The 65,041-nt window shown below is 42.8% G+C and overlaps 6 protein-coding genes and 1 pseudogene across 6 annotated transcripts; all 7 read right to left on the reverse strand.

Annotated features, from left to right (window-relative positions):
- Window positions 1-4,733: 4,733 nt before the first annotated feature.
- LOC120286921 (L-type lectin-domain containing receptor kinase IX.1-like) lies at window positions 4,734-7,929 on the reverse strand. The gene is made up of 3 exons (XM_039299530.1): window positions 7,479-7,929; window positions 7,248-7,263; window positions 4,734-5,657 (listed from the first exon to the last, which is right to left on the reverse strand). Exons 1-3 carry the CDS (start codon window positions 7,496-7,498, stop codon window positions 4,734-4,736), a joined length of 960 nt encoding a protein of 319 aa, XP_039155464.1. The 5' UTR covers window positions 7,499-7,929.
- Window positions 7,930-12,671: 4,742 nt separating this feature from the next.
- LOC104416067 (bark leucoagglutinin-like) lies at window positions 12,672-18,293 on the reverse strand. Its single transcript, XM_010027505.2, has 2 exons — window positions 18,220-18,293; window positions 12,672-13,152 (listed from the first exon to the last, which is right to left on the reverse strand). Exons 1-2 carry the CDS (start codon window positions 18,291-18,293, stop codon window positions 12,672-12,674), a joined length of 555 nt encoding a protein of 184 aa, XP_010025807.2.
- A 759-nt stretch (window positions 18,294-19,052) lies between these two features.
- LOC104416068 (L-type lectin-domain containing receptor kinase IX.1) lies at window positions 19,053-21,424 on the reverse strand. Its single transcript, XM_039298960.1, has 2 exons — window positions 21,329-21,424; window positions 19,053-21,114 (listed from the first exon to the last, which is right to left on the reverse strand). Exons 1-2 carry the CDS (start codon window positions 21,346-21,348, stop codon window positions 19,233-19,235), a joined length of 1,902 nt encoding a protein of 633 aa, XP_039154894.1. The 5' UTR covers window positions 21,349-21,424; the 3' UTR covers window positions 19,053-19,232.
- Window positions 21,425-25,482: 4,058 nt separating this feature from the next.
- Window positions 25,483-27,168, reverse strand: LOC120286923 (annotated as a pseudogene).
- Window positions 27,169-30,262: 3,094 nt separating this feature from the next.
- Window positions 30,263-32,651, reverse strand: LOC120286632 (L-type lectin-domain containing receptor kinase IX.1-like). The gene has a single exon (XM_039298961.1). The coding sequence runs from the start codon at window positions 32,345-32,347 to the stop codon at window positions 30,353-30,355; it is 1,995 nt and encodes a 664-aa protein (XP_039154895.1). The 5' UTR covers window positions 32,348-32,651; the 3' UTR covers window positions 30,263-30,352.
- A 19,347-nt stretch (window positions 32,652-51,998) lies between these two features.
- LOC120286924 (agglutinin-2-like) lies at window positions 51,999-52,651 on the reverse strand. The gene is made up of 2 exons (XM_039299531.1): window positions 52,175-52,651; window positions 51,999-52,067 (listed from the first exon to the last, which is right to left on the reverse strand). The coding sequence occupies exons 1-2, from the start codon at window positions 52,649-52,651 to the stop codon at window positions 51,999-52,001; spliced, it is 546 nt and encodes a 181-aa protein (XP_039155465.1).
- Window positions 52,652-61,332: 8,681 nt separating this feature from the next.
- On the reverse strand, window positions 61,333-63,326 carry LOC120286925 (L-type lectin-domain containing receptor kinase IX.1-like). The gene is made up of 2 exons (XM_039299532.1): window positions 62,194-63,326; window positions 61,333-62,149 (listed from the first exon to the last, which is right to left on the reverse strand). The coding sequence occupies exons 1-2, from the start codon at window positions 63,324-63,326 to the stop codon at window positions 61,333-61,335; spliced, it is 1,950 nt and encodes a 649-aa protein (XP_039155466.1).
- Between the last annotated feature and the right edge of the window lie 1,715 nt (window positions 63,327-65,041).

Consider the following 65,041-nt stretch of genomic DNA (forward strand, 5'->3'; position numbering starts at 1 on the left):
ATTGCTTCAAATTTATGAAATCAAATAGACATATCCGAATCAGTATAATCATCTATAAAAGTGATGAAATAAACAGCCCCATGCCTTCCTTTCACATTCATTGGACCACAGACATCGAAGGAATGGATTAAATGCGAGAGGAAATTCAGCTCTTTTTCCTTTTTCAAATGGTTTCCTTGTCGTTTTTTCCTTCTAGGCAATGCTTACATATGGACAAATCGACTTTTTCAATATTGCCCAACAAGCCCTCTTTGGCTAGTCTATTCATACTGTTGTTGGCCAATGTGACCAAGTCTAGCATGCCACACATTCACATCATTATCATATTTATTAGGAGACGTGAGAATGGAATAACAAACATTAACATTAACATAATCAATATCTAATACAATAAAATCATCGAGAAAATAACCACGACCATAGTAATTTGTATCTAAAAACAAATCCACACCTCTATTACAGAAGTTCATATTAAAACCTAGTCTAACCAACACTAAAACAGACACTAAATTCCGACTAATCTCCGGAGCATACAGCACATCATGAAGGAACAAAGTGCGTCCACCACGCATGTTTAGTTGGCAGGTGCCAATTCCTTTCACTTTAGCTCTGGAGTTGTTTCCCACATAGATCCACTTAGTTCCAGTAGGCACTCGTCGGAATTCCATGAAGGATCCTCTATCCTTCGCTACATGGTCCGTCGCTCTGAATCCCACAGTCCACAAAGGATTAGACTCGATTAAGAACACAGAACTCGACACATAAGCAAAGTTCGAAAAGTACAAGGGTGCATACCTTCTTTGGCTCACGACAGGCCGCTTGAGCATAGTGACCCTTCTTGTCACAGTTGTTAGCATTTCACCCTTGCAAGCTTCTTCATGCGAGGACGCTTTCCTCTTTCATGTTGGTTAAACTTGGGTTTCTTTCCTGAAGGACCTTCTTCCTTGCCTTTCCCCTTATCAAACCAGTTAGGGCGCTTGCACTTGGAGCTCGAAGCTCCATTTGAGCTAGAACTAGCATGATAGAGTTCAGCATCCGGCTTAGCCGCCAAGAGGCGGTCCTCTTCCAGCTCAAGATGACGCATTGCATCCTCGAAGGTTTTGATATTTTCATTATGAGAGTGCACCTTCATATGCTCCCAACTCGAGGCGGGGAACGAATCCTTTGCTTGTACTGCTTTGCTCATCGTGAGGACATGGCCAGCATCTTTCAGCTCGGTTATCATGTTTGACATCTTTCTAAGATGTTGCTTCATGAATCGACCATGAGGCTTCTTATAAAAGTCAAACCCGATAGTGAGCTACCTCGATCTAGTCATCGAAGTATGACCAAATCTACTGCCAATGCCTCCACATTTCCTTGGCATTGTCAAAACGCCGAAACTCTCGCATGACGTCATTTTCCATGCTCAGCAACGTGATGCGAGCTAGAGAGTTCTTTCTTTTCCACGAAGAAAAACTTCTTTGTCTCTTTTGTCTTGTGCAGTGGTTCCCTCTTCGGGTTCTACCATGGTCGGGTTAAGAGCCTCAAGTGCTTCTTGCTCTTCCAGCACATACTTGGATTTTCATTTGCCAAATTTCATAGTTGTCACCATTGAGCTTTTCACCTTTGTTCAGCTCGGCAACTATGCTCTTTGTGGTTGAAGTCATTGATCGAACAAATCAGACAAATATGCACGAATTATTAATGCCTATCATTTATGCATCCCTATTTGCATAGACCCATCATATTAATGAATAATTTTAAGTAAGGCTTCCAGAATCAAAAGGTCACTATGTTTCAATCATCCTCCAAAAAATCCTAACTTAAAACTATCATTAATATGATTGTCTTATGCAAAATCAATTCTATGAAGTTACAAAAAAACTTCTAAAACTACCCACAGCTAATTACCCACAGCAACCAGCAATAACAGAAAGCAACATATAATAGACATCCAATAAAACAATAATGCTTTCAATTAACACAATTAGGTAGTAAACAATACATAATATGTCCACAAAGCACACTTAACATATATCAGCCAATACAACTAACACCAAGTCAGCACACGAACTAGGAAAGATCATCTTTTGTTCAATTTCTTGATCTTTTCCCTTGAAACAATACAGTAATATTCATTTACAAAATCCATCACAATTTTCTTATAGGAAGCGACTCGTTGACATCCCATATGTGATTCAATACATCTTGCCATTCGGGTGGAATAGTGTTTATGAAAAATCGCACCATCTCGGCTGTGGCATAGGACGACCATTCCATATGACATGTTGAATCTTCCCGTTGACTTCAAGGACGTGATCAATTAAGTCACCACTCTCCCATCGATGATCCGTCAGCTCAGCTATCAACTTAGACAGCCTATCCTTTTGTTCATCGGTAATTGCGCGAATAGGTGTGCAATCTCGGAAGGAGGCATTGTTCCTGCAACAAATGCAGAACAAATAAGGGATCACATGATAATCCACATAGACTTAATTGAAAAAAAACACATTCTTTTCCTTTTTTTTTTTTTTGGTCAACGGTCAACGGTCGTCGGTCAACGGTCAACGGTCAACGGCCGTCGGTCGTCGGACCGGTCGGGCCGATTCGGGCGAACCGACGGCACATGCCGCACGCGTGCGCGGGCTGGCGTCACGCAGGCGTCATCCGGCACGTCTGCGCGCGTGCGCGTCGCGGTTCGGAGTCGGGTCGGGTCGCCGGCCGGTATTACCCGGCCCAACGTCGTCGTGCGCGTCATCGATGGCGTCACCCTAGCGGTTATTGACCATTGGGTGACGTCATGCGCGTCGGCACGGCGTCGGCTCGGCGGACCCAGCGTGCCGGTTCGCCGGCCGGCGGCGAGCACGTGCCGGTTCGCCCAGCCGGCGCGTGTCTGCACGCGCCGGGCGAGCCAGCGTGGCGCCCACGCGCAGCGGCTTCCGGCGCGCGTGTGGGCGCGTGCGGTGTCTCCCGGCGCTCGGCGTATCGCGGACTCGTCTCGGCGTCACCTTTCTTCCTATGCCATTAGAATGCGATTTCGACTTACGAAAACTTCGGAAAAATGGCCGAACGGCGCTCGGGTGTCAGGATTTCTCGCCCGATCCGTACGACCGAATTGCTTTTGTGAAAAATCAATCAAAAAACGTCAAACAAGTCGGGAAAACGTGAACTAGGGCTCGATACCAATGTTGGGAATAACGGATCCCTGAAAACCGGATTCGACACTAAATCGAACCCCTAAATCAATGCGGAAGATGAAGCAGGATAAACACGTATCACCGTCGTAAAGCACACCACGGATTCGAGCGTACCTTGTTAGCCACAGATTAGACACCGACGCCGATAAGAGGAAGAGATTTGGCCCTGTTCGATCCGATGACGCCTTGAAGGGAAGAAGAACGATGCCTTATGCTTACTTGTTTCTTCCTTTTCTTTGGAGAGAGAGCGAGGGAGAGAACGTACGTACGTTTTTTTAACAGTGCCATCTCTCTCTCTCTCCTCCCTTTTATACCTTCCCCCATCCACGGGCCCTATTCCCGTGGGCCGGGCTTTTTGGGCCCAACTTGGGCGGACGGGCCTTGAGCCCATTACATATAAACCATCATATCGGTAATTTGAAGAGAGATACAAGTAATTTAACTGAAAATTTTCTTTTCGTAGTGTTCTGTTTATGCCGATGTAAGCAATGTATGTTAAGCGATACCAAGTCCCCCATGATGTTCTCAATTCCAAACAACAAATTTGGGCAAGGCAAACGAGATGGTAACCACCGACCAAAAAAAAAAAAAAAAACGAGATGGTAACCGAACTACAGTTGATGCAGCAGAATGTGCAGATTTTAGTCGGCAAGTGTTGCCGTATGACTTTAGGAGACGAGGTTTGTCTAGCTTCCTAAACACGAGATTCTTGAATAGGAGGAGCAGATGGAGATTCCGGTATCCCTAATTGCGAAGCCGATGGCCGGTGTGAAATGGACCGTTGAATGCGTCGTGCGGCAGCTCGGGGACCGAGTCCTCCAGTGGAGGAACGATCACTTGCCCCGCCTTTGGTCTTCTCGCGGGGTCGGGGTGCACGCACCACGGCCCCACCCTCATCGGGCACTCCATTTCCTCCCTCCGGAACCACCGAGCCCAAGGCCTCGTCGGCGGCGCGAGGATGTTGCTGGCGAGGTAGAGTTCCCTGCACCCACTTGTGCAACGCGACCCGGACCTCTCCGTCCTTATAGCCCCTCCGGCCGCACGCAATCTCCAGGGCCACCACGCGAAGCTGAACATGTCGGACTCCTTCGTGGCCTTCCCACTAATGAAGTACTGGGCGCCGGTACCCGCAAGTCCCAACCACGTCGTTGTCCGAGCCTGGGCGGGGGTCGATGAGCTTGGCCACTCAAGTCGCCGAGCTTGGTTGTGAAGTTGGTGTCGAGCAGCACGTTGGCTGCCTTTATGTCCGGTGGAGAACCCATTGCTCGAGCTCCTCGTGGAGGTAGTTAAGGGCGGATGCCGGGCCGAGCGCCACGCCGTATCGCACAGCCCACGGAGCTTCTCCGGGCCCCAAAGAGGTGGTGGTCGAGGCTGCCATTGGGCATGTACTCGTAGACGAGCAAGAACTCACCTTCCTCTTGACACCACCCAACAAACGGCACAGGTTTCGTGTATTGTTCGGCTTATGATCTTCACCTCGTTGACAAAGACCTTCTCGGAGTGTCGGGACTCGGCAAAGATCCTTTTGACGGCGACCGAGGCGGTTCGAATGGCTCAGAACCCTTTATAGACTTGGGCAGACCCGCCTCGGCCCAGCCTTCTATCGTCTGCGAAGCCATTGGTCGCCGCGAGCAACTCTTGATAAGTGAACTTCGTAGGCAATGCGCCAATCTCTTTATCTATGTCGGTAAGGGCGACATAACCATGCTTTTCCCTCCTCTTGACGGCCAAAAAGCAAGACCTTGCGTAGATCACCAGTAAAAAACATGCCGTGGGAACAACGACCAGTATCCATAACCGGCGAGGTTCATCTACGTCGTCCAAATCCGAAGTGAACTCCCATGAATTGACGCTGTGTCTCTCTGGATCGCGGCCGAAAGAAGCTGAGAACCCGATCGCTGCAAATTCAGGAAGGACTCTTGCCAGATCAACAAGGTAAGAAAGCGAGTGATGGGCCTTGCCGTCGAACGACCAGAACACGCTGAGGTTCTTGCTCACAGAATTGTAGGTCACGTTAACATTGACCGCTTTCCCGCTGTGCGATCCGGGATCCCAGCGGGCATAAATGAGCGACGAGAGACTGTTCTGATTGATTCCTATGTGATGCACTGGAGGATCAAACTCCCAGTTCACATAGGTGTCGAACTCGACCATAACGATCTGGTTCCGAGGCCCCTCATTAGCCGTGGTACCGTTGAACAATCCCAGGAATTGTCCAGGTGAGTTGGGTGGGATCGGGATCCCGACAGGAGCGAGGAAGAAGGCGATGCCATCACTGTACCGAGCAGAGCCGTCAGTCTCGATGGTGAACGAGAAACAGGTTGAGAAGTTCGCTTGGCGCCTCGTGACAGGATCCCATATGCGGACAGGCTTGGCGTACTTAATCCGCCCAATTTGGTAGCCATGCGCAGGATGGAGGCGGGTGAGATCGACATGTCCATACGTGACCTCCGAAACTCCCTCGTACAATATGTCCCCCTATCCAGGGCGAGAAATGCAGTCTGAAGTCAAGTGCCACAACTGGCGCACGTTGGGACACTTAAGTGCCATAACTTCCAACCGGTACACTTAAGTGCCATTTTTTTTTCAAGTGGGACACTTAAGTGCCACCTCCGCGACCCTTGCCGGAAATCCTACGTGGCATTTTTTATTATTATTTTTCGCCTACGTGGCTCGCATGGGAGCTCCAAATCGGCATAAAAAATAATAAAAAATTTAAAAATTTAAAAATTTTAATTTTAAAAAATTTAAAAATTAAAAAAAAAATTAAAATTTTAATTTTAAAAAAATTTTAAAAAAAAAAATTAAAAATTTTAAAAATTTTAAAAAAAATTAAAAATTTTAAAAATTTTAAAAAATTTAAAAATTTTAATTTTAAAAATTTAAAAAATTTTAATTTTAAAAATTTAAAAATTTTTAATTTTAAGAAATTTAAAAAATTTAAAAAAAAATAAGAAAATTTTAAAAATTTTAATTTTAAAAAAAAAATAAGAAAATTAAAAAAAAAAAAAAAAGGGGGGTCGAAGGGCGGGCGAGGGCTGAGCCCTCGCCTCCGCCCGCCCGCCGTCGCCGGGAAGGGCGGCGACGGACGGAGGGAGGGTCGGCGGGGTCGCCGCCCCCGACGGCCGACGGCGAGGGCTCGCGGCCCTCGGCGGATCGTGGCGAGGCGCGACCCTCGCCCGGATGCAGGCGAGGGCTTGCGAGCCTCGCCGCCGGTCGCCCCGGCCTCGCCGGCCCCGGCCAGGGCCCGCGACCCCGGCCGACCCTCCCACTCCGTCGCCAGGCCCTTCCGGCGGCGGGGAGGCGGCGGGCCTTGCAAGCCTCGTCGGATGCAGGCGAGGGGTCGCGGCCCGCGCCTACCGCGACCCTCGCCCCGAGATCCGGCGAGGGCTCGCGGGCCCGCCGCCTCCCGCCGCCGCCGGGAAGGGCCGGCGACGGAGTGGGAGGGTCGGCCGGGGTCGCCGGGCCTGGCCGGGGGGGCCGGCGAGGGCCGCGAGCCCTCGCGGATGCGGGGCGGGTCGCGGCCCTCGCGATCCGGCGGGTGCGAGCCCTCGCCGTCGGTCGGCGGGGCCGGCGACCCGGCCGACCCTCCCCCTCCGTCGCCGGCCCTTCCGGCGATGGCGGGCGGGCGGCTGGCGGCGGGGCGGCGGCGGCAGCGGCGGCGAGGCTCGGCCCTCGGCCGCCCTTAGACCCCTTTTTTTTTTTTTTTAAACTTTTAAATTTTTCTTAATTTTTAAATTTTCTTAATTTTTTAAATTTTTAATTCTTTTTTTAATTTTTGAATACTTTATAATTTAATTAATTTTTATATTAATAATTACACGTAGACACACGAACGGCGTCGTTTTTGCGTTTTCTCGCCACGTCGGCGTGTAAAACGACGCCGTTTTTGGACTAAGGTCGCCGGAAAATTGCCACGTCAGCCATTTGGCCGGATTTTCGCCGGAGTGGCACTTAAGTGTCCCATTTTGCTCCGATGATGGCACTTAGTATGTACCATTTTAAAGTTATGGCACTTAAGTGTCCCGTCGTGCCCAAGTTATGGCACTCCAGGTGTCCCGACCTCCCCCTATCCGTGTCGAAGCTGCTTATGTTGAAGTAGAGAGGGGCAACACAGGGGATCAAAGGACAGCAGACAAGGCAGAACAAGAACAAGCGAGCTTGCAAAGAAAGAGAACGGGGAGTCGCGCGCGGCATACTTAAGACGGGCTTTGGTGGGAATTGGATCACCGAAACTGCGAGATCTATAGGTTACATTAGGGAGCTTTAAAATGAACCCGAGCGTACCTAATGGCTTACCGGACACGGCGAGCAATCATAGATCAAGCAGCTTCTATGATAGTTCCTTGTTTTCTGCTACAGTCAGATGGAATAGGTTATTAGACGTCTGGTGGGTACCATTGCTATCTTCCGAACACGAAATGTCAACACGGTTTTCCCTATCGCTCCAGCTATTGCGCAATAGGTGGAAAAAATTGCGAGTGTTTGAAAGAGCCTTGGACAAAGACCGTGGAGATGGAAACTGACCGATCGATAGTGACTGGCTGCCGGTGATATGAAGCTAGAGAACGAGCTAGCTGGCTGCAGATCAAAGATTTGAATTTTCTGGGGGAGCTTGTGTGTTTCACCATTTTTGCAGACATTATCCGACCACTCAATGTCTCTGTCCACAATTGTGGAGGAAAGGAGAGCAAGCTTTGGTTAAATGAAGAGACTTAAATGAGGTTGAGAGTCCATTTGATGCAGCTCGCATTGAGGACCAGCTCTCTCAACCAAGAAGATCGGCCCATATTAAAGCTCGATGAAACCGAGGAGAAGCCGTATCGACCATCCTTGGAGAGTTGCAGTCATCGATCTAGAAAAATCGGTGCCCCCTCAACTTCCTTGGAGGCCTAGGTGAGCAACTAACGGAGTTTCTATCTTTTCCTTTTCTGTTCGTTATTTCCAACCCAATTTCGACCATCCTACAGTGCTTATTTCAGAAAACGCAAAACATATAAAGTGTAGATCCAGAAGTCTTTGTTCATTTGGCTTTGGAATCAGGTTGATCCGATCTATATCAACAAAGATACGACTGTTCTATTGAGCCTGCTCAGTGTTGAAATTTCTGTTCGCCCTGTTTTCCCGTGTGCAAGTCACTCTCCCGATCCTATTGTTTGAAAGCCTACCCTTGGCTTGCATCATTGCTCAAAAAGCCATTGATTATGATGATGAAAAAACTTGAACACTACCTATCGAATTATCTTATTTGTCAACCATGTGTGCCAAATCTTTCATACAAGTTGTATTTGAGAACTACTTTCATGTTATCGAAGCACAAGAGCCATGGTCAAGTTCAATCAAACTCTTGTAGACCCTCATTTCACAGCTTGTCCAGCCCATCGAGAACATTACAGGTCTATTTGGTTCTTGAGATAGTTTCATTCGATGAAACTGTGTCGTAGGTTGTATTTTGAAAGTTCACATGGATGTAGAATCTTGTGTGATAGGGCAAGATAAAATCATTTTGCAAAATCTTGGTCTTAAGAATCCAAGATAAAAAATGTTATGCAATTGACATAGCATGTCCTTAGTGACTAACACTAAACTCCTGATGACCCAAGTATTAGTGGGGGCAATTGCTGCATACCCAAATGCATTAGACCCCATGCATGCAATATGTCGGATAATTTGAGTCTCACTAGGAATTCGTAAGATCCAAGAAATCTTGTTTACTGGATCTATATTTTCTGGCTGCGGCCAATAATTTTCTGTACCAGTGGCCCCCGTATGCCCTTTTGAGTTTGCTCCCGCACTATCATGGTTGAGATTTCGTGGTTTAAGCTTCACAATGAACCTCAAAAGTTACTGTCCTTCCTTGTTCAAAGGTGCGTGATGAATCGAATTTATCGCGCTTGTGATGGGAAACGGTCAGACACTTGAAGAGTCCCAAACAATCCATTCCTCACGAAACAAAATTGTAATGAAAAAGATCTTTGGGTGAAAACAATTGAAAACGTCCCATTTATTATTTTCACTCTTTCCACGAGGACCCGGCCGAAATCAGAACATGGTTTTGACAAAAATGAAACTATAGTTCTCGGTTAGAAAACATGTTTTTTTTTTCTTTTCTAATCAAACACAATAATTACGAATATACACAAGTAAAAACTAAAATTATTCTCATTTTCATAGGCATATTTTGAGAAATCACGTGCGGTCTATATAGAAAATTAAAGCAGTGACTGAGGTTGAATCTGCCTTGATCTTAGCTATTAGGCCTTAATGGAACTTATTACAAAAAACCCATTGTCCGCTTGAACCAAAGGTTATAGATGCTATAACAAAACTTCGTAAGAAAATAACTAGAGAAATCTATGAAGATCGAATTAGGTCTCAAGATAAAAATCGGTCTACCAACCACAAGAAAAGTGGAAATGAAAGCAATGTAGTTTCGAGTGAATGGATACTCCAAGATAGAACAAGAAAAGTTGAATCCGATTAATTCAACTTCTATGACTTTGGAATAATTAGAAAATTACAAAAAACGAAATTATTCATTTTGAGCAACAAAGTTCGATTTAATCAAATTTGACAACAGGTTTTCTAACAAGTCTTGCAAGGAGCTTTTGGAACTCTTAATAGTTGGTTGAATAACGAGTTACATTACTTGCCCTGCCCTCGACTGTCTGGCGGGATCTGGGTGCACGCACCATAGCCCCACCATCATCAAGCACTTCATCTCCTCCTATGGGAACTCCGAGTGCAACACCTCGTCAACCGCGCGCCAAGGACGTTGCTAGCAAGGTAGAGTTGCTAGACCCACTCGTGTAGTGAGACCTGGATCTCTGTTCTCATAGCTCCTCCGGCCATGACACCAAAGCTAAACATGTCGGACTCCGGGGTGGCCTTCCCTCCAATAAAGTATTTTGGCGCTAGATACCCACAAGTCCCAACCACGTCTGCCGTCTGAGTCCTGAACCGGGGGTCGACAAGCTTGGCCACTCCAAAGTCAGCAAGCTTGGTGCTGAAGTTGGAGTCGAGTAGTACATGGGCTGCCTTTATGTCCTGGTGGAGCACATATTGCTCGAGATCATCCTCATAGCTCCTCTGGCCATCATGCCGAAGCTGAACATGTTGGACTCTGTGGTGGCCTTTGTGGGATGCAAAACGTGCAATCCCAAGATCTTCATAACCAAAACAAGAGCACAAATGATTGAGTAAAAAGATTAACGCACCTATTTTGAAATCTATCGTTCTTGATGAGGAAGTAGAAAAATGATGATCCACGCGCTAGTCATTCTCCTCTATTGTCCTTTGTATTACTGACTTAATGAGCTGGTCCCCTCACCCTTTAGCGCTAGGTAAACGCTCCTTATGTGAGGATCTTTGTAAGAATTAGGGTTAGATGAGAGATTTGAGCACTATTTATAGAATTTTCAACTAGGTCCTCTCATTATAAGCTAGGCTCAACTCGGCCCACATTAGCCAGTCCCATATTAGACTAATAAAGAAACATTTTATTTCACTTTAGACCAACCAACCCCGTAAAATGGTAAATTACAATATCAATTTATGTAGCCTACATCTTGAAAACTCTTACATTCTCTCACTTGGGCTATATTAATTGAAATTGTACTGTATGTGCGCATATTAGTTTAGAAATAATTATTAATAATCAATTCCATCCCATAAAGTTTTTTTTTTTTTTTTTTGGTGACCCAGGGAACCCCTGCACAGCCGACAGCTGTGAAGTAAACATTGGGAAGGCACGTAGGAAACCACCACCAACGCACCCCGGGTAAGTCGCCAAATGATCCGTCAGCCTCCTTGCAACTTGCGTTGCAGGGGCTTCGAACTCTAGACCTCCTACGTGGAAGTCTAGAGCCTACCCAACGGAGCCACCGCGATGGGTGGTTCCATCCCATAAAGTTTCAAACACCAAATCATGACAGTAATTGCATGTATACACATAGAGCCTTCCATGATCATGAGTGCTTTTAACTTTATTGATATGGATTCAATATGGTAGTATAGCAAATGGATAATACCTCTCACAGAGAAATCCCATTTGTCAATCAATGTTCTCTTACATTAAGTGTCACAAAAAACTTGTGCCACTAGATAATGTCTTTATGGTTCCAATGAACTCACACATGCCTTATTTTTATGGTTAACATTTCTTTATATATAACAAGACATATGCATAAGGCTAATAACCGGATGCCCCTAGCTTTCACTACTTTTATTAATATGTATTCAACATAATAACAACACATTAAAAAATATTACTAAATGTAACAAACACAAATGTAAACTTTATTGCAGTAAAACCGAAAGAGCTCCCACTAAACAACAATATCTCATGATGCTTTTAAGCTCATGTTAATGACATGTTGCTCAAACACACAATGGCATAGGCATTTAGTTAGTGGATCTGCAACCATATTATCCGTGGAAATAAGTTATATTATAACGTCACATTTTTTACGTTTCTTTATAGTAAAAAATTTGACTACCATATATTTAGACTCTTTGAGATGTCTATCGTTAATAAAAATACTATAAATTTATTGTCTCAATACAACTGTATGAGTGAATCCATAAAATTAAAAATGATCAACTCCTTAATGAGGTTTTGGAGCTTAATAGCCTAAGTAGCAGCCTAAAAGAATATTACAAACTCTGCTTATATAGTAGGAGATGACATAGTGCTTTATTTACTGCATTTCCCGCTAACATAAATATGTATTATGTTATTGGTCTTGTATCATCCTAACAGCTAGCAAAGTTTTTTACATCTAAATATCCTGCTAGCTACAAGACTTGAACATCTATGTAAATCATCATACATTATACTTTTAAGTACACTGACACATGGTATACCCTTTAACTAGATTTTCTCAATATCTTAATAAAGACAATGTAATAGATTCAGTTCATTGCCCTTAATGATAAGAGCAATTTCTAGCTTACAATGATGTATATTGAATATTTCCAAAATACGATCAACAAATGTCATCTAAGATAAATCCAATATATATGGCGAGGACAATCTTTACGGACCTTAGTGCAAACGACAAAAGATGCATCGAGATCACTACTTGTAAGCAAAATATCATGTATATAAAATATGAGAAAAATAAATTTTCTCCCATTGATCTTGCAGTATATATATTAAATTACTTTGTTCCAAATTAAACGAAATAACAACACTGAAAATTTAATAATATTGTCTGGAAACTTACTTAAAATTATGAATAATAATTTTCAGTTTACACACAAGTTTACTGGAATCATTTGCTACAAAATCCTCCGGTTACACTATATAGATTTTGTTATCGTGTCTATTTAAAAAGATAGTATCTATTTGGCGTAACTCCATATAAAAAAAAAAAGAGCTATTAATGTCATGTTCACTTTAAAAGAATTTTTAAAAATACTAGAAAAAAATAACTATTAATGTCATGTTTATTCTGAAAGAAAGGTTCTTGCTCACAGAATTGTAGGTCACTACAATATCGATCGCTTTCCCGCCGTGCAATCGGGGATCCTAGTGGTCATAACAAGCGAAGAGAGCTGGTTCTTATTGATTCCTATGTGATTCAATGGGGGATCGAACTCTGGGTTCATGTAAGCGTCAAACTCGACCATGACGATCTGGTTTCGAGGCCCGTCATTAGCTGTGCTACCATTGAACAATCCGAGGAATTGTCTGGCCAAGTTGGGCGGGATTGAGATCCCAACAAGAGCGAGGAAGAAGGCCATGCCATCGCTGTACTGATTAGAGCCATCAATCTCGATGGTGAACAAGAAGCGGGTCGAGAAGTTTGCTTGGAGCCCCGTGACAGGGTCCCATATGCGGACAGGCTTGGCGTACTGAATCCACCCAACCTGGAAGGGCTGCGAAGGATGGAGGGGGGTGATATTGACATATCCATACGTGGCCTTCACAACTCCCTCGTACAATATGTCCCTCCTATCCGTGTCGAAGCTGCTTATGTTAAAGTAGAGAGGAGCAACAGAGGGGAACAAAGGACAACATACAAGGCAGGACTGTTGGAGATACAATTGAAGATTGTGATCGTGGATCGATCCTAATTGTGGACTGATTGATTTAGTGAATATGTGATAGTTTTAGTAAATAGGAAATTTATAATTCTTTGTCTATTATTTCCTTTTCTTCTCTTTCATTCTTGCACTATAAATATATTAATATACTTGTATACAAATCAATGAATATACAGAGAATTTCCTCCCTTTTTCTTGCATTTCCTGTCAAGGACAAGAACAATTGAGCGCGAATGCAGGCGCGCAACGACAGGGAATGGGGAGTCATGGGCGGCATTCTTAACCCCGGCTTTGGTCAGAATCGGATCTGTTACATTAGGGTGGTCGGAATCGGATCTGTTACATTAGGGTGCTTTATAACGAACCCGAGGGTACCCAATGGCAGACCAAACAGAGCAAGCAATCGTTGATCAAGCAGCTTCTTCGAAGGTTCCTTGTTTTCTGCTAAAGTCGCTGGAATGCATTAGTCCCAAGGAGGGACGGTCTTGTATAGTGGGTACAACTGCTATCTTCCAAACAAGAAATGCCAACATGGTGTGGCTATAATAGATTGTTCCTGTCATTTCCCAACCGGGGGAAAAGCTGCGGGTTTTCTAGATTGACTTGCTTTCGAGGATATGAAGAGAGCCGAGAGAGCTGACTAGCGATGAAACTTTTGCATTCACCGTGAGGAAGCTTGTATGGTTCACCTCTTTTACAGACATCGTCAGACCACTCGATGTCTCTTGTCTAAATTTGTACAGGAAAGGAGTCCGAGCTTTGGTTAGATGAATAGCAATTTGCAGAGACTTGAAATCTGGAAGGAGGACGCACCATATAAAGTTGGGTCTGTCAAAAAGCTTGTCGAGCAATGTCGTCCTCTTGAGCATTTTGGTTTTAAATTTCGACAAAGCTCATCTTGCAACATGCCAATTCGCTTTAGGAATAATCCACTCTAATCATCAGTTTTTTTTCTCTATTGGCATCCAATCTAATTACCTTATTCTTCAAATATGTGCATGAAATCTTTCCTCCAATGCTGTAGTTTGAGAATGCCTTTAATTCAATGGGAGCACACTAGACATGATCAAGTTCGATCAACTTACTCTTTTTTATCATCATTTCCCAGCTTGCCCAGCCCATCATCGAGAACATTACAGGCCTTTTTGGATCTTGAGATTTTTAAGTTTCGTTCAATGGAAATGTGTGGTTGGTATTACTTTGAAAATTAACATTGATGCGGAATTTTTGTGATAGGGCAAGATGAAGTGCACTTCGCAAAATTTTTATTTGAAGAATGCAATATTGATGGGACAATTGTTGCTTATAGGACAGATTAGACTTAGTGCATGTGATCGTTGGATTACGTGGGTCTCACTTGGAGTTTGTATGATCAAATGAATCTCATTGTGCTGACGTATAAGCTGCAGCCGATAATTTTCTATACTGATGGCCCTGGAAGCCCTTTTAAGTTCGGTCCTTCACTAATTATGTTGCGACTTTCATTGTTGACCTCAAAAGCTATTGAAGTGATATATATATATACATATATATATATATATATATATATATATATCTTTTTTCTTGTCCAAAGGTTCCAGATGAAAAGAATCTGTCACATGTCACGGTTGTTATTGTTGGAGAAATCTTTCCAGAATATTTTGAAGCTGACAAAACGTTTCTATCAGTCTAGTCTGAATAAGTATAGACCTTCTGTTTAAAGTCTGAAGACTTTCAGATCACCAGACTCAAGACTCAAGACTATTTTCATTGACAGTTTTTCTAATCCAGTGACGAAGTGCCGAAGTATTTGGCTGAGGATTTAGTCCTATCCTCTGGAGAAGATCTCTTGGCTGGATAAATATAACGGATTCTTTTATTCGTAATCAAGATTGTTTGAAGATCCGATGGTCGATGAAATATTCTTGGAAGGTTCTATTCTTGGAAACCAAGATCTTGATTGTATGGGCGAACAGGATTGATGGGCTATCGTCAGGTTCCTTTAATAGCTCGAATGATCTTCTTGATTGATTCCGTCCAACGGGTAGATTGGAGGAATTCTTTTGGTAAGTGCCAACGGGTATGATGGCATAAAGGAGAATAAAAGGAAGACATTCTAGTTGCTTTAGTGCATGATAGAGAAATTCCAGAGTCTAAGCACCTTGATTATTAGTCGATACATTTTGAGCGAAATTGTATACACAAAGAGTGTCTATACTTAGAGATACCTTGAGCGAGTGTGGTAGATCATCTACACCGAGAAATCAAGAGAGAACAACGCTGTAACATCTCTTTGTTCATAGTGGAATCCAGCCAATAGGCTATCAGTGCAGAAGAATGGACGTAGGCTTGAAATAAGCCGAACCACTATAAACCGCGTGTTCAATTTTCTCTTCTCTCAATCTTACTTTGATTATTGTTTGTCTCAAATTTATCAACTGTCTAGTATTGTGCAATAATTGAGAAAAATCCTTTATATACCTATTCACCCCCTCTAGGTACTTATACTAGCTATATCAGTTATGAATATAATTTAGGGTTGATGAGTCTTCAACATTCTATTTCTGACCAAAATAATACTCAAAAGTTTTTAGAGTGAAAACAACTTAAAACATTGCTTTTATGATTTTCGCTCTTTTTTATGTGGACCCCACCGAAATCAAAACATGGTTTTGACAAGAATGAAACTGCGTTTCTCAGTAAGAAAACGTGATTTTTTTCTCTCCAACCTAATAATTTAAGAATATACAAAAGTAAAAGCAAAAAGTTATACCCATTTTCATGGACATATTTTGAGAAATCACATGCGGTCTATATAAAAAATTAAAACGGTATCAAATGTCGCATTTGCCTTGACCTTAGCTATCATCATGAAGTTACTACGAAAAACCCATCTTAAATAAATCTCGTAGTCAACAAAGGCCTGAACTAATCTCATGAATCAAATAAGACAAAAATCAAGACCCAGGCAGATGGCCTGAAAAAACAAATCGTTTGTAACTTGGTCAACTGGAGAATCGAACCTACCACAGCATATTCCAATTCCTTGACCTCTTTCTAAGTCATCCCCACGGGTTTTACCTTTAAAAGAGTAAATTTCGTGGATGAAAACTAGTGTAATTCATGTAGCACTGCTCAAAATAACAAAGTAGTAAAACAACCGGCCTTGGCGAAATGTCCTTTCCTACGCGCCCAGAATATTTAATTAGCAAGAAAGCTCTCCCATAATTTCTCATCTTCTCTATATTGTAAACTCTGTTGACATTCTACCGATTGCGAATCAATACATTACAATGCAATTGTTTCCCGTGAAAGAACCGAGCAACATTGAAGCAAACGTTATAAAACTGCAAAATGATGTTGTGATGCTCCCAATACGTCACAGTTAATGCATTTGCTAAAGTCTTTTCACTTTTTTAAGCATGTAGATTCAAAGGATGTGACGCCCTTAGCATGTCACGGCTAAAGCAGTTACTAAAGTTTTTCACTTTTTAAGCATGTAGAAGTCTGTACGATTAAAGAACACCTATCACATATAAAATTACAATGTCCTTTCCCTACACATTGGGAATATTTAATTAGCAAGGAAGCTCTCCCATAATTTCTCATCTTCTTTATACATTGTAAACTCCGTTGACATTCCACCGATTGTGAATCAATACACTACAATGCAATTGTTCCCAAGCAACATCGAAGCAAACATTATAAAACTACAAGACAATGTTGTGATGCCCCTAGTACGTCACGGCTAACGCATTTACTAAAGTCTTTTCACCTTTTTAAGCAAGCAGAAGCCTATACAGTCAAACAACACCCATGACATATAAAAATTCAAAGGATGTGATGCCTCGGCACGTCACAGCTAATGCATTTACTAAAGTCTTTTCACTTTTTAAGCATATAGAAGTGTGTACAATTAAAGAACATCCAGGACATATAAAATTACAGTTTCCTTTCCCTACACGCCCAAAATATTTAATTAGCAAGGAAGCTCTCCCACAATTTCTCATCTTCTCTCTATCTTGTAAACACCATTGACATCCCACTGATTGTGAATCAATACATTACAATGCAATTGTTCCCAAGCAACATCGAAGCAGACATTATAAAACTGCAAGACGATGTTGTGACTCCCCTAGTATGTCGCGGCCGACGCATTTACTGAAGTATTTTCACTTTTTTAAGCATGCAAAAAAGTATATGGTTAAACAATATCCGAGACATATAAAAATTCAAAGGATGTGATGCTCCCGGCACGTCACGGCTAACTTACTTACTAAATTTTTTTCACTTTTTAAGCAGGCAGAAACGTGTACGGTTAAAGAATACCCAAGACATATAAAATTACAATGTCCTTTCCCTACATGCCAGAATATTTACTTAGAAAGGAAACTCTCCCACAATTTCTCCTCTTCTCTCTATATTGTAAACTCCGTTGACATTCTACCGATTGTGAATCAATACATTACAAAGGCGTCACTTGGGCGTGTCCCATTACTGGACCGTCCATTACCCAGAGGCTTGACTCTTGAGCTAATTTCTTGTACCATCACTTGCGCGCGTCATATTGCTGTACCATCCAATCCAAGACGGTATGACTAGAATCTATTGCTGCTGTTATTTGTCAAATGGGGGAAAATTTGCAGGTGTTCTAGAGAGCCGCGTATGAAGACCGTGGAGATGGAAACTGACCAATCGATCTCCCGAGTTGACTGGCTTTCGATAACATAACGGGAGCGAGCGGGCGACCCCGGATCGGTGTTTTTGCATTCGCCAGGAGAGCTTCTGCGGTTCACCTCTTTAACAGAAATGATCAGACCCGGTCAACGTGTCTGTCTACAAGTGTGTAGGAAAGGAGCGCATGCTATTGTTAGATGAGCTGCGATTTGCAGGGACGTGAAGAGCGGTTGAGAGTATATTGCTTCGAAGCCACTGATTATGACGAACACTACGAACCCAAAAAACAAAAATAAGAGCCACAGATAGTTTTTTAGCTGCATCATCATCATACCATGTCACCGTGCCTGTCGTCAATGCCATGTCATCAGTGTGCCACGCCATCACCATGTCATTGAAATATGCCATGTCATTGCTTGCATGTCATTGAGTGATTGTATGTTAGGTTCATAAAATTGTACGTCATGCTGGAATAGTTCCATAACAATTTTACCACTCATTGGAAACTGCATGTTAGGTCATTTAATTACCGCAAGCCAAGTTGGAATAGACATACTTAGTATGTCGTCGTGTTTAGAGTACTTGGATTACATACATTACATACATTACATTTTAGCGTTAGCTTTCACTAGATAAGAGAAAACCTTAAAAAGGATTTGAGTGGAATTGTCTGTCAATTAGAAATCATATTTATGTTAAGAATGTGATTTTCTAATAAATGTTACAGTTGCTTATGTTACTTCAAGGTAAGTAAATCTATTCCTTACCCTTGCAATCTGTTCATCACTTTGAGTATAGGGTGTTTTATTAACGGTTGTGCACACGCATGATCACCTCACATCTTAGTGAAAATGTTTAAATTTAATCCAATGCCCTTGCCAAATATTTTTTGAACAAAAGAGGAAGGTACCAAAAGGGTATTGGAGTAATCAAGCATAATCAATTCCTTGTTGCCCTCGCGATCTTGAGTCAGGCTTTCGGCATCCGCTTATACACCAAATCGACCTAAATGAAAGTCCTGCTCACTGTGGTGAATTCGTAGTGTCCAGTGTACTCTTGCATGCAGCTTTCCGTCTCATTGAAGTGAGAACCTCCAACTTTTTCATCTGTATTCTCTCCGACGTGATGAACGCGCTTGCTTCTTTATATCAGAAATTTGAAGAGAGATAAAGGTAATTTAACGGAAAATTTTATTTTCATAGTGTTCTGTTTATGCCGATGTAAGCAATGTATGTTAAGCGATACCAAGTCCCCCGTGATGCTCTCAATTCCAAACAACAAATTTGGGCAAGGCAAACGAGATGGTAACCGAACTACAGTTGATGCAGCAGAATGTGCAGATTTTAGTCAGCATGTGTTGCCGTATGACTTTAGGAGACAGGATTTGTCTAGCTTCCTAAACACAGATTCTTGAATAGGAGGAGCAGATGGAGATTCCAGTATTCCTAATTGCGAAGCCGATGGCCGGTGTGAAACTGGACCGTTGAACGCGTCGTGCGGCAGCTCGGGGACTGAGTCCTCCAGCTGGAGGAACCTGATCACTTGCCCCGCCTTTGGCCTTCTCACGGGGTCGGGGTGCACGCACCACAACCCCACCCTCATCAGGCACTCCATTTCCTCCCTCCGGAACCCTGAGCCCAAGGCCTCATCGGCCGCGCCGAGGATGTTGCTGGCGAGGTAGAGTTCCCAGACCCACTTGTGCAACGCGACCCAGACCTCTCCGTCCTCATAGCTCCTCCGGCCGCACGCAATCTCCAGGGCCACCACGCCGAAGCTGAACATGTCGGACTCCTTCGTGGCCTTCCCACTAATGAAGTACTCTGGCGCCAGGTACCCGCAAGTCCCAACCACGTCTGTTGTCTGAGACCTGAACCTGGGGTCAATGAGCTTGGCCACTCCGAAGTCGCCGAGCCTGGTTGTGAAGCTGGTGTCGAGCAGCACGTTGGCTGCCTTTATGTCCCGGTGGAGAACCCATTTCTCGAGCTCCTCGTGGAGGTAGTTAAGGGCGGATGCCAGGCCGAGCGCCACGCCGTATCGCACAGCCCACGGCAGGCTTCTCCGGGGCCCAAAGAGGTGGTGGTCGAGGCTGCCATTGGGCATGTACTCGTAGACGAGCAAGAACTCACCTTCCTCTTGACACCACCCAACAAACGGCACCAGGTTTCTGTGTATTGTTCGGCTTATGATCTTCACCTCGTTGACAAAGACCTTCTCGGAGTGTCGGGACTCCGCAAAGATCCTTTTGACGGCGACCAGGCGGTTCGAATGGCTCAAGAACCCTTTATAGACTTGGGCAGACCCGCCTCGGCCCAGCCTTCTATCGTCTGCGAAGCCATTGGTCGCCGCGAGCAACTCCTGATAAGTGAACTTCGTAGGCAATGGGCCAATCTCTTTATCTATGTCGGAAAGGGCGCTGTAACCATGCTTTTCCCTCCTCTTGACGGCTAAAAAGCAAGAACTTGCGGAGATCACCAGTAAAAAACATGCCGTGGGAACAACGACCAGTATCCATAACCAGCGAGGTTTATCTACGTCGTCCAAATCCGAAGTGAACTCCCATGAATTGACGCTATGTCTCTCTGGATGGGTGCCGAAAGAAGCTGAGAACCCGATCTCTGCAGATTCAGGAAGGACTCTTGCCAGATCAACAAGCCAAGAAAGCGAGTGATTGGCCTTATATTGGGAGAGCAGTTTGCCGTCGAACGACCAGAACACACTGAGGTTCTTGCTCACAGAATTGTAGGTCACGTTAACATTGACCGGTTTCCCGCTGTGCAATCCGGGATCCCAGCGGGCATAAACGCGCGGCGACAGCGAGTTCTGATTGATTCCTATGTGATGCACTGGGGGATCATACTGGCTGTTCACATAGGTGTCGAACTCGACCATGACAATCCGGTTCTGAGGCCCTTCATTAAACGTGCTCGCGTTGAACAATCCCAGGAATCCGCCAGCCGAGTTGGGCGGGATCGGGATCCCCACGGGAGCGAGGAAGAAGGTGATGCCATCACTGTGCTGAGCAGAGCCGTCAGTCTCGATGGTGAACGAGAAACGGGTTGAGAAGTTCGCTTGGCGCCCCGTGACAGGATCCCATATGCGGACAGGCTTGGCGTACTTAATCCGCCCCACCTGGTAAAGATGCGCAGGATGGAGGGAGTTGAGATCGACATGTCCATACGTGGCCTCCGAAACTCCCTCGTGCAATATGTCCCTACTATCCGTGTCGAAGCTGCTTATGTTGAAGTAGAGAGGGGCAACACAGGTTATCAAAGGACAGCAGACAAGGCAGAACAAGAACAAGCGAGCTTGCAAAGAAAGAGAACGGGGAGTCGCGTGCGGCATACTTAAGACGAGCTTTGGTGGGAATTGGATCACCGACACTGCGAGATCTATATGTTACATTAGGGAGCTTTAAAATGAACCCGAGCGTACCATTGGCTTACCGGACACGGCGAGCAATCATAGATCAAGCAGCTTCTATGATAGTTCCTTATTTTCTGCTAAAGTCAGATGGAATAGGTTATTAAACTTCTGGTGGGTACCATTGCTATCTTCCGAACACGAAATGTCAACACGGAAAATGAACTAGTCAAGGAAAATGTTTTCCATCATTGGAAAAAATAATCTTTAAAAGTGAGGAAAATGTTTTCCACTTCTCAATAACTTCTTCCATCTTGCTTCTTTTTATCAATACATTTTCGTTTTATTTTTATGCTTTCTTTTCTTTTTTTCTTTTTTTTTTTAAATCGAGTTTTTAATTTTTTTTCTTTTCTTTCTTTCCTTTTCATCTTCTTCTTTGGCCTTGGTTGGTCGCCGGCCACGGCGGCGGCCGACGACCGCCGCGGGCTGGCGACCGGCCGCAAGCCCGGCTCGAGCCTCGCCCTAGGCCGGTGAGGCTCGCCACCCCGATTTGGCAAAAGCCGAGCTCGGACCTCGCCAAATCCGGTGAGATGGAGCTCTCGCCGGCTGGGGGGCGAGCTCGGGCCTCGCCCGAGCTCGCTTGAGGTTCATTGGGCTCGTGAGCCTCAAGCTCGCCGGATCGGCGCCCGGGTCTTGGTCGGCCGCTAGGCGGCTGGCCATCGTCAGGCATGCGGCGACAAAGGAAGGAGGAGGAAGGAGGAAGGAAAAGAAAAAGGAAAAAAGAAAAAGAAAATAAATAATAAATAATAAATAATAAAAATTTCTATTTTTAAAAATACAAATAATTAGAAATTCATTTTTTTTAAAATATAAAAATAAAACTAATTTTTGGTCAATTAAAAATATTAAAATTCAAATTTTGATAATTTTTCCTAAACAATTAAATTAGCTAACGAACGGTGGAACACCGGAAAATAGAAGTCATTTTTCTGGAAAATGATTTAGAAAAAATGTTTTAGAAACATGATATTTTCCGCGAAACGAACGGACCCGAAATGTCAACACGGTTTTACCTATCACTCCAGCTATTGCGCAATTGGTGGAAAAATTTGCGAGTGTTTTAAAGTGCCTTGGACAAAGACCATGGACCATGGAGATGGAAACTGACCGATCGATATTGACTGGCTGCCGGTGATATGAAGCTAGAGAACGAGCCAGCTGGCTGCAGATCAAAGATTTGAATTTGCTGGGGGAGCTTGTGTGGTTCACCATTTTTACAGACATTATCAGACCACTCAATGTCTCTGTCCACAATTGTGGAGGAAAGGAGAGCAAGCTTTGGTTAAATGAAGAGACTTAAATGAGGGTTGAGAGTCCATTGCTCGAAAGCCATTGATTATGATGATGATCGAATTATCTTATTCGTCAACTATGTGTGCCAAATCTTTCCTACAAGTTGTATTTGAGAACTACTTTCATGTTACCGAAGCACAAGAGCCATGGTCAAGTTCAACCAAACTCTTGTAGATCCTCATTTCACGGCTTGCCCAGCCCATCAAGAACATTACAGGCCTATTTGGTTCGTAAGATAGTTTCATTCGATGAAACTGTGTCGTAGGTAGTATTTTGATAGTTCACATGGATGCAGAATCTTGTGTGATAGGGCAAGATAAAAACATTTTGCAAAATCGGCGAAAGACACCACCAAAGTCATAACTTCGCACGCGGACACTTAAGTGCGTAAGCAAAGCTGCACACTTAAGTCCACTTTTTTTTTTTCGAGTGGGACACTTAAGTGCCACATCCGCTGACCTTGCCGGAAATCTACGCGGGCAATATTTTATTATTATTTTTTTGCTGCACGTGGCTCATGGAGCTCCAAATCAGCATAAAAATTTTAAAAAATTAAAAAAAATTAAAAGTTTTAATTTTAAAAAATTTTAAAACTTTTAAAAAAAAAGAAAATTTTAAAAATTTTAATTTTAAAAATTAAAAATTTTAAAAAATAAGAAAATTTTAAAAATTTTAATTTTAAAAATTTTAAAATTTTTTTAAAAAAGAAAATTTTAAAAATTTTAATTTTAAAAAATTAAAAAATTTTAAAAAATAAGAAAATTTTAAAAATTAAAAAAAAATTTTAAAAAAATTAAAAAAAAAGAAAATTTTAAAAATTTTAATTTTAAAAATTCAAAAAATTTTAAAATTTTCTTAAAAAATTTTAATTTTTTTAAAAAAATTAAAAAATTTAAGAAAATAATAAAATTTAAAAATTTTAATTTTAAAAAATTTAAAAATTTTAAAAAATAAGAATAAGAAAATTTTAAAAAAATTAAAAAAAAAGGGGGAGGCGGCGGCGGCGGAGGTGGCGGCGGTGAGGGGCCGGCGGTGGCGCGGGGAGCCGCCCCATTCGGCCTCCCACTCCCCACTTTTTATAATTTTTTTTAATTTTAATATTTTTAAAAAAATTTCTTAATTTTTAAAAAATTTTAAAATTTTCTTAAATTAAAAAAATTAAAATTTTCTTAATTTAAAAAAAAAAATTAAATTTTCTTAATTTTTTAAAATTTTTAAAATTTTCTTAATTTTTAAAATTTTTAAATTTTTTAAAAATTTTTAAAATTTTTCTTATTTTTAAAATTTTAAAAATTTTAACATTTTTAAAATTTTAAAAATTTTAACATTTTTAAAATTTTTCTTAATTTTTTAAATTTTTTAAATTTTCTTAATTTTTAAATTTTTCTTAATTTTTAAAATTTTTCTTAATTTTTAAATTTTTTCTTAATTTTTAAAATTGTTTTAAATTTTTCTTATTTTTTTTAAATTTTTGAATATTTTAAATCTAATTTAATTAATTTATATACTATTATTTACACGTAGACGCAAAACGGCGTCGTTTTGCATTTTCTCCGCCACGTCGGCGTGCAAAAACGACGCCGTTTGGGACCGAGCTCGGAAAGTCGCCACGTCAGCCATTTGGCCGGATTTTCGCCGGAGTGGCACTTAAGTGTCCCATTTTACTCAGATGATGGCACTTAAGTGTCCATTTTAAAGTTATGGCGAGCTTAAGTGTGGCGTGCGAAGTTATGTATTTCAGGGTGTCCCGCTTCGCAAAATCTTGGTCTTAAGAATCCAAGATCAAAAATGTTATGCAATTGACATAGCATGTCCTTAGTGACTAACACTAAACTCCTGATGGCCCAAGTATTGATGGGGCAATTGCTGCATACCCAAATGCATTAGACCCCATGCATGCAATATGTCGGATAATTTGAGTCTCACTAGGAATTCATAAGATCCGAGAAATCTTGTTTACTGGATCTATATTTTCTGGCTGCGGCCGATAATTTTCAGTACCAATGGCCCCCATATGCCCTTTCGAGTGTGCTCCCGCACTATCATGGTTGAGATTTCGTGGCTTAAGCTTCACAACGAACCTCAAAAGTTACTGTCCTTCCTTGTTCAAAGGTGCGTGATGAAACGAATTTATGGCGCTTGTGATGGGAAACGGTCAGACACTTGAAGAGTCCCAAACAATCCATTCCTGACGAAACAAAATTGTAATGAAAAAGATCTTTGAGTGAAAACAATTGAAAACGTCCCATTTATTATTTTCACTCTTTCCACGAGGACCAGGCCAAAATCAGAACATGGTTTTGACAAAAATGAAACTATAGTTCTCGGTTAGAAAACATGCTTTTTTTTTTCTAATCAAACACAATAATTTACGAATATACAAAAGTAAAAACTAAAATTATTCTCATTTTCATAGACATATTTTGAGAAATCACGTGTGGTCTATATAGAAAATTAAAGCAGTGACTGATGTTGAATCTGCATTGATCTTAGCTATTGGGCCTTAATGGAACTTATTACAAAAAACCCATTGTCCACTTCAACCAAAGGTGGTTATAGATGCTGTAACAAAACTTCTTAAGAAAATAACTAGAGAAATCTATGAAGATTGAATTAGGTCTCAAGAAGAAAATTGGTCTACCAATCACAAGAAAAGTGGAAATGGAAGCGGTGTAGTTTCGAGTGAATGGATACTCCAAGATAGAACAAGAAAAGTTGAATCCGATAAATTCAACTTCTAAGACTTTGGAATAATTAGAAAATTACAAAAACGAAACTATTCATTTTGAGCAACAAAGTTTGATTTAACCAAGTTTGACAACAGGTTTTCCAACAAGCCTTACAAAGAGCTTTAGGAACTCTGAATAGTTGTTTGAACAACAAGTTACATTACTTGCCCTGCCCTCGGCTGTCTGGCGGGATCTGGCTGCACGCACCACAGCCCCACCATCATCAGGCACTTCATCTCCTCCTGTGGGAACTCTGAGTGCAACGCCTCGTCAACTGCGCGCCGAGGACGTTGCCAGCGAGGTAGAGTTGCCAGACCCACTCGTGCAGTGAGACCCGGATCTCTGTTCTCGTAGCTCCTCGGGCCATGACGCCGAAGCTAAACATGTCGGACTCCGGGGTGGCCTTCCCTCCAATAAAGTACTCTGGCGCTAGATACCCACAAGTCCCAACCACGTCTGCCGTCTGAGTCCTGAACCGGGGGTCGACAAGCTTGGCCACTCCGAAGTCGCCAAGCTTGGTGCTGAAGTTGGAGTCGAGCAGTACATTGGCTGCCTTTATGTCCCGGTGGAGCACATATTGCTCGAGATCATCGTGGAGACAGTTGAGGGCGTATGCGAGGCCGAGCGCCACCTTGTACCACACGTCCCATGACAGGCTTCTCCGGGCCCCAAAGAGGTGGTGATCGAGGCTGCCATTGGGCATATACTCATAGACAAGCAAGAATTCGCCTTCCTCTTGACACCAACCCAAGAACGGCACCAGGTTTCCGTGAATCGTGCGGCTTACGATCTTTACCTCATTGGCGAGAACCTTTTTGGAGCATTGGGATTCCGTGAAGATCCTTTTGACGGCAACCAAGCGGCCTGAATGGCTCAGGAACCCTTTATAGACTTGGCCAGACCACCTCGGCCAAGCCTTCGATCTTCTGTGAAGCCATCGGTGGCTGCGAGCAACTCCTGATAAGTGAACTTCGCAGGCAATGCACCAATCTCTTTGTCGATGTCGGTGAGGGCATAGAAACCATACTTGTCAACTCTCTCGACAGCAAAAAAGCAAGACCCTGCAGAGATCACCAGCAAAAAAATTGCTGCGGGAACCATGACCAGTATGGTTAACTGGCGAGTTTTGGAGTTCCCCCCTTTGGCGTCGATTTATCCATCGATGGTGGCAGACCTACCACGTCCAAATCTGAAGTGAATTCCCATGAATTGATGCTGTGTCTCTCCACAGAGAAGCCGAATGAAGCTGAAAACCCGATTGCAACTGATTCCAGAAGGACACTCGCAAGATCAATTTGGCAAGAAAGTGCGGAATGGCCCTTATCCTGGAAAGCCCGTTTGTCCTCAAATGACCAGGACACTCTGAGTTCTTGCTCGTGGAATTGTAGACCACCAGAACATCGGTCGCCGCTGTGCAGGCTGGGATCCCAGCCGGTATAAACGACCAATGAGAGCCCGTTCTTATTGATTCCAATGTGATGCACTGGGGGATCGAACTCTGGGTTCACTTAAGTGTCGAACTCGACCATGACAATCCGGTTTCGAGGCCCTTCACTGGCCATGCTTGCATTGAATAATCCCAGGAATCCACCACCCAAGTTGGGCAGGATCGGCATGCCGACGGGAGCAAGGAAAAAGGCGATGCCATCACCATATAGCCCAGAGCCGTTGTTGTCAATAGTGAACGAAAAACGGGTCGTCGTTGTCAATAGTGAACGAGAAACGGATCCAGAAGTCCGCTTGCCACCCCGTGAGAGGATCCCATATGGGGACAGGCTTGGCATGCTGGATCCGGCCCACCCGGAAATTTGGTGGAGTATTGCATATGGTGAGATCGACATACCCTGCTCGGCATACTAGAGACGGGCTTTGGTCAGAATCGGATCAACTGAACCGCAAGATCGCTACGTCACATTTGAGTGCTCTACAAGGATCGTGAGTATACCTCGCGGACCTAATACGGCGAGCGTTCATAGATCAAGCAACTTCGATGATGGTTCGTTGTTTTCTGCAAAAGTCAATGGAGCAAATTCGTCACGATGAGAATCAGTCTTGAGGTGGGTATCATTGCTATCTTCCAAACAAGTGATGGAACATTGTCAAACTTGGGGTAGGCGTCACTTGGGCGTGTCCCATTACTGGACCATCCACGACCCAGAGGCTTGACTCTTGAGCTAATTTCTTGTACCATCACTTGCGCGTCCTATTGAGAGCTGTACGATCCAATCCAAGACGGTATGACTAGAATCTATTGCCGCTGATATTTGTCAACTGGGGGAAAATTTGCAGGTGTTCTAGAGAGCCGCGGATGAAGACCGTGGAGATGGAAACTGACCGATTGATCTCCCGAGTTGACTGGCTTTCGATAATACAACGGGAGCGAGCGAGCGACCGCGGATCGGTGTTTTTGCATTCGCCAGGAGAGCTTCTGCGGTTCACCTCTTTAACAGAAATTATCAGACCGGTCGACGTGTCTGTCTACAAGTGTGTAGGAAAGGAGCGCATGCTATTGTTAGATGAGCTGCGATTTGCAGGGACGTGAAGAGCGGTTGATAGTCCATTGCATCGAAGCCACTGATTATGACGAACACTACGAACCCAAAAAACAAAAAGAAGAGCCGCAGATAGTTTTCTAGCTGCATCATCATTATGCCACGTCACCGTGCACATCGTCAATGCCACGTTGTCAATACCATGTCGTCATGTGTGCCATGCCATCGCCATGTCATTGCTTGCGTGTCATTGACTGATTGTATGTTAGGTTCATAAAATTGCATGCCATGCTAGAATAGTTCCATAAAATTGATTACCGCATGTTAGGTCATTTGATTACCGCAAGCCACATTGGAATAGACATACTTAGTACGTCGTCGTGTTTAGAGTACTTGCATTACATACATTACATTTTAGCGTTAGCTTTCACTAGATAAGAGAAAACCTTAAAAAGGATTTGAGTAGAATTGTCTATTAATTAAAAATCATATATATGTTGAAAATGTGATTATCTAATAAAATTTACAGTTGCTTATGTTACTTCAAGGTAAGTAAATCTATTCCTTATCCTGGCAATCTATTCATCACTTTGAGTATATAATGTTTCATTAATGGTCGTGCACATGCATGATTACCTCACATCTTAGTGAAGAGGTTTAAATTCAATCCAAGTCCCCTGCCAAATATTTTTTGAACAAAAGAGGAAGTTACCAAAAGGGTATTGGAGTAATCAAGCATAATCACGTCCCCAAATCCATAATCTATGGTTCGCAAGGGTAAAGTATATCTCCCAATGCTTTACCTAGGTGTCTACTCAACCCACCAAAAACTAATTAATATTGATTTCTAAATAAAAATCATTGTCATATTAAGAACTTAAATCTAAGTTGCGAATTGATAGGGCTTGGGAAAGCTCGAGCTAAGTTAAGCTTATAAATTCATAAGCTCAACCCTAGGTGGTTCACTCCAAGGTAGGTCGCGACACACGTTAGTTCCAAATTTGCTTCTGCAACCCTTTGTCCAAAAATTTCCACTGATTTCTTTAAAATTATCAACAAGAGGAGGCTAATGTTGTTCCATACAAAAGTAAATTTACTAATGAAATGTAGGTTCTAATAAATTAATAATGAACCTCTAAGCAGTCTTGATTTGATGATTTTGAAGAAACTAATAGCAATTTTGGACGTGCGGATAGATGTGGAACTAGCGTGAAAGGTGATGGTTGTTTTAAAATAAAAACTGGTTCAGGGCAAAATTAAGATTACTCTAAAATTGGGAGTTTTTTTTTTTTTTTTTTTTAATTTAGGGAATTGGGCTTATTTGAAAATGGCATTTGGATGGATATAATTGTAAAATCAAAATCATAACAATCTATTATTTTGAATTAGACCTTTCTGCTTTTCATCATAAATTATAACCTTATGCATCTCCAGGTTCAGATTATCAAAGAGAAAATCGGCCTCAACTAAATTCTTCATGTCTTTCTATAATTTTTGCATGTCCTATTTAAGTGACACCTTGAGTTGACTTCATATGACATACGTTAAAGTCACGTAAAGAACCTATCTAGAGTGATTTTTATGCTAACTTTTGACTTTGTACTCCATATGAGTTTCTGGAACTCACATGAAATGATTGGAAACTTTTCAAAATACTTACATATCGATAAGTAAAATTCTATAAAGTTTTTTCATAATCTTTTTTAATCTAAAGGGTTTTTATTTCATATTTTCGGACTTCCAAACAAGTTGATACTTCTACCTTTTCTTGTTATCTTTGAAATATTAGTGCAAAATCTATCCGGAAATGTACGAATTCCATTCTACCCTCTCTTGTTATCTTTGAATATTCGTGCAAAATGTATCCGGAGATGGACGAATTTCAAATGCTTTTATCATATTTTCGACTTGAGTTCAAGTGAATTCAGTGCTTCCAGCTTTTAGATTACGAGAGCTCAGGAATGTTTTATTTTCCCTGGAAAAAGATGCCATGGACGATTTCGAAGATATTGGCCATGCCAGAGCAACGATGGACGAGTTACCTTGTTGGGGACATCGATTCTTCGACTTAACCCAAAGGAGCCTACGTTCCTGCGAAGCAGCCTCGCTACAACCCAGACGAGACGTCGACGTTCCTTGTTGCCCTCGCGATCTTGAGTCAGGCTTTCGGCATCCGCTTATACACCAAATCGACCTAAATGAAAGTCCTGATCACTGTGGTGAATTAGTAGTGTCCAGTGTACTCTTGCATGCAGCTTTCCGTCTCATTGAAATGAGAACCTCCAACTTTTTCATCTGTATTCTCTCCGAAGTGATGAACGCGCTTGTTTCTTAATATCAGTAATTTGAAGAGAGATACAAGTGATTTAACTGAAAAGTTCCTTTTCGTAGTGTTCTGTTTATGCCGATGTAAGCAATGTATGTTAAGCGATACCAAGTCCCCCTTGTTCTCAATTTCAAACAACAAATTTGGGCAAGGCAAACGAGATGGTAACCGAACTACAGTTGATGCAGCAGAATGTGCAGATTTTAGTCAGCATGTGTTGCCGTATGACTTTAGGAGACAGGATTTGTCTAGCTTCTTAGACACAGATTCGTGAATAGGAGGAGCAGATGGAGATTCCAGTATTCCTAATTGTGAAGCCGATGGCCGGTGTGAAACTGGACCGTTGAACGCGTTGTGCGGCAGCTCGGGGACTGAGTCCTCGAGCTGGAGGAACCTGATCACTTGCCCCGCCTTTGGCCTTCTCGCGGGGTCAGGGTGCACGCACCACAGCCCCACCCTCATCAGGCACTCCATTTCCTCCCTCTGGAACCCTGAGCCCAAGGCCTCGTCAGCCGCGCCGAGGATGTTGCTGGCGAGGTAGAGTTCCCAGACCCACTTGTGCAACGCGATCCAGACCTCTCCGTCCTTATAGCCCCTCCGGCCGCACGCAATCTCCAGGGCCACCACGCCGAAGCTGAACATGTCGGACTCCTTCGTGGCCTTCCCACTAATGAAGTACTCTGGCGCCAGGTACCCGCAAGTCCCAACCACGTCTGTTGTCTGAGACCTGATCTGGGGGTCAATGAGCTTGGCCACTCCGAAGTCGCCGAGCTTGGTTGTGAAGTTGGTGTCGAGCAGCACGTTGGCTGCCTTTATGTCCCGGTGGAGAACCCATTGCTCGAGCTCCTCGTGGAGGTAGTTAAGGGCGGATGCCAGGCCAAGCGCCACGCCGTATCGCACAGCCCACGGCAGGCTTCTCCGGGGCCCAAAGAGGTGGTGGTCGAGGCTGCCATTGGGCATGTACTCGTAGACGAGCAAGAACTCACCTTCCTCTTGACACCACCCAACAAACGGCACCAGGTTTCTGTGTATTGTTCGGCTTATGATCTTCACCTCGTTGACAAAGACCTTCTCGGAGTGTCGGGACTCCGCAAAGATCCTTTTGACGGCGACCAGGCGGTTCAAATGGCTCAAGAACCCTTTATAGACTTGGGCAGACCCGCCTCGGCCCAGCCTTCTATCGTCTGCGAAGCCATTGGTCGCCGCAAGCAACTCCTGATAAGTGAACTTCGTAGGCAATGCGCCAATCTCTTTATCTATGTTGGTAAGGGCGATATAACCATGCTTTTCCGTCCTCTTGACGGCCAAAAAGCAAGACCTTGCGGAGATCGCCAGTAAAAAACATGCCGCGGGAACAACGACCAGTATCCATAACCGGCGAGGTTTATCTCCGTCGTCCAAATCCGAAGTGAACTCCCATGAATTGACGCTGTGTCTCTCTGGATGTTCGCCGATAGAAGCTGAGAACCCGATCGCTGCAGATTCAGGAAGGACTCTTGCCAGATCAACAAGGCAAGAAAGCGAGTGATTGGCCTTATAGTGGGAAGGCGGTTTGCCGTAGAACGACCAGAACACGCTGAGGTTCTTGCTCGCAGAATTGTAGGTCACGTTAACATTGACCGCTTTCCCGCTTTGCGATACTGGATCCCAGGGGGCAAGAACGACCGACGACAGCGAGTTCTGATTGATTCCTATATGATACCAATGGGGATCAAACTCCCAGTTCATATAGGTGTCGAACTCGACCATGACAATCTGGTTCCGAGGCCCCTCATTAGCTGTGCTACCGTTGAACAATCCCAGGAATCCGCCGGCTGAGTTGGGCGGGATCGAGATCCCCGCGGGAGCGAGGAAGAAAGCGATGCCATCACTGAACTGAGCAGAGCCGTCAGTCTCGATGGTGAACGAGAAACAGGTTGAGAAGTTCGCTTGGTGCCCCGTGACAGGATCCCATATGCGGACGGGCTTGGCGTACTTAATCCGCCCCACCTGGTAGCGATGCTCAGGATGGAGGCGGGTGAGATCGACATGTCCATACGTGACCTCCGAAACTCCCTCGTACAATATGTCCCCCCTCTCTGTGTCGAAGCTGCTTATGTTGAAGTAGAGAGGGGCAACACAGGGGATCGAAGGAAAGCAGACAAGGCAGAACAAGAACAAGCGAGCTTGCAAAGAAAGAGAACGGGGAGTCGCGCGCGGCATACTTAAGACGGGCTTTGGTGGGAATTGGATCACCGACACTGCGAGATCTATATGTTACATTAGGGAGCTTTAAAATGAACCCGAGCGTACCCAATGGCTTACCGGACACGGCGAGCAATCATAGATCAAGCAGCTTCTATGATAGTTCCTTGTTTTCTGCTACAGTCAGATGGAATAGGTTATTAGACTTCTGGTGAGTACCATTGCTATCTTCCGAACACGAAATGTCAACACGGTTTTCCCTATCGCTCCAGCTATTGCGCAATTGGTGGAAAAATTTGCGAGTGTTTGGAAGAGCCTTGGACAAAGACCATGGAGATGGAAACTGACCGATCGATAGTGACTGGCTGCCGGTGATATGAAGCTAGAGAACGAGCCAGCTGGCTTTGCTGGGGGAGCTTGTGTGGTTCACCATTTTTACAGACATTATCAAACCACTCAAAGTCTCTGTCCACAATTGTGGAGGAAAGGAGAGCAAGCTTTGGTTAAATGAAGAGACTTAAATGAGGGTTGAGAGTCCATTGCTCGAAAGCCATTGATTATGATGATGAAAAAACTTCGAACACTACCTATCGAATTATCTTATTCGTCAACCATGTTTGCCAAATCTTTCCTACAGGTTGTATTTGAGAACTACTTTCACATTGTCGAAGCACAAGAGCCATAGTGAAGTTCAATCAAACTCTTGTAGACCCTCATTTCACAGCTTGTCCAGCCCATCGAGAACATTACAGGCCTATTTGGTTCTTGAGATAGTTTCATTCGATGAAACTATGTCGTAGGTAGTATTTTGAAAGTTCACATGGATGCAGAATCTTGTGTGATGCGGCAAGATAGAAACATTTTGCAAAATCTTGGTCTTAAGAATCCAAGATAAAAAAATGTTATGCAATTGACATAATGAGATAGCTAGTATAAGCACCTAGAGGGGGGTGAATAGGTGTAAAAATATTTGCTTGGGATAAGAGAGCAATACTAAGCAGACAATAGATAGGAAGTTCTCCTTTCGTTAACAAGGCAAATTATGATCAAAGTAAAGCAGAGAGTAGGGAAGAGAAAATGAACACATAAATCATAGTGGTTCGGCTTATTCTAAGCCTACGTCCACTCTTCCGCACTGATAGCCCACCGGCTGGATTTCACTATGAACAAAAAAGATGTTACAGCAATGCTCTCTCTTGATTCCACAGTGTAGATACTCTATCACACTTCCTCAAGGTTTCTCAGTAATATTAACTCTCTTTTGTGTACAAGATTTTGCTCGAGAAAATGAATTGACTAAGAACAAAGAACTTCAGACTTTGGAATTCTTCTATCGCGCACACACTCGAACAATTGGAACGTCTTCCTTTTATACTCCTTTATGCCATCATACCCATTGGCACTTACCAAAATGAATTCTTCCAATCTTCTCGTTGAACAGAATCAATTAGGAAGATCATTCGAGCTATTTAAGGAACATGTCGATAGCCCATCAATCCTGCTCGCCCATACAATCAGGATCTTGGTTTCCATAAGTAGAACCTTCCAAGTATACTTCGCCAATCATCGGATCCTCAATCTTTGAATCAATAAAGGATTACGTTATGTCATATCCAGCCAAGAGATCTTCTCCAGTCAATAAGGTCAAATCCTTAACGAAACATCTAGTCTGGATAACCCTTCTTCTGACGGATTAGAAAGCTGTCAATGAGAATAGACTTTGAGTCTTGAGTATGGCAGTCGGAGGTCTTGGACTTTAAATAGTAGAGTCTGCAAATCTTTAGACTAGACTGATAGAAACGTTTTGTCAGCTTCAAAATACTCTAAGAAGATTTCTCCAACAATCTCCCCCTTTTTGATGGTGACAAAACTTTTCTACAGATTTGGATAACTTTGACCTGCAAAAACATTACTCAAGCAAATATGGATATCTTATAAAGATAAATGGCTTATTAATAACACTAGAAACACTAGAATCTGCAACCACAGAAAATAGGTTAGTCTTGCATATAAGTAAAGCCATCCATAAGATATCAATAGTACTTAATATAAGCAGTCAATCCAAAATCCCAAATCTAGTTCACAGCCAGACACAAAAGTCAAGTCAAACATCAAAACAAATAGTTCAAGAAAAAAAAACAAGGTTTCAAGGTTCAAAGTTCAAATCACATCTCTCCCCCTTTTTGTCATCATAAAAAAGGTTGAGATGGAATTAAGAATGCTTGGGAATACGAACAAGTTGGAAATCTCCCATTGTTGGACAATGCCTTCCAGCTTTGTCAAATCTTCCTTGGTTAAGTCACCTCTTCACTCTTAGCATTTGCTTGAATGAAGAGTAAGAGCTTGGATTTGATCATTCAAAGAAACTGAAGAAGCTTGACTCGCATTCTGCAAATTCTGTACTTCGCATCCCGAACATATATCGACCCCGCATTTCTAAGAGAACATCCAGAATTCTGCGAAAATCTGCTGAATTATCAGTCTACGTACTAGCTTCTGCACGATCGGATGGAGTAAAGGCAAACGATGACAAATCAGCATAGCCACGCAGATTAGGCGATGAAACATCATGTCCCTCCTCAGGAAATTGAGAAGCATAGATGTCTTACGGATCTGTGGAGAGCGGGCGACTCCTTCACTTGGTAGCGAGGATATGAGGACATTCCTCTTTTCTCACGATCTCCCCTGTTTCCATGCCTTCAGGTGGAGAAGAATGTTCCTCATGCTCTCTTTCCTCTTGATCTTCTCTTTCCTATTCTTCTTCTTCTTCAATTCTTTCCTCCTTTGCATCTCTTTCTTCAGCTTCTCTCTCCTCTGTTTCTTTCTCTTACGCTTCCAAATCTTCTCTTTCTCCAGTCCTGCATTACGAGTCTTTCTTTTGTCGTTCCGTTGATTCTGGAACAGAACGACTCAGATTCTTCAATGCCATTGCAGTAATGGTGATGTCTTCCTCATCTTCTTCATCCTCAACAATGAGAGCTCTTCTTTTCTTGGATGGAGCAATCATGGGCTCCTTCCCTTTTCTTTTTGATGCCGAAGAGATTTGATGAGATTTGACAGGGGTTTTCTCCTTGAATTTCTCCAACGCCTTGTTGAGTTCCTTCAGACGCATTTTAGACTCCATTTTCAGTCCCACTACCATTTGATCACAAGATCGAACACAGAGAATCCAGGGAGGCTGAACATTCAAATGTCTGAATAACTTTGTTACAAGAGCTGGATAAGGAAGTTGACCCTTGTCATTCACAATTGCTCTATACATGTGGAATATAATAGTATGAGGAAGAGAGAACTTTTTTCCAGCATTGATGGCATACATTAGCTTTGCCTCTGAGTTTGAAACATCAGTTTTTGAAGTAGATTTTGGCCTGAGGCAATTGATTACAATCTTGTGAAGCAGAATGTTGAACGCACTCATCCTCGAGTAGGAAATCTTTCCCTCTATCCTTCTATCCTTAACAAGTTCCAACGTAGCACGAGCAATAGAGACATTGATAGGTTAATATCTCCCTCTTTCAACCTCAATCACATCAGCCGACATATCTATATCCACCACATAGTCCTAATCTCGGACACTAAAAGAGAATCTATTTGCATCTAAGAAACTGAGATTCGAATAGAAGTATGCAGTGAGTTCAGCATAGGCTTCTGTAGATTCAGAACAGAACTGTTCAAGTTGAAGAAGATTGAATTTTTCCCTTAAATTAACGTTCACAGCGTCAATGAAATCAAAATCCACACTTCTAGGGTTTATGACCCCATGCTTCAACAACTTAGAGTATAGATGCTTGTGTTCCTCCAATCAAAACAAGTCTGTCATTTTGCCCCTAATTTTTGCCGCAACATCCATTCTCGGTTGAAATTGACTGTACAACTTGTCATCATCATTCCCATCTGGCTGATTCAGCCCTCCAACACGTGGATCGATTGGAATGTTTGCCATTGCCTCTTCTGCCGACCCAGCAGGGGCAATTCCCAACCGTTCCATTGTGCGTAAAAAGAAGGTTTCATTTTTGTACCATTTGTCTTTCAGAAATTCGTCAATGTAGTTCAAAGGAGTTCAACCCCTTTTCAAAGCACGGTAAAGCTTATAAGTAAAGCCAGGCTTAAGTATGACATCCCAAAAATAACTCACGGCCATGTGTTTTATAAGTAGGAGTTTATTAAATTATGATTTCAAGATTTATGGCCAAGTGAATAAGAATGATATGGTATTTATATAAATGGATAATTATTGTTGTTGGAAACGCATCCTATGTCCATGTGAGACCAATGATTTTATTTGATGAGGAAATTATGTATTTGGCCATGAATTTTATAAGTTGGATTTTATTAAACTATGTTGCAAAGTCTTTTGGCCTTTTATTATGCAATTAGGTGTTTATTTAAATGAAAATGAAAATGTATTATTAAAAATAAACTTGGGCCATTTAAGTTTGGGCTTTAGGCCCAAGTGAGATGGGCCTAAAGTGGGCCATAAGCCCGGCCCATGTCAGCGCATGGAGGGGGAGAAGGAGGAGCCGCATGGCCTCCAAGTGTCTTCAACAAAGGAGACACTTGTCTCCTTCTTAGGGACAAGTGTCCCCCATGCAAAGAGGAGATGCATGCATATAAATACAACCAAAAAGGAAGAGAGAGAGAGGGAGAGGGAGTGGCCGTCATCCAAGAGAGTTGCGAGAGAGAGGAGAGAAAGAGAGAAAGAGAGAAAGAGAGAAAGAGAGAAAGGAAGGAGCTTGCCCGTCGCCGCCCGCACGCCGTCCGTCCGTCGCCGGTGTGCCGTTTGTTTGTTGTTGTCCGCTTAATCTTAGAGGCAAGTTGGGATTGATTTCCACTCTTGCATGTGTTTCTTGCATGTGTGGTTGAATTCTTGGATGTTTAGAGGCTAGAAATCAAAGTACTTGAGGTTTGTTCTTGGAGATGCTTGCTGTTTTCGCATGAACCGCTCGACCAAGAATCTTGTGAAGGCTTGCATGCATGTTTTAAGTTCGATTTTTACTTTGAGTCCTTCATGAAAGTTGTAGCTAACATCTTAAAATAAAACATACTCAAATTTGGTGTAAAATTATGGAGATTTGAGGGGTCAAACTCTCATCCTACGGAGATGCTAGATCTGGAATGTTTTCGCTTGAATCCGTATGAGTCAGAACTTTGTGTGAGCTTGCATGCATGTTTAGAGTTTGATTTTGGCTTTTATTTATTCATGAAAGTTGTAGCTAACATCTTAAACTACAACATAATAAAATTTGAAGTAAAATGAACAAGTAAAACCTAGTGAATCGACTTACTCTTGAGGACGGTAAATCTGGAGATGTACCGTTGGACACCCGAGACTTCATGGACCTAAATGACGACTATACTCTGGATTTTTGACTTGGATCTCTTCATGAAACTTGTAGAGAACATTTTGATGTAAAACATATCCAAATTTCAGAGGAAAAGAAGAAGAATAGGTAGGTGAAAACTCAGTATTTCGGAGAAGCATGCACTGGACGATTCGGTGTTGGAACCAGAAGCTTCGTATGACTATAGAAAATTATCTAAAACGAATCTGGCCTAGAAGTCTGAATGAAAAATATACATTAGTATCTTAACTATAACCTGGTAAAATTTCATAATTTTCGGAGGTCGTTCGGGTATTTTAATCAAATTATTTCGAGAACTGCACATTCTGTTTCTATCCGAAATTGTATGCCGTGTTGGTGTAAATCATATCTTTTGTGTGGAACTCTATTGGGCATGTATTTCTCATGAAATTATTATCTTGTTGTCTTGCCTATCACATGCCTTGATTTCATGATTTTTGAGAAGCATATGGATATTTAATTTAAGTATTTTAAAAAATGGTACATGCTGGAATTTTGAAAAGGCATGAAATATGGACCATTTTAAATTGCATGGACTCCATGAAGTGTATTGTTATGGATGATGGTGTCTTGCTGCATGTACGATAATGATTTGAGATGCATGTATGAATTCAATGATGAATATGATCTTGGTTGCCATCACATCGCATGCCATGTTGAAATTGAGCCATAATTGTGAATGTGAAATTGAAAATGAGATGTATAAGAACATGCATCGTGGTGATGATGATACCGTCGGAGGTGTGAGCCGACGATGCCCCGGGAGTCGGGATGCCCAAAGGTTCGAATTAGTCAATGCCCTTTGGATGCTTGGTTGTATTATGAATACATGCCCAGAGGTTTTCCCCGGGAGTGTCGGGATGCCCGGTTGTATTATGATGCATGCCCGGAGGGTGAGGGGTTGTATTATGATACATGCCCGGAGGGTGAGGGGTTGTATCATGATGCATGCCCGGAGGGTAGGGGTAACCATTTTCATGGCGAGCCCGGAGATTCCTCGTGATGCCAGGTGGGATGCGAGATGCTCAGTGGTTCGAATGAGTCGATGCCCTTTGGATGCCCAGTTGTATTTTGAATACATGTCCGAAGGTTCCTCGTGATGCCAGTTGGGATACGAGATGCCCGGAATGTGGGGGTACCGGATGCCCGGTTATATCTTGGATACATGCCCGAAGGTTCCTCGCAATGCCAGGATTGGGCGCGAGTGATGAATGTGGGATGCAAACATTGGTCCCGGGAAAGAGAAATGTGGCGGTCCAAAATGAAATTGAAATTGAATTATGCATGATGATATATGCATGATACGATGAGATGTGCATGGATGCATGGTAATGATGATGGTACATGTGATATGATGATGAGATGTGCATGGATACATGGTAATGATGATGGTACATGTGATATGATGATATGATGATGATGTTACATGCATGGATGCATGGTAATGATGATGGTACATGTGATATGATGATGATGATGTTACATGCATGGATGCATGGTAATAATGATGGTATATGTGATATGGTGATATGATGATGATGTTATACGCATGGATGCATGGTAAGGATGATGCCATATGTGACGTGATGATGGTAAGTGCATGATATGATGGTGATGTCTATATGATGATGATGTACATGAGGTATGATGACATGTGCATAATGCCATAGTATGTTGTGCATGGATGCTTGTATGACATGTGATGCTACAATTGTGGTGATTGCATGGCATGATGTATTGAGTGGTTTATTAGTCCTTTACCTGCTGAGTGGCTGTACTCACCCCTTTTGGGGATTAACATTTCAGACTAGATAAGATGCCTCTACAGTCACTGCTACTAGTAGACGGATCAAGTGATTGGATATGATCATGAGGAGGAGGATAGCAAAGGAAGGAGCTTTTAGACGCCGACACTGATCGATGGACTTTAAGTGTACGACTGTTGGAGGGGATGTCGGTCATCTTTTGAAGTATAGCCATGTATAGGAAACTATGGCATTTCGATATACCGACTAAAGATGTCCATCTGCTTTATGTAAATAAAAGTGTACGGCTTTAACTTATATAAGATGTTTAGTAGTTGTGCATCGTTTTCTGAATATAGGGAAGGGAGTTTGTTGGATGCACTTCCGTATATGAATTGCGCAAGGGACCTATAAAAAAAAAAGTGTAAACCCCCTATGTTGTATGGACCCGCTGCAATTGAAATGGTATCAGAGTGACATGTTATTAGGAAAAGTAAATGGTAAGCGAATTGTGGCGACCCTAATTGGATCGGGGGCCGTCGAGAGGTGCCACATAAGAGTTCTTACGGGTTCTACGTCTTCGACGATTTCTTCCTCTTCTCGATGAGCAACATTCTGAGGTCTAGATGGAGGAGATGGACGCTGCTGAGAATGTTGTGGGCTCTACTGCTGACTAGGAGACTCTTCTTCCTCGGTGAGATCAAAGTGCGTAGGCCCCTCACGCATTTGTTGCGGTCCCCTGTTCGCGATCCTCGAAGACTTCCTTTGAGACATCTTTCATAGTCTTTGAAAGATTCCAAACTTGACTTTCCCAAGAAAGATGACAACTTTTCGAAGATTAAACAAGAGAAGAAGACAGAAGTGAAAGATCAATGCTTTTTAGGGTTTTTGGAGTTGAACGAAGAGGAACTGACAGTATATAAGTCAGTCGAAGAGAGGCATACAAAACGCAATAATGGAAAGTAAAAAGATGCCCTTTTAAAAATAACTACCTTTTTCAAAAAATTAGATAACCGCCATTTAAAAATTAACTCCATTTTCGAAAAAGAAAGATTGCACTAATCACGGAAATTGAAAGTAGAAAAATCAATTATGGACAGATGATCGTACATTTTCAAGATTTAATGAGAGAAAATGAAATAACTTATAATAAAAAAATCTTGATTGTCTGAGTCTGAGAATCTCTAGACTTTTACTTCTTCAAACCTCAAGATATTGAGTCTGGAACGAATGATTTGAAATTGATTTTTCTCCAAAGGCTTTGTAAATATATCCGCCAGTTGGTTCTTTGAGTTAACAAACTGAATCGAAACTTCTCCATTCTGAACATGATCTCTAATGAAGTGATGTCGAATCTCTATATGCTTTGCTCTTGAGTGAAGAATTGGATTCTTTGTGAGATTGATTGCGCTGGTATTGTTACAGTTAATCTCCGTGCATGAATCTACAATTCCAAAGTCTCTTAATTGTTGTTTTATCCACAGAATTTGTGAACAACAACTTCCAAGAGCTACATACTCTGCTTCTGCTATAGAAAGAGCTACTGTATTTTGCTTCCTTGAAAACCAAGACACTATCCTGCTTCCAAGTAGTTGACAGGTACCCGAGGTGCTCTTTCTATCAACTCTGCATCCAGCTAGATCTACGTCTGAGTATCTAAGAAGAGTAAAGTCTCCATTTTTAGGATACCAAATACCAAGGCTTGAAGTTGATGCAATGTATTTGATAATACGTTTTGCAGCACTTAGATGAGATTCTTTAAGGTCTGCTTGAAATCTAGCACAAATGCAAAAACTAAACAAAATGTCAGGTCTAGAAGTAGTAAGATAAAGAAGTGAACCAATGATACTCTGTATAGCTTCGGTCAACTTTCTTTCCTCCTTCATCTTTGTCTATCTTCAAAGAGCTTGACCTTTGGTATATCAATCTTTTTGCAATTTTCCAGTCCAAGCTTTTTGACAAGATCATTAGCATATTTTCTTGATGAATAAAGGTTCATTTCTTCAATTGTTTCACTTGAAGTCCAAAAAAAAAAAAGGTTAGTTCACCCATCATGCTCATTTCAAATTCATCCTGCATAGACTTAGAGAATTTCTTGCACAGACTTTCATTAGATGATCCAAAAATAATATCATCAACATATATTTGAACAAGTAGAAAACTTTTGCTTTCTCTTTTGATAAACAGAGTAGTGTCTACTTTACCTTTGACAAAACTGTTTTGAATTAAAAATTTACTCAGCCTGTCGTACCAAGCTCGAGGTGCTTGCTTTAAACCATATAAGGTCTTTTTCAGTCTGAATACTGAGTCTGGTTTCCTTGGGTCTTCAAACCTATGTGGTTGTTCCACATAGACTCGCTACTGGTGCGTAAGTCTCATCATAGTCTATCCCTTCTTCTTGTGTATATCCTTTGGCCACGAGTCTTGCTTTGTTTCTTACGACCTTTCCTTTCTCGTCCATCTTGTTCCTGAAAACCCATTTAGCTCCAATAATAGATTTACCTTTCGGTTTAGGAGTCAATTCCCAGACATCATTAATACTGAATTGCCTGAGTTCTTCTTGCATAGCTTCAATCTAGCTTTCATCAGATAAAGCTTATTCTATGCTTTTGGGTTCTATTTCAAAAATAAAAGCCACATCACTAGACTCTTCGCGCCTTTTGGATCTTGTGCGAATTCCTTCATTAATGTCGCCTATAATGAGATCTTTGGGATGACTGGACTTATGCTTCGAGTTACTGGTTGATTTGTCAGGTTGATGATCACTTTCTTCATTTGAATCTTCAACAATCATTTGATGTTGGTCTTTCGAAGTCTGAGCTGCTTCTTGAGATTTTGACTTTGTAGAGTCTAGAGCAAGTTCAGATTCTTCAAGATGAGTCTGAATAGATTCATTTTGCATAGAATCTTGAAATTTGACATTCATTGATTCCTCCACAGATTGAGATTTCTTGTTGTAGACTCTGTAAGCTTTGCTTGAGGTAGAATATCCAAGGAAGATGCCTTTGTTTGATTTTTCTTCAAACTTGCCAACTCGATCATTTGCATTTTTCAATATAAAGCATTTACATCCAAACACATAAAAATATGAAATAATAGGCTTCTTTTCTTTGAATAACTCATAGGGGGGTTTTTTTTTCCAGAATTGGTTTTAGAAAAACTCTATTAATAATATAACATGCTGTAGAAACTACTTCAGCCCAAAAACGTGAAGAGATGTTACTTTCAATTAAAAGTGTTCTAGCCATTTCTTGAAGTGACCTATTCTTTCTTTCCACAACTCCGTTTTGCTCTGGAGTATATGGAGAGGAGAACATATGCTGAAAACCAGATTCATCACAGAATTTTGTAAAATCTTGATTTTCAAATTCACCTCCATGGTCTGTTCTTATACTTGAAATAACATAGCCTTTTTCATTTTGAATCTTTTTAGCAAAATTTTCAAAGTAAGAAAATGTTTCAGACTTACTTGTCAGGTATAACATCCCGGGCCCCACTGCCCTGGCGCGGACGAACCGCCATCCCAGCCACGGTCTTTTCCCTCATGACTTTAAAACACGTTCCACGGATTAGAGGGACCCAAGCCTTATGAGCTAACCAAGACCTCCCTCCCTAGGCGATGTGGGACAAAAGAGGAGGTTGCATCCTCTCTATGGCCCCACGGGCATCAGAACAGCATTCGAGCTGTGGTCCCACACGCGGTCGGGAGTCGGCTCTAATACCACTTGTAACATCCCAGGCCTCTTTGTGTAATATTGTCCGCTTTGGGTCACCCGCCCTGGCGCGGACGCATCGCCATTCCAGCCATGGTCTTTTCCCTCACAGCTTTAAAACGCGTTACACATATTAGAGGGACCCAGGCCTTATAAGTTGACCAAGACCTCCCTCCCTAGGCGATGTGAGACAAGAGAAGAGGTTATCACACAGTGTAACAACCTCCATAACCTCCTCTCTTGTCCCACATCGCCTAGGGAGGTAGGGGTGAGCGGGTCCAGGGTGGGTAGGGTCTAGACCTGGACCCTATTCCCTACCCTGTTTTCATTGGACCCTATTCCCGACCCACCCTGTTTTTCCGATCCGGGAACAGGGTTGACCCTGTTTATATTGGAACCTGTTTTGCATAAAAATTAACCTTAGAAAAGCAAGTCTAGATGAGTTATCTGCTGAAACAAAAAGGCCGGACCAAGCACATCCTTCGACCAAACTCATTGACTGAAAACTGAAAAAAAAAAAAAAAAAAAAAAAAGTATATCATTCGGTCATTTGTTATACTTGAACAAACAAGGTCCGAACAGATATGATACTCCTCAAGACATGATTCCAAAACGATTAAAATAATATTTTACTTAAATTAAGTATTTAGGATGCCCATGATCTCCACTTTAATAAAAATGAATAAACAAGCTAGAGTATCTTCGTTGCTTCAAAAAGACCATTGCAACCAGGTTGTGTTCCATCAACATCTCCCGGTAATAGAATACCAAAAACGTAAAAGAATCATCACCCCATGAACTTTTCAATTGAATGCACACGACTCTTCGATAAGTCAAGCTGTCCAACATTAACCAAACGGTTAGCATAGATGGTCCATCTCTATATCCAGCCCAACCAATTCTAGGAGGAACACCTTCTAATGTCATTCTCTGCTTTCAACTAGTTCTCCCTCGGTTTAGACAAGGACGTCATGTTTTAGCACACATGGAGACAATTTGCCTGCATTCATAATTATGTCATCGCACACATGTGAGCAGAGACTGCACCAACGAGATAATCCACAGCGAGACTTCCGTGGAACAAACAATGTTCCAATTTCATCCCCAACTTTAACTAAAACCGGTTGCACCGCAATGCCTCTTTAAAACATAGCGTTCGGTACCATCCCGAACTCGGTATTCGGCTCCCGCAGACGGTGCACGACTTAAGAGCACAGCTGCCCGAGGGTGATGATGCCTTTCTCACCTACAATTTATACTTTAAACTCATACTAGTGAGTATGGTCGGTTTCTTGAGATTGCCCGGCCACAGGCGGTGCGGCGAAACCAACCAACCAGCCAACCCGCACGAGCAAAGAGAAAATTGAAACTCGAGCTGCGGCGTTTTCGCCAAACCAAAAAAAAAAAAAAAAAAACAAAGAAAAGAAAGAAAGAAAGAAGCAAGGGTGGTCGGGGGAGCTCACCGGGATACGATCGGAGCAAATCGTCGGGCGTCGAGCGAGAGAAGGACCCTAAAGCAACAAGGAGGTGGTGGCGCGGGGGGCTCGGACGGACGGGTTGAGGACGGAATTACGGCGAGAACGGCGGCTTTTGGTGTGCGGGTCGCGGCGGCGGTGGCGCCGGAGGTGGTGAGCAAACCAGCGACGTCGGCAACGGGGCTCGGGCGGAGCAGCGAGGCAACGGCAGCCCGCGAAGGGGGCGGCGGTAGATCGCGGCTTTGCGAACGAGACCGTCGACTCCTCGTCAGGCCGGAGGAGGTCCCACCACAGGGCGAAGGCGATGGAGAGCCCAAACGCGCCGGACGGCGAGAAAACGACACGCGGGACGCCGCGGTCGCGGGCGAAGCGGTGGGTCCACCCGAGGAAGAAGTCGGAGACGACCGCGCGGGCGAGGAGGGGTGGGACTCGAACCACCGGGAGAGGAGCGGGAGGTGGAGGTTGCGGAGGGCGCGGACTTTGGCGACGAAGCGCACCCCGGCGGGTGTGGCACGGCGAGGGGCTGCAGGGAAGGCAAGACAAGAGGCTGGAGCGAGGAGGAGGAGGCGAGGAAGGGGTCGGCAGGTGGAGGTTGTCGGGGGTGACGACGACGGTGACGGTGACGGTGACGGCGGGGGCGGCGGGGCGGGGAGGAGGAGGAGCTTGGCGGCGGTAGTGCGGCGCGGGGAACGACGGCGTCGGCCGCGATTTCGGGAGAGGAGCTCAGGGAAGGGAAGTCTGGTTCTCTGCGTGACTGCGTCTGCGACTCTGCGCCTCTGCGGGTAAATTAGGGTTTTGTTTTGCTGGCGTAAAAACCGGTTCTCCAACCAGTTCCCGAACCGGTCCGGTCGAACCGGTTCCCGAACCGGTCCGGTCGAACCGGTTCCCGGGTGGGTAATCCCTCGGAACCGGTTCCCTGCACCGGTTTAAACAGAGTGCATTTTGGGAACCGGTTCCGGCCCGGTTTTAACCGGAACCGGTTCCCGACCATTTTTCGGGTGGGCCGGACCGGGAACCGGGTAAACCCGGTCCGGTTGCACACCCCTATAAGGAGGGAGATCTTGGTCAGCTTATAAGGCCTAGGTCCCTCTAATCTGTGTAACGCGTTTTAAAGCCGTGAGGGAAAATACCGTGGCTGGGATGGCGGTTCGTCCGCGCCAGGGCGGGTGACCCAAAGCGGATAATATTACACAGTGGGGCCCGGGATGTTACAAGTGGTATCAGAGCCGACTCCCGACCGGGTGTAAGACCACAGCTCGAATGCTATTCTGATTCTCGTGGGGCCATAGCGAGGACGTTGTTCTGTTCAGAGGTGGAGAGTGTGACGGCCTCCTCTCTTGTCCCACATCGCCAGGGCGGGTGACCCAAAGCGGACAATCTTACACAGTGGGGCCCGGGATGTTACATCAGGAAATATACCCAAGTAAATCGTGAGTAGTCATCCACAATTACTAGGCAATATTTCTTACCTCCAATACTCTGAGTTTTGGTTGGTCTAAAGAGATTCATATGCAAAAGCTGTAGTACACGATTAGTTGAAATTTGATTTATTGGTTTAAATGAATTTCTTACCCACTTTCCCAATACACATGGTGTACATAGATCAGACTTTTGGTATGACAGATTGGGTAAACCACGAACTAGCTTCTTTGCTGAAATTTTGGCTATTTGCTTCATATTGATGTGCCCAAGTTTTCTGTGCCATAAGTACGCTTCATCTTGAATTGAGATTAGACATTGCGATTCATCTGGTTTCACGGCCAAGAGATAGATATTTCCATGTCTTCGGCCCATGAATGACTGAGTAGAATCTTTACTGGTTCCTGAACATATTCCTGCTTGAAAGTTGATTTTGAAACTGGTATCGCATAGCTGACTGATACTCAGTAGATTGTAGTTGAGTCCTTTCACTAAGGAAACATTGCTGATTGTGAGGTTTCCAATCTTTATAGTTCCGAATCCCACAATTCTTCCTTTGATGTTTCCTCCAAAAGAGACTTTTCCACCATTTACTTGAATGAGTTTTATGAAGCAATTTGAATCTCCTGTCATATGTCTTGAGCATCCACTATCCAGATACAATTTTACCTTTTTTTTAATAGTGACCTGCATTTAAAAAAGAGACTCAAACTTTCTTTGGTACCCATATTTTCTTGGGTCCATTGGTGTTAGTATGATATGCGGTTTTTGCCCATACTTTCTTAACAGGTTTCCAAACCATAGGACATTCTTTCTCAAAGTGATCTGAACTTTTGCACTTTGAGCATTTGAGAGCATTGCGACCTACTGGTGTTACAAAGACCTTTTTAAAATGATTTTTGTAAGCATCTCTTGTAGGTCTTTGCTTAATTCTTTCCTTCACTTTAGAAAAATCAATTAAATGAATGGTTTCCACAGTCATTCCCAAACCAGATTTATTGAAATAAGGTCTTTGTGCTGAAAGAATTTTCTCAAGTTTCCCAGATCCTATTGAAAATCTTTTGGAAATATTTGATATGTCATTTTTTAAATATACATTTTCTTTTGAAAGGTTGTCTTCTCTTTCTTTAAGAGTAGAAACATTCATGTCTAAACATTTCACCTTTTCTTTCAAAATATTTTCCTGTTGTTTCAGTGCAGAATTTTCCTTTTTAAGTTCGAAAATCCTTTTAAGAGAAGTCTTAAGATTAAAACACAACTCATCAATGTATTTAGAAACTTTAATAGGGATTTTAGAGTTACTCACCTCAAATTCACTGTCCGAATCCGAGTCTGTCTCGGAGTTTGAATCTGAATCCGATTGTGCCATCGGATATATGTTGGCATAATCATCATCACTTTCTTCACATTCTATATCACTCCAGGTTTCTGCTTTAAGAGCCTTTTGATACTTTTTAGCTTTTCCTTTCTTCTTCCTCAGAAGAGGACAGTTGGGTCTGATGTGTCCCTTTTTCTTACATTCAAAGCAGACTATATCTCTATTTGATTCATCATCCTCAACAGACTTAGTCTATTGCTTTTGAAAACTTTGTTTTTTTTTTTTTTTATTGAATCTTCTTCCTTTTTTGTTTAGCTTTCTGAATCTCCTTATCATGAGAGCAAGCTTCTCATCATCCATATTGTCTTCAGAATCTGTAACATCAGAATCATCATTGGATTTTAATGCAATGGATTTCTTACCTTTAAGATCTTCGTCTTCAATGATTCATTCCATTTCATAAGACTGAAGAGTTCCAACTAACTCATCGACAGATAGTGGCATAATTCTTTGTGTCTCCCTTATTGAGGTCTTTTTATGATTCCACTCCTTGGAGAGTCCACGCAGTAGCTTGTTTACTTTCATGGAATCAGAAATTGGTTGACCTTGATTTTCAAGACCATTCACGATTTCTATAAAACGACTAAACATGTCAATTATAGATTCTCGTGATTTCATTTTGAAGGCTTCGTATTGACCGAGGAGAATGTTGACTCTGGTTTCTTTCACTCGATCGGTTCCTTCGTAGGTAATATGTAATCTATCCCAAACTTCTTTCGTTGTAACACAAAAAGATATTCCGTTATATTCAGTATGTGACAAAGCACAATATAAAGAATAAATTACTTTTGCATCAAGAGCTTGTCTCTTGGTTATCTCTTCTTGAGTCATTTCACTAGATTCAACAACTTATTTTCCTCTCTTTGAGACAGATGCAGCTTTAGAAATGATTCCTTTGTCTACAACGTCCCATTCCAGAGGATCCTTTGATCTTAGGAACGCCTTCATCTTGTTTTTCCATATGTTGTATTCCTTTCCATCAAAGTAAGACGGTCTGGTATTGCTTTGCCCTTCTACCAGTCCTGGAGCTAACATATTAGCTATGAATCTTTAACTCTGAAGTAAAACACTCAAACAAAGTGAGTACACATGCTCTGATACTAGTTGAGATAGTTAGTATAAGCACCTAGAGGGGGATGAATAGGTGTAAAAATATTTTCTTGGGATAAGAGAGCAATACTAAGCAGACAATAGATAGGAAGTTTAACAAGGCGAATTATGATCAAAGTAAAGCAGAGAGTAGGGAAGAGAAAATGAATACAGAAATTATAGTGGTTCGACTTATTCTAAGCCTACGTCCACTCTTCCGCACTGACAGCCCACCGGCTGGATTTCACTATGAACAAAAGAGATGTTACAACAAGGCTCTCCCTTGATTCCATAGTATAGATACTCTATCACACTTTCTCAAGGTTTCTCAGTAATATGAACTCTCTTTTGTATACAAGATTTTGCTCAGAAAATGAATTGGTTAAGAACAAAGAGCTTCAGACTTTGGAATTCTTCTATCGCGCACACACTCGAACAACTGGAACGTCTTCCTTTTATACTCCTTTATGCCATCATACCCGTTGGCACTTACCAAATGAATTCTTCCAATCTTCCCGTTGGACATAATCAATTAGGAAGATCATTCGAGCTATTTAAGGAACATGTCAATAGCCCATCAATCCTGCTCGCCCATACAATCAGGATCTTGGTTTCCATAAGTAGAACCTTCCAAGTATACTTCGCCAATCATCGGATCCTCAATCTTTGAATTAATAAAGGATTCCGTTATGTCATATCCAGCCAAGAAATCTTCTCCAGTCGATAAGGTCAAATTCTTAACGAAACATCAAGTTCTGGATAGCATTTCTTCGACGGATTAGAAACAGTCAATAAGAATAGACTTTGAGTCTTGAGTCTGGCAGTTCGGAGGTCTTCAGACTTTAAATAGTAGAGTCGGCAAATCTTCAGACTAGATTGATAGAAACGTTTTGTCAGCTTCAAAATACTCCAAGAAGATTTCTCCAACACATAGCATGTCCTTAGTGACTAACACTAAACTCCTGATGGCCCAAGTATTGATGGGGCAATTGCTGCATACCCAAATGCATTAGACCCCATGCATGCAATATGTCGGATAATTTGAGTCTCACTAGGAATTCGTAAGATCCGAGAAATCTTGTTTACTGGATCTATATTTTCTGGCTGCGGCCAATAATTTTATGTACCAATGACCCCCATATGCCCTTTTGAGTTTGCTCCCGCACTATCCTGGTTGAGATTTCGTGGCTTAAGCTTCACAACGAACCTCAAAAGTTACTGTCCTTCCTTGTTCAAAGGTGCGTGATGAAACGAATTTATCGCGCTTGTGATGGGAAACGGTCGAGACACTTGAAGAGTCCCAAACAATCCATTCCTCACGAAACAAAATTGTAATGAAAAAGATCTTTGGATGAAAACAATTGAAAACGTCCCATTTATTATTTTCACTCTTTCCACGAGGACCCGGCCAAAATCAGAACATGGTTTTGACAAAAATGAAACTATAGTTCTCGGTTAGAAAACATGTTTTTTTCTTTTCTAATCAAACACAATAATATATACAAAAGTAAAAACTAAAATTATTCTCATTTTCATAGGCATATTTTGAGAAATCATGTGCGGTCTATATAGAAAATTAAAGCAGTGATTGATGTTGAATCTGCCTTGATCTTAGCTATTGGGCCTTAATGGAACTTATTACAAAAAACCCATTGTCCAGTTGAACCAAAGGTTATAGATGCTATAACAAAACTTCGTAAGAAAATAACTAGAGAAATCTATGAAGATCGAATTAGGTCTCAAGAAGAAAATTGGTCTACGAACCACAAGAAAAGTGGAAATGAAAGCAATGTAGTTTCGAGTGAATGGATACTCCAAGATAGAACAAGAAAAGTTGAATCCGATTAATTCAACTTCTATGACTTTGGAATAATTAGAAAATTACAAAAACGAAACTAATCATTTTGAGCAACAAAGTTAGATTTAATCAAATTTGACAATTGATTTTCTAACAAGTCTTACAAGGAGCTTTTGGAACTCTGAATAGTTGGTTGAATAACCGGTTACATTACTTGCCCGCCCTCGACTATCGGCGGGATTTGTGTGCACGCACCATAGCCCCACCATCATCAAGCACTTCATCTCCTCCTAGGGGAACTTTGAGTGCAACACCTCGTCAACCGCGCGCCGAGGACATTGCTAGCAAGGTAGAGTTGCCAGACCCACTCGTGCAGTGAGACCCGGATCTCTGTTCTCATAGCTCCTCTGGCCATGATGCCAAAGCTAAACATGTCGGACTCCGGGGTGGCCTTCCCTCCAATAAAGTACTTTGGCGCTAGATACCCACAAGTCCCAACCACGTCTGCCGTCTGAGTCCTAAACCGGGGGTCGACAAGCTTGGCCACTCCAAAGTCGGCAAGCTTGGTGCTGAAGTTGGAGTCGAGTAGTACATGGGCTGCCTTTATGTCCTGGTGGAGCACATATTGCTCGAGATCATCGTGGAGACAGTTGTGGGCGGATGCGAGGCCGAGTGCCACCTTGTACCACACGTCTCATGGCAGGCTTCTCCGCGCCCCAAAGGGGTGATTGAGGCTGCCATTGGGCATATACTCATAGACAAGCAAGAATTCACCTTCCTCTTGACACCAACTCAAGAACTATTAGCTAAGTTCACTCCTATGTGGAGGAAGCTCAATGAGTTGCGAGCCCAAAAAGGGTTTGAGCCCATATAATAAGTTATATGGAGAAATAAGTTTCTTACTAAGAAAAAGTGGTAGCCACAAAAAGACATAGTAACAAGAAAAAAGAGAAATAAGAAAATCTGAGAGTTGAGGCAATATCTAATTTATATTAAGCTGGCATCAGAGGTCGATTCATGGTCCGATTGAGCTGAAATTTTGTCAGCATGTTCGTGGCTCAATCTGGAATCTAAACGGTTTGATTTTCATTTGAAGTTGCCTCCATTAGGTTTTTCATGGATTGATCAAAACATGCGTTTTTGGTCAGATTTATTCTTTGATTTCTTGTGAAATTCATGTGTATTGCCAAGAATTATGTTCTTGAGGTTTTTGCTACTATATGTACCTCTAGTATTTGCTAGAGAATAACATTGTTCACCCAATTTTGTTGATAGTGAAGATTTTCCGGTGGACCCTTTTTTTATCTCCTCACATCGAGGAGGTTTTCCACGTAAAAAAATTGTCTCTATTCACATGCTTGGTATTTATTTTACTTTACTATATCGATTCTTATTAGGTTTACACAAGATGGGAGATTATCTTATTCCACTGCGTTAATTCGATATTGTTCGAATTGTTACCATTCTCCGATCAAGAACGGCACTAGGTTTCCGTGAATCGTGCGGCTTACGATCTTCACCTCATTGACGAGAACCTTTGCATTGGGATTTCGTGAAGATCGTTTTGACAGCAACCAAGCAGCCGGAATGGCTCAAGAACCCTTTATAGACTTGGCCAGACTCACCTCGGCCAAGCCTTCGATCTTCTGCGAAGCCATTGGTTGCTGCGAGCAACTCCTGATAAGTGAACTACGCAGGCAATGCACCGATCTCCTTGGCGATGTCGGTGAGGGCATGCAAATCGTACTTGTCAATTATCTTGACAGCAAAAAAGCAAGACCCTGCAGAGATCACTAGCAAAAGAATGCTGCGGGAACCATGACCAGTATGATTAACTGGCGAGTATTGGAGTCCCCCCCAACAACCTTCGGCGCCGATTTATCCATCAATGGTGGCGGATCTACCACGTCCAAATCTGAAGTGAATTCCCATGAATTGATTATGTGTCTCTCCACATAAAAGCCAAAATGAAGCTGAAAACCCGATCCCAACTGATTCGGGAAGGACACTCGCAAGATCAATTTAGCAAGAAAGTGAGGAATGGCCCTTATCTGGAAAGCCCGTTTGTCCTCAAATGACCGGGACACTCGAGGTTCTTGCTCGTGGAATTGTAGACCACCGGAACATCGGTCGCCATTTGTGCGGCTGGGATCCCAGCCAATATAAACAACCGATGAGAGCCCGTTCTTATTGATTCCAATGTGATGCACTGGGGGATCGAACTCTGGGTTCACGTAAGTGTTGAACCCGACCATGACAATCCGGTTTCGAGGCCCTTCACTGGCCATGCTTGCATTGAATAATCCCAGGAATCCACCACCCGAGTTGGGCAGGATCGGCATGTCGGCGGGTGCAAGGAAAAAGGCGATGCCATCAACATACAGCCTAGAGCCGTCGTTGTCAATAGCGAACGGAAAACGGGTCGTCGTTGTCAATAGTGAACAAAAAACGGATCGAGAAGTCCGCTTGCCACCCCGTGAGAGGACCCCATATGGGGACAGGCTTGGCATGCTGGATCCGGCCCACCGGAAATTTGGTGGAGTATTGCATTTGGTGAGATCGACATACCCTGCTCGGCATACTAGAGACGGGCTTTGGTCAGAATCGGATCAACTGAACCGTGTTGGATTATAATGTCTCAGTTGCTGTTTTCTGTTTTTGTTTTTTTTTTTTACTCTGTTTTCTGCTATTTTCTGTTTTGTTTTCTGCTCTGTTTTACTCTGTTTTTTATTAAAAAAAACAGCCAAGTTCAATTTAGTTATTTATTTAGTGTTTTTGCTATTTTCTAGGAAGTTAATAGCACGTTTGTGTGCAGTTATGTGTTGCACATACGTGAGCAGTTTTTGCTTTGTTTAAGTTATTACGTACTTGACGGTTTCCTTAAGCACAAGATGTATGAAGTGCTCTTTTTTTTTTTTTTTGTATCTTTTCTCTCTCTCAAAAACAGGAACTTTTCTGTTTTGATTGTTGTTTTATGAGTTTTAACAGTGGTATCAGAGCATTTGTGGGATCTTAAGGGACCGTGAAGTGAGGGTAATTGAGTGAAGTTTGCTTCCGATTTGCAAAGAAAAGCGATGGAGGCGGGATCGAGTGGATTCTCGCAATGGCAACTCCGGTCTTTCTTGGGGAAAATTATCGAGGCTTGGGCTGTTAAGATGACGGCATTCTTGGAGGGTCATGATTTATGGGAGGCTGTGGAGGATGATTATGAGGTTGCTCCACTTCCGAGACAATCCAACCTTGAATCGAGATAAAGTACCATAAAGAGAGAATCACAAGGAAGGCCAAGGCAAAGTCATGCGTACGTCTGTTCTTGTTTCACCCACTATCTTCACAAGGATCATGAGATATAATTCTGCAAAGGCAATATGGGATTTCTTGAAGGATGAATACGAGGAGATGAGAAGATAAGAGGCATGAAGGTACTGAATCTCTTGAGGGAGTTTGAGAGACAGCGAGATGAAGGATTCGAGTCGGTGAAGGAGTACTACGATAGGTTGGTTGGGATAGCTGAAAAAATCGAGTTTTAGGGACCGACTTGAAGGATGAAAGGCTTGTTCGGAAAGATTCTGGTGTCTCTTCCGAGAGAAGTTCGAAGCCACCATAGCGTCTCCGGAAAATACAAGAGACTTACCGATATAAAGCTTGCGGAATTGTTAAATGCTCTGCAGGCGTAGGAGCACAGAAGACTGATGAGAAGAGAAGAGTTTGTAGAGGGTGCGCTGCAAGCTAGAGTGAAGTCAAATGATGGAGGCAAAGGGAAGAAATGGATTCAGTCTAGAGAAAATGTTGGTGACTCCAAGTTTGTAGCAAAAGAAGGAAATTCTGGTGGATCTAGCAAATGGAAGATGAACAAAAAGCCTTGTCAATACTGTGGTGGAACTAATCATCGTTTTTAGATGTTGGAGAAAGCTTGATGCTAGATGTAGAAGATGTCACAAGTTGGGTCACATGGAAGCCATCGCAAAGAAAAAAATTACCAACAAGCGAGGAAAAGCCCGGGTAGCAGTGAATGGCGAGGAAGATCACTTGTTTGTAGCTTCTTTTTCGAATCTTCTGTTGGGAATGATGCATGGCTGGTGGATAGTGGCTGTACCAATCATATGACCGGCAATTCGAAGTTTAGGAGTCTAGACAGTCGGTCGGGTCCGAGTCGAATTGGCAACGGACAAAAGTATATCGAAGTGCAAGGGAAGGGTACAGTGGCTATTGAAGGAAATCGGGAGGTGAAGCGATCGGTGATGTTCTCTTTATGCCAAATACGACCATAATCTGTTAAATGTTGGTCAATTAGTTGAGAAGGGCTATAAAGTGAAGTTCGAAGGGAAGGAATGTCTTATTAATAATGCGAGATAGCAAAGAAGTGCTAAGAATTCCAATGGAGGACAAGAGTTTCATGTTCAAGCCACAAGAGATGCAACAAATGGCTTTAAAGTGCAAAGAAGAAAATGCAGAGATATGGCATAAAAGACTTGGGCATGTTCACGGGAAGAGCATGTTATTTATGCAGAAAAATAGCTTGCGAGATGACTTGCCAAGTTTGGAGGAGGAATTTCCACAGTGCAGAACTTGTCTTCTTGGCAAGCAAGCCAGATTTCCTTTCAAAGGAGGAGGCTGGAGAGCATGTGAGAAGCTGCAATTGGTCCACACAGATCTATGCGGACCTATGTCTGAGTCTTCTCTCAATGGTAGCAGGTATTTCATTACCTTCACTGATGATATGACTAGGATAAGTTGGATTTATTTTCTGCGAGCCAAGTCTGAAGTTGCCGATGTGTTTGTGAAATTTAAAGCCTTAGTTGAGAATCATAGTGGGAAGAAAATTAAAATGCTCGGGTCGATAATGGTTCTGAGTATACGCTCACAAGTTTAAGTTGAATTGTGAGCAAGCAGAATTGTGCAGCGAAGTTCTTGCTCCCTATTCACCTCAAAGAATGGGGTCGGTGAGAGGAAAAATAGAAGTATTATGGAGATGGCCGGATGTATGATGCGGGGAGAAGATGTTGCCTAAGAAGTTCGGGGCTGAAGCGGCTAATCTTTGCAGTGTTCCTATTGAACAGATTGCCCACAAAGGCCTTAGAGAGGTCAACACCTTTTTAAGTCGGTATGGTGTTAAACCTTCGTGAAAAATTTGAAGGTTTTGGGTGTTTGTGTTACACTCATGTTCCCGAGGTCAAGAGGGACAAGCTGGATAAGAAGGCGAGCTTGGAATCTTCATCGGGTACGTCTCTAATCAAAGGCTTATAGAATTTTTCACCCTATAACAGAGAAGGTGACTGTAAGCAGAGATGTTGTTTTTCTAGAGGAAGATGAGTGGAATTGGATGGAAGGAAAGAGTGCAGAACAGCAATAGTTCGAAAAACAACCTGCAACAGATGTAGAGGTTGATGAAGTTATAGATGGATTGGAAGACAGTGTGGATGATTTACCGGTGAGAGGCACAAGGTCACTTGCTGAAATCTATGAAAGAAGCAATGTGGCAATGCTCGAACCATCTAACTTTGTGGAAGCTAAGGAGGATCAGAGGTGGATTGCAGCAATGCAGGAGGAGATTTCAATGATCCAGAAAAACCACACATGGGAGACCATCTGATAAGAATGTGATTGAGGTTAAGTGGGTGTTTAGAACAAAATTTAATCTTGATGGTTCTGTTAATAAATACAAAGCTAGACTGGTGGTGAAAGGCTATGCACAAATATGGGGAGTAGACTATTCTGAAACATTTGCTCATTTGCACAACTTGATACAATAAGGCTCGGTTAGCTATTGCAGCGAGAGAAGGGGTGGCCTATATTTCAATTAGATGTCAAGTCTGCATTTCGAATGGAGAGCTTGATGAGGAAATTTTTGTTGAACAACCTGAAGGCTTTAGTATCAAAGGGCAAGAAGAGAGTGTATACGGAGTTGAAGAAAGCTCTATATGGATGAAGCAGGCTCCAAGAGCTTGGTATGGGAAGATAGATCGATATTTGCAAGATTTTGGCTTTGTGAAAAGCTTAAGTGAGTTCACTCTTTATGTCAAGAAGGTAAATCACAGTGTTGTAATTCTATCACTTTATGTAGATGATCTATTAGTGACAGGGAATAATATGGAATTGATAGAGAAGGTGAAGCAAGATTTATTTGCAGTTTTTGAGATGTCAGCCTTGGGAAAGATGGCTTATTTTTTGGGTTTGGAAGTCAAACAGGCTTCATATGAGATCTTCATCTGTCAGAAAAAATACATGAAGGAAATTCTAAAAAAATTTCAGATGGAAGATTGTCGAAGTGTAAGCACTCCTATGGTTGCTAAAGAGAAGCTGTAGAAGAATGATGGAACAGATAAAGAGACGCTTCTATGTATAGAAGTCGATTAGGTGTCTCATGTATCTTACAGCAACCGGACCGATATTCTATTTCTGTGAGTGTTTTATCCAGGTTTATGAGTAGTCCTAGTCAATTACATTTGATTGCAGCAAAAAGGGTATTAAGATATCTCAAAGGAACATTGTTCTTTGGTGTGATGTTTAAGAAAGGTCAGAAGTTTAATTTGCAAGGTTTTTCTGATAGTGACTAGGCTGGTTCAGTAGATGACATGAAGAGTACGTTTGGATATTGTTTCAGTTTTGGTTCTGCTTGTTTCTCTTGGTGTTCCAAAAAGCAAGAGATTATAGCTCAGTCCACAGCAGAGGCTAAGTTTATAGCAGCTACTGCAGCTGCAAATCAAGCTTTGTGGCTGAAGAAGATAATGAAGGATTTGTGGTTGAATTCCAGTGATTGCATTGAAGTTAATGTGGATAATTAGGCTGCGTTAGCAATATCTCATAATCCAGTTTTTCATGGCAAAACCAAGCATTTTAAAGTCAAATTTTTCTTTCTGCGTGAGGTGCAACAAAGTGGCGAAGTTAAATTGGTCTATTGCAGATCTGAAGATCAGCTTGCGGATATGTTCACAAAACCACTTCAAGCTGGAAGATTTGAAGTATTAAGAAAGAAAATTGGAGTATGCAGCAGCAACTGATCCAAGGAGGAGTTTGTTGGATTATAATGTCTCAGTTGTTGTTTTCTGTTTTTGTTTTTTTTACTCTGTTTTCTGCTATTTTCTGTTCTGTTTTCTGCTCTGTTTTACTCTGTTTTTTAATATAAAAAAAAAAACAGCCAAGTTCAATTTAGTTATTTATTTAGTGTTTTTGCTATTTTCTAGGAAGTTAATAGCACGTTTGTGTGCAGTTATGTGTTGCACGTACGTGAGCATTTTTTGCTTTGTTTAAGTTATTCTGTACTTGACAGTTTCCTTAAGCACAAGACGTATGAAGTGCTCTGTTTTTTTTTTTTTTTTTTTTATCTTTTCTCTCTCTCAAAAACAGAAATTTTTCTGTTTTGATTGTTGTTTTATGAGTTTTAACAAACCGCAAGATCGCTACATCACATTTGAGTGCTCTACAAGGATGGTGAGTATACCTGGCGGACCTAATCGTTCATAGATCAAGCAACTTCGATGATGGTTCGTTGTTTTCTAAAAAAGTCAATGGAGCAAATTCGTCACGATGAGAATCAGTCTTGAGGTGGGTATCATTGCTATCTTCCAAACAAGTGATGGAACATTGTCAAACTTGGGGTAGGCATCACTTGGGCGTGTCCCATTACTGGACCATCCACGACCCAGAGGCTTGACTCTTGAGCTAATTTCTTGTACCATCACTTGCGCGTCCTATTGAGAGCTGTACTATCCAATCCAAGACGGTATGACTTGAATCTATTGCCGCTGATATTTGTCAACTGGGGGAAAATTTGCGGGTGTTCTAGAGAGCCGCGGATGAAGACCGCGGAGATGGAAACTGACCGATTGATCTCCCGAGTCGACTGGCTTTCGATAATACAACGGGAGCGAGCGGCGACCGCGGATCGGTGTTTTTGCATTCGCCAGGAGAGCTTCTGCGGTTCACCTCTTTAACAGAAATTATCAGACCGGTCGACGTGTCTGTCTACAAGTGTGTAGGAAAGGAGCGCATGCTATTGTTAGATGAGCTGCGATTTGCAGGGACGTGAAGAGCGGTTGATAGTCCATTGCATCGAAGCCACTGATTATGACGAACACTACGAACCCAAAAAACAAAAAGAAGAGCCGCAGATAGTTTTCTAGCTGCATCATCATTATGCCACGTCACCGTGCACGTCGTCAATGCCATGTCATCATGCCACGTCATTAATACCATGTCGTCATGTGTGCCATGCCATCGCCATGTCATCGAAATATGCCATGTCATTGCTTGCATGTCATTGATTGATCGTATGTTAGGTTCATAAAATTGTATGCCATGCTAGAATAGTGCCATAAAATTGATTACCGCAAGCCACATTGGAATAGACATACTTAGTACGTCGTTGTGTTTAGAGTACTTGCATTACATATATTACATACATTACATTTTAGTGTTAGCTTTCACTAGATAAGAGAAAACCTTAAAAAGGATTTGAGTAGAATTATCTGTTAATTAGAAATCATATTTATGTTGTTGAGAATGTGATTATCTAATAAAATTTACAGTTGCTTACGTTACTTCAAGGTAAGTAAATCTATTCCTTACCCTTGCAATCTATTCATCACTTTGAGTATATAATGTTTCATTAATGATGCACGTGCATGATTACCTTGCATCTTAGTGAAGAGGTTTAAATTCAATCCAAGTCCCCTGCCAAATATTTTTTGAACCAAAGAGGAAGTTATCAAAAGGGTATTGGAGTAATCAAGCATAATCACATCCCCGAATCCATAATCTATGGTTTGCAAGGGTAAAGTATATCTCCCAATGCTTTACCTAGGTGTCTACTCAACCCACCAAAAACTAATTAATAGTGATTTCTAAATAAAAATCATTGGCATATTAAGAACTTAAATCTAAGTCTCGAATCGATAGGGGCTTGGGAAAGCTCGAGCTAAGTTAAGCTTGTAAATTCACAAGCTCAATTCTAGGTGGTTCACTCCGAGGTAGGTCGCGACACACTTTAGTTCCAAATTTGCTTCTGCAACCCTCCATCCAAAAATTTCCACTGATTTCTTTAAAATTATCAACAAGAGGAGGTTAATGTTGTTCCATACAAAAGTAAGGGTACTAAAGAAATGTAGGTTCTAATAATGAACCTCTAAGCAATCTTGATTTGATGATTTTGAAGAAACTAATAGCAATTTTTGGACGTGTGGATAGATGTGGAACTAGCGTGAAAGGTGATGGTTGTTTTAATATAAAAACTAGTTCAGGGCAAAATTAAGATTACTCTAAAACTGGGAGTTTTTTTTTTAAAATTTTTTAATTTAGGGAATTGGGCTTATTTGAAAATGGCATTCGGATGGATATAATTGTAAAATCAAAATCATAACAATCCATTATTTTGAATTAGACCTTTCTGCTTTTCATCATACAATTATAACCTTATGCATCTCCAGGTTCAGATTATCAAAGAGAAAATCGGCCTCAACTAAATTCTTCATGTCTTTCTATAATTTTTGCATGTCCTATTTAAGTGACACCTTGAGTTGACTTCATATGACATACGTTTAAGTCACGTAAAGAACCTGTCTAGAGTGATTTTTACGCTAACTTTTGACTTTGTACTCCATATAAATTTCTGAAACTCAAATGAAATGATTGGAAACTTTTCAAAATAGTTACATATCGATATTGATACTTCTACCTTTTCTTGTTATCTTTGAAATATTAGTGAAAAATCTATCCGGAAATGTACGAATTCCATTCTACCCTTTCTTGTTATCTTTGAATATTCGTGCAAAATGTATCCGGAGATGGACGAATTTCAAATGCTTTTATCATATTTTCTACTTGAGTTCAAGTGAATTCAGTGCTTCCAGCTTTTAGATTACGAGAGCTCAGGAATGTTTTATTTTCCCTGGAAAAAGATGCCATGGACGATTTCGAAGATATTGGCCATGGCAGCAGTGCCAGAGCAACGATGGACGAGTTACCTTGTTGGGGACATCGATTCTTCGACTTAACCCCGGAAAGGAGCCTACGTTCCTGCGAAGCAGCCTCACTACAACCCAGACGAGACGTCGACGTTCCTCGTTGCCCCCGCGATCTCGAGTCAGGCTTTCGGCATCCGCTTATACACCAAATCGACCTAAATGAAAGTCCTGCTCACTCTGGTGAATCAGTAGTGCCCAGTGTACTCTTGCATGCAGCTTTCCGTCTCATTGAAGTGAGAACCTCCAACTTTTTCATCTGTATTCTCTCCGACGTGATGAACGCGCTTGCTTCTTTATACCAGTAATTTGAAGAGAGATAAAGGTAATTTAACGGAAAAATTTATTTTCATAGTGTTCTGTTAATGTAACATCCCGGGGTCCCACTTGTGTGATATTGTCCGCTTTGACACCGAGTCACTCGCGGTTTTAAAACGCATCTCACAAGTTTAAGGGAACCCAAGCCTTATATAGCCCATGACCCTCCCTAAGCAATGTGGGACAAGAGGAGAGGAATCCCTTCCCTTTCCCTTGCGCACGTCCGAGGACCGGAGGCGCGGACGCACCGCCATCCCCTCCTCCCCGCGCACCGCCGCTCGGGTCATCACACTCCCCCTTGGGAGCACGGGGTCCTCATTTGTGGCCCCACACGCTGTCGGGAGTCGGCTCGATACCATTGTAACATCCCGGGTCCCACTTGTGTGATATTGTCCGCATTTTGGACACCGAGCCTCACGGTTTTAAAACGCATCTCACAAGTTTAAGGGAACCCAAGCCTTATATACAAGGCCCATGACCCCTCCCTAAGCAATGTGGGACAAGAGGGAGAGGAATCCCTTCCCTTTCCCTTGCGCACGTCCGAGGACCGGAGGCACGGACGCACCGCCATCCCTCCTCCCCGCGCACCGCCGCTCGGGTCATCACAGTTTATGCCGATGTAAGCAATGTATGTTAAGCGATACCAAGTCCTCCATGATGTTCCCAATTCCAAACAACAAATTTGGGCAAGGCAAACGAGATGGTAACCGAACTACAGTTGATGCAGCAGAATGTGCAGATTTTAGTCAGCATGTGTTGCCGTATGTCTTTAGGAGACAGGATTTGTCTAGCTTCCTAAACACAGATTCTTGAATAGGAGGAGCAGATGGAGATTCCAGTATCCCTAATTGCGAAGCCGATGGCCGGTGTGAAACTGGACCGTTGAACGCGTCGTGCGGCAGCTCGGGGACTGAGTCCTCCAGCTGGAGGAACCTGATCACTTGCCCCGCCTTTGGTCTTCTCGCAGGGTCGGGGTGCACGCACCACAGCCCCACCCTCATCAGGCACTCCATTTCCTCCCTCCGGAACCCTGAGCCCAAGGCCTCGTCGGCAGCGCCGAGGATGTTGCTGGCGAGGTAGAGTTCCCAGACCCACTTGTGCAACGCGACCCAGACCTCTCCGTCCTTATAGCCCCTCCGGCCGCACGCAATCTCCAGGGCCACCACGCCGAAGCTGAACATGTCGGACTCCTTCGTGGCCTTCCCACTAATGAAGTACTCTGGCGCCAGGTACCCGCAAGTCCCAACCACGTCTGTTGTCTGAGACCTGAACTGGGGGTCAATGAGCTTGGCCACTCCGAAGTCGCCGAGCTTGGTTGTGAAGTTGGTGTCGAGCAGCACGTTGGCTGCCTTTATGTCCCGGTGGAGAACCCATTGCTCGAGCTCCTCGTGGAGGTAGTTAAGGGCGGATGCCAGGCCGAGCGCCACGCCGTATCGCACAGCCCACGGCAGGCTTCTCCGGGCCCCAAAGAGGTGGTGGTCGAGGCTGCCATTGGGCATGTACTCGTAGACGAGCAAGAACTCACCTTCCTCTTGACACCACCCAACAAACGGCACCAGGTTTCTGTGTATTGTTCGGCTTATGATCTTCACCTCGTTGACAAAGACCTTCTCGGAGTGTCGGGACTCCGCAAAGATCCTTTGACGGCGACCAGGCGGTTCGAATGGCTCAAGAACCCTTTATAGACTTGGGCAGACCCGCCTCGGCCCAGCCTTCTATCGTCTGCGAAGCCATTGGTCGCCACGAGCAACTCCTGATAAGTGAACTTCGTAGGCAATGGGCCGATCTCTTTATCTAGGTCGGTAAGGGCGCTATAACCATGCTTTTCCGTCCACTTGACGGCCAAAAAGCAAGACCTTGCGGAGATCGCCAGTAAAAAACATGCCGTGGGAACAACGACAAGTATCCATAACCGGCGAGGTTCATCTACGTCGTCCAAATCCGAAGTGAACTCCCATGAATTGACGCTGTGTCTCTCTGGATGGTAGCCGAAAGAAGCTGAGAACCCGATCGCTGCAGATTCAGGAAGGACACTTGCCAGATCAACAAGGTAAGAAAGTGATTGATGGGCCTTAGAGTGGGAAAGCGGTTTGCCGTCGAACGACCAGAACACGCTGAGTTTCTTGCTCACAGAATTGTAGGTCACGTTAACATTGACCGCTTTCCCGCTGTGCGATCCGGGATCCCAGCGGGCATAAATGAGCGACGAGAGCCAGTTCTGATTGATTCCTATGTGATGCACTGGAGGATCATACTCCCAGTTCACATAGGTGTCGAACTCGACCATAACAATCTGGTTCCGAGGCCCCTCATTAGCCGTGCTACCGTTGAACAATCCCAGGAATTGTCCAGCTGAGTTGGGTGGGATCGGGATCCCGACAGGAGCGAGGAAGAAGGCGATGCCATCACTGTAATTAGCAGAGCCGTCAGTCTCGATGGTGAACGAGAAACAGGTTGAGAAGTTCGCTTGGCGCCTCGTGACAGGATCCCATATGCGGACAGGCTTGGCGTACTTAATCCGCCCAATTTGGTAGAGATGCGGAGGATGGAGGGTGGTGAGATCGACATGTCCATACGTGGCCTCCGAAACTCCCTCGTACAATATGTCCCTCCTATCCGTGTCGAAGCTGCTTATGTTGAAGTAGAGAGGGGCAACACAGGGGATCAAAGGACAGCAGACAAGGCAGCACAAGAACAAGCGAGCTTGCAAAGAAAGAGAACGGGGAGTCGCGCGCGGCATACTTAAGACGGGCTTTGGTGGGAATTGGATCACCGACACTGTGAGATCTATATGTTACAGTAGGGAGCTTTAAAATGAACCCGAGCGTACCCAATGGCTTACCGGACACGGTGAGCAATCATAGATCAAGCAGCTTCTATGATAGTTCCTTGTTTTCTGCTACAATCAGATGGAATAGGTTATTAGATTTCTGGTGGGTACCATTGCTATCTTGCGAACACGAAATGTCAACACGGTTTTCCCTATCGCTCCAGCTATTGCGCAATTTGTGGAAAAATTTGCGAGTGTTTGAAAGAGCCTTGGACAAAGACCATGGAGATGGAAACTGACCGATCGATTTTGACTGGCTGCCGGTGATATGAAGCTAGAGAACGAGCCAGCTGGCTGCAGATCAAAGATTTGAATTTTCTGGGGGAGCTTGTGTGGTTCACCATTTTTGCAGACATTATCCGACCACTCAATGTCTCTGTCCACAATTGTGGAGGAAAGGAGAGCAAGCTTTGGTTAAATGAAGAGACTTAAATGAGGGTTGAGAGTCCATTTGATGCCGCCCGCATTGAGGACCAGCTCTCTCAACCAAGAACATTGGCCCACATTAAAGCTTGATGAAACCGAGAAGCCGTATCGACCATCCTTGGAGAGTTGCAGTCATCGATCTAGAAAAATCGGTGCCCCCTCAACTTCCTTGGAGGCCTAGGAGAGCAACCAACGGAGTTTCTATCTTTTCCTATTCTGTTCGTTATTTCCAACCCAATTTTGACCATCCTACAGTGCTTATTTCAGAAAACCCAAAACATATAAAGTGTAGATCCAGAAGTCCTTGTTCATTTGGCTTTGGAATCAGGTTGATCCGATATGTATCGACAAAGATACGACTGTTCTTCTGAGCTTGCACAGTGCTGAAATTTCTGTTCGCCCGGTTTTCCCGTGTACGAGTCACTCTCCCGATCCTATTGTTTGAGAAAGCCTACCCTTGGCTTGCATCATTATTGCTCGAAAGCCATTGATTATGATGATGAAAAAACTTCGAACACTACCTATCGAATTATCTTATTCGTCAACCATGTGTGCCAAATCTTTCCTACAAGTTGTATTTGAGAACTACTTTCATGTTATCGAAGCACAAGAGCCATGGTCAAGTTCAATCAAACTCTTGTAGACCCTCATTTCACGGCTTGCCCAGCCCATCGAGAACATTACAGGCCTATTTGGTTCGTAAGATAGTTTCATTCGATGAAACTGTGTCGTAGGTAGTATTTTGATAGTTCACATGGATGCAGAATCTTGTGTGATACGCAAGATAAAAACATTTTGCAAAATCTTGGTCTAAAGAATCCAAGATCAAAAATGTTATGCAATTGGCATAGCATGTCCTTAGTGACTAACACTAAACTCCTGATGGCCCAAGTATTGATGGGGCAATTGCTGCATACCCAGATGCATTAGACCCCATGCATGCAATATGTCGAGAAATCTTGTTTACTGGATCTATATTTTCTGGCTGTGGCCAATGATTTTCTGTACCAATGGCCCCCATATGCCCTTTTGAGTTTGCTCTCGCACTATCCTGGTTGAGATTTCGTGGTTTAAGCTTCACACTGAACCTCAAAAGTTACTGTCCTTCCTTGTTCAAAGGTGCGTGATGAATCGAATTTATCGCGCTTGTGATGGGAAACGGTCAGACACTTGAAGAGTCCCTAACAATCCATTGCTGA

This window comes from Eucalyptus grandis, chromosome 8 (assembly GCF_016545825.1).
Source record: "Eucalyptus grandis isolate ANBG69807.140 chromosome 8, ASM1654582v1, whole genome shotgun sequence".
In the NCBI taxonomy this organism is placed as follows: Eukaryota; Viridiplantae; Streptophyta; class Magnoliopsida; order Myrtales; family Myrtaceae; genus Eucalyptus; species Eucalyptus grandis.

What these genes read in the sequence shown, in the direction of transcription:
- LOC120286921 (XM_039299530.1), bottom strand. Translation starts at nt 7,498, where the DNA reads ATGATTGCTCGCCGTGTCCG.
- LOC104416067 (XM_010027505.2), bottom strand. Translation starts at nt 18,293, where the DNA reads ATGGCATATTTCAATGACATGGTGATGGCGTGGCACACTGATGACATG. An exon ending in ACGACAGGCACGGTGACATG is followed by an intron (nt 13,153 to 18,219) that starts GTATGATGATGA and finishes TAACATAAGCAG; the next exon opens with CTTCGACACGGATAGGAGGG.
- LOC104416068 (XM_039298960.1), bottom strand. Translation starts at nt 21,348, where the DNA reads ATGATTGCTCGCCGTGTCCG. An exon ending in ATGATTGCTCGCCGTGTCCG is followed by an intron (nt 21,115 to 21,328) that starts GTAAGCCAATGG and finishes CAACATAAGCAG; the next exon opens with CTTCGACACGGATAGTAGGG.
- LOC120286632 (XM_039298961.1), bottom strand. Translation starts at nt 32,347, where the DNA reads ATGCCGCGCGCGACTCCCCGTTCTCTTTCTTTGCAAGCTCGCTTGTTC.
- LOC120286924 (XM_039299531.1), bottom strand. Translation starts at nt 52,651, where the DNA reads ATGCCGATCCTGCCCAACTCGGGTGGTGGATTCCTGGGATTATTCAAT. An exon ending in TGGATAAATCGGCGCCGAAG is followed by an intron (nt 52,068 to 52,174) that starts GTTGTTGGGGGG and finishes TTTGCTGTCAAG; the next exon opens with ATAATTGACAAGTACGATTT.
- LOC120286925 (XM_039299532.1), bottom strand. Translation starts at nt 63,326, where the DNA reads ATGCCGCGCGCGACTCCCCGTTCTCTTTCTTTGCAAGCTCGCTTGTTC. An exon ending in AGTCCCGACACTCCGAGAAG is followed by an intron (nt 62,150 to 62,193) that starts GTCTTTGTCAAC and finishes AACAATACACAG; the next exon opens with AAACCTGGTGCCGTTTGTTG.